This window comes from Oreochromis aureus, linkage group 6 (genome assembly GCF_013358895.1).
Source record: "Oreochromis aureus strain Israel breed Guangdong linkage group 6, ZZ_aureus, whole genome shotgun sequence".
Classification (NCBI taxonomy): Eukaryota; Metazoa; Chordata; class Actinopteri; order Cichliformes; family Cichlidae; genus Oreochromis; species Oreochromis aureus.
The window spans coordinates 16,250,865-16,322,285 of NC_052947.1; the positions used below are offsets into that span (position 1 = coordinate 16,250,865).

General features: G+C 41.3%; 4 protein-coding genes across 10 annotated transcripts in view; 2 read left to right on the top strand and 2 right to left on the bottom strand.

The window, feature by feature from the left end:
- Positions 1–4,581: 4,581 nt before the first annotated feature.
- On the bottom strand, positions 4,582–6,765 carry dctpp1 (dCTP pyrophosphatase 1). Its single transcript, XM_031756973.2, has one exon. The coding sequence runs from the start codon at positions 6,665–6,667 to the stop codon at positions 6,182–6,184; it is 486 nt and encodes a 161-aa protein (XP_031612833.1). The 5' UTR covers positions 6,668–6,765; the 3' UTR covers positions 4,582–6,181.
- Positions 6,766–6,786: 21 nt separating this feature from the next.
- gatb (glutamyl-tRNA(Gln) amidotransferase, subunit B) lies at positions 6,787–30,250 on the top strand. The gene is made up of 13 exons (XM_031756971.2): positions 6,787–7,046; positions 11,643–11,796; positions 11,881–11,994; positions 17,813–18,011; positions 18,592–18,714; positions 18,826–18,939; positions 23,034–23,118; positions 23,639–23,683; positions 23,970–24,162; positions 24,320–24,453; positions 29,483–29,561; positions 29,688–29,822; positions 29,911–30,250. Exons 1-13 carry the CDS (start codon positions 6,901–6,903, stop codon positions 30,034–30,036), a joined length of 1,647 nt encoding a protein of 548 aa, XP_031612831.1. The 5' UTR covers positions 6,787–6,900; the 3' UTR covers positions 30,037–30,250.
- A 751-nt stretch (positions 30,251–31,001) lies between these two features.
- Positions 31,002–60,628, bottom strand: fhip1aa (FHF complex subunit HOOK interacting protein 1Aa). 7 transcript variants are annotated; one of them, XM_039613901.1, is made up of 15 exons: positions 60,384–60,628; positions 52,793–52,897; positions 46,834–46,894; positions 46,261–46,325; positions 44,943–45,163; positions 39,874–40,554; positions 38,274–38,432; positions 38,059–38,145; positions 37,338–37,505; positions 37,000–37,079; positions 36,611–36,813; positions 34,248–35,258; positions 33,974–34,152; positions 33,678–33,798; positions 31,002–33,017 (listed from the first exon to the last, which is right to left on the bottom strand). In XM_039613901.1, exons 5-15 carry the CDS (start codon positions 45,048–45,050, stop codon positions 32,818–32,820), a joined length of 2,997 nt encoding a protein of 998 aa, XP_039469835.1. In that variant the 5' UTR covers positions 45,051–45,163; positions 46,261–46,325; positions 46,834–46,894; positions 52,793–52,897; positions 60,384–60,628; the 3' UTR covers positions 31,002–32,817. The 7 variants fall into 7 exon arrangements, with proteins under 7 accessions (XP_039469835.1, XP_039469833.1, XP_039469836.1 ...); XM_039613899.1 differs by lacking the exon at positions 46,261–46,325 and having other exon boundaries at positions 60,408–60,628; XM_039613902.1 differs by lacking the exon at positions 52,793–52,897.
- Positions 60,629–62,363: 1,735 nt separating this feature from the next.
- The window catches only part of sh3d19 (SH3 domain containing 19), a 15,866-nt gene continuing 6,808 nt past the window's right edge, over positions 62,364–71,421 (top strand). Inside the window, exons 1-7 of the mRNA XM_039613486.1 lie at positions 62,364–62,467; positions 66,040–66,049; positions 66,607–66,661; positions 68,791–68,833; positions 70,644–70,684; positions 70,911–70,947; positions 71,210–71,315. Of these exons, the coding sequence (XP_039469420.1) occupies positions 62,364–62,467; positions 66,040–66,049; positions 66,607–66,661; positions 68,791–68,833; positions 70,644–70,684; positions 70,911–70,947; positions 71,210–71,315 (396 nt within the window). The remainder of the gene's footprint in view (positions 62,468–66,039; positions 66,050–66,606; positions 66,662–68,790; positions 68,834–70,643; positions 70,685–70,910; positions 70,948–71,209; positions 71,316–71,421) is intronic.

Consider the following 71,421-nt stretch of genomic DNA (forward strand, 5'->3'; position numbering starts at 1 on the left):
AGGAGACTGGCGAGTGACAGTGATAAACTCCACCACAGGAGAATCAGAGCCTACAGGTGGAGGCCGGGCTTATGAAATACTGAAAGAGCAGAGGGAGGGTAGAAGTGGTGTCTGCATTTCAGGCTGAGCGCTAGCCGGCCCATGCATCTTTATTTGCCTTATGATCGGTATATTTTAAAAAATAATGTTTATATCAGCAAATACAGGACACCATATACAAAGACTGGCCAACCAGACTGGGCTCTAGTATAAACTCTGGAACAGGAACTGTGCTGTTTCTCCAAATGTAATATGAAAAACTGTCAATTTAATGTACTTGCATGTATATAGTGCTTTTCTAGTCATACTAACCCCTCAAGTCACATTTTAGCGAGTCACATTCAGATTGCACTGAATCCATTAGTTAAACTAATGTGCATGTCTTTGGACTGTGGGAGGGAGCCAGAGTAACCAGACGGAGCCCACCACTCCACCCTCGTGCCATGCAAGCACACAGACATGCCATGTTTACCTGCTGGATTTGGTTAAATATGTGGAGTGTGGAGAGAAAAATCACCACCTTTCTGTGTCAAAAGCCAAGGTAAGTGTCTATGTTGCAGGGGAAAAATAATGAATTACTCCCTTTTAACACATATGTCCATACACTGTGACCTTTTTTCCCCATTCAGTGCGCTTTTCCTTTAGATTTAAAAACTGATGAATATACACCCCCACCCCAAAAATATGATGGTTCGCCCTGTAAATTATGTATTTTATAGGTGACCAGTGAACTTTGATCTTCAGTCGCAGTTTTACTCAGACTTGATGGCCCCACCTGAACGCTTTGGCTTACTTTCAAAGAAACTTTATCATAAGGCAAAGTAAGATATTTGGACTAGTCATATGAGGAAAAGCACAAATGTTACTAATAACAATAAAGACTGCTCTGTTCCTGAAGTGTCTAAGTAAGCCATATCAGTAATAATATAACAAAGTTAATAAATAATAAAGTAATCATCTACCACTAAAAGGAGGCATATTTGAAAAGGCTGCTTAATGGGTTCTCTCTCCTTTTGGTCTCAAAGCTGGTCTGAAATGACAGGTATTAAGGTAGGTAAATTGTGCAGCATATATGCATGTATGTATATAATTTATACAATGTAGAAAGAGGTTGTGCAATATTTTAGCAGTCTACAATAAGCGACAGCCTGGAACCAAATGCCCCCATGCAGACAATAAAGATAGATTTGACCGTAAACCATGAAGGCGCTCATATAAATGTTTAATTGTTGGCAGGAAATTTGACTTGTTCCATTGCTGTATTGGCTCAGCTGCTTGGTCTGGATGAAAAGGAAGGAAAGTGCCAAGGAGTCGATGCTCAGAATGGATCCGTTTGGGGTATTCAGGACATGATTGTCTGTGGCTAAAGCACACAAAAGGGAAGAAATGGTGGCTATCCATTAGCAATGGTTAAAGAAAGAGTCTCTGTGTGCTTCTGTACGTGTGCGTCTGTGTGTACATGTGTATGGGATGTGATGTGATGTGAACCCCTGCTGCTGGATAACCCCACTGTGTGAGATCTGACAGCTCCCACTGCTGTCTCTATGACAGGATAAAAGAGCGCCTGTGTGTGTGAGAGACTCAGATAGTGAAAAGGAGGAGGAAGTGGCCACAAAGAAAGCGAGAAACCAAAGCCTTTTCACACAAAAAAATAAATACGTTCACTCAAGTAAATGTCTCTTTGAAAGCTTATCTGTTTGAGCATGAACAACTAGATGTCCCACACTTCTTTGAAACTCACAACAAGCAACTGCAGGCCCGATGGTATCTGCTGAGCTGACTGTTAACAAGAAGAAGAAAATCTAAGATTTAAGTCATCAAAAGTCTTAAATGTAATTATGCCCCCAGTGCTGTCTTCAAACAAGGCACAGCACCATAGGAACCATCTGATTTCTTTCTAAAAAATACGAAGACACGAGGGTACCAAAAGCCTCCCCCTCAGCTCGCTTTCAAGCAAGTTTTTAAAGAGTGGCGTATAAGCACACAGAAGGACGCGAGCCTGCACTGCAAGATAACAGGTGTACATTCATTTCCCACTTTTAAGTCAAAGAAGTACAACATATTGACAAATGCAGCAACAAACAGAGACGTCAATACAGTTTGTCGGCCTGCTATTGTTGTGTGGTTCGGAGCAGTCCAAGCATACAAACCCTGCCTGCAAGCGTGTAATTTACTGTGACACTTGTGAGATGGTTTGTGCTCCCGGAGAACTTTGATGTATTTGTAGCATTTCCAAGCCATTTGCCCACTTTGGCTTTAAAAATACAGCTTCCATCAAACAGCAGGTAGAGGGTACATGAAGCACACTTATCAACAGTGAATGGAATCCACCATTACATATTAGTTCTTAAGTGTACTTAAGGTCTTAAGGACTTACAAGGATTTTGGGGATTTCTAGGCTATTCCAATTACTGCAGCCTTCAAAGCATGGAGGCTAAAAAAAAACTTAGCTTAATAAAACATTCATATATAACAACTTATGAAGAAATGTTAGTATTTTAATTTGCTATGGCGCTCATTTGTTTTGGGTTCCAACAAATATTTAACATGCAGAAAGCTCTGGAAGATTACGGTCCATATGCGGCACAGCAGGCTTTCATAAGCGAATTATGTTAAATATTTTACACAGACAGATATTTTTCTCCAAAATCATGTGAGGTGCAAACTGTAACACAGTGCCGACTGGTAGTCAGTGGCTCGGTTCAGCGTTCTGCCTGGCAAGTGGATCAACGATGAAGGAACATGGATGTATCTATGCAGTGTATTCTAGTTGTGCATGTGTTTTTTTCTTCTAGGTGGTTACCTGATTCACACTTATAATCAAGGTATGTAGGAGAGCATTACTGAGAGTATAATGAATAGAACCCTGAAGCAGATGGGCTATGGCAGCAGAAGATCACACCAGGTGTCACTCCTGTCATCTAAGAACAAGAAACTTACAGTATATAAACAGTATATCTTATACTATAGTATAAGAAATACTGTATAAGTCTCATTAGATATCCTACACAATACATTTAGACTGTAAACATTTACAATTAGTTTTTTCCCTGTTACTTTTCTGTGTGGGTACACATGGCTCTAAAATAAAAGACCTTCTGCTTCCTGGAAAGTATCAAAAGCCACCACCCAACTATAAAATCCTAAAGCCAGTGTGTGCATAGTTTTCTGCCAAGCAGTAGGCATTGTGGCTGCAAGTAAATTAACTTGGTAATGTCAGTCACATAGAGTTTGCTAAACTTTTCCACTACACACTGCAGTTAATACATGCTGGAAGAAGATTAAGTCCTGAGGGGTTAGAGACATAAAGACGAGCATTATATGTGATATTCCTTATATTTTACAGACATTGATCTATTTAAGGGATTTAATAAAAAGTGTGAGTGAGTCCACAAGATTAAAAAAAAAGAAGTGAATGTTAATTTAAGAATAGTTCTTTGATCGGGATATTCAGAAACAGACAGGCATAGAAAGTCTTACTCTCATGTATACCATAATTTGATGGTGAACACTAATGTGGGAAGGCTCACATTCTGTTCCACTCTGTTCACAGGCAACAAGGCTTCTTAAAGTAAAGATTTCTTACAAAATCTCTCCAGAGGTGGTCTCAGAGAAACAGCACACCAGAAGCCTGCAGGTAGAACAGGGGGTAGGCTTAAAATGGCTACGTTTAACCCTCCTGAGACAGCTGTAATTGCAGCTTGCTACCTGCCTGGCATTCATCTAGACGGTGAATATTGTGATAGCACCTACAAAGTGTCACGATCATCCATTTAAGAGCAAACTGCTGTTGTGCAATGATGTTCCCTGAGCAGCACATACGTCTGCTGTCTGCTCTGCCTGTTGTTTTGGATGAAACGGAAAGGATTTCACTTTCAGCCGAGGAACAAAACTCGCACTAGTGTGGGAGTTATGGATGATGTACAACAAATTAGGGTAGCTCTGCGCTTCATTTGATTAACGCAGAAACAAACAACACTTGCTTCTTTTTCTTCTCCTATATAATCCTTCACTTCAAATAAAGAAGTTGTATGCGCAAATAACATGAAGAGAGGAGTTTTCATACCACCAGATATGGGCAACTGCCTATTTTAAAAGTGGAAAGCTATATCATAGACGCTGCAAATAAAGCTGTTTACTTTGAAGTGAGGCTCAGCTCGCATACAGCAGCATCTTATTGATGCATGGCTGTTCTCCTTTGCAGCCTGTGGATGACTCATTCTTCCGGCTGAACACCAGTATACACAGCTGATGGCAATGTTTGCATCTCGGAGCACATCAAACGAAGAAAATCAGACGTTCGCTTCAACGTTACACTAAATGCCTCACTTGAGCAGCCAGATGCATTTTACTTTTAAAATCTTTGCATGCAGAAATATAACAATACATTCACTTTTCACCCCGATTCCTGAAAAAACGCTGATTAAATTAGATATGGGCAAAACAACTAAACTACCAGCACAGTGAAGTGTGAATAGATGAACAAGAGGTAAAACTGTAAATCCATTTAGCCAGAAGTACACTAGATAAAAAAGCTCAGTCTCTGCAAACAAAAAGGGAAGTGATTTATTGCTGTTAGAATTTTTGCAATTTTTAGTCTTTCATTTGGTTTAGATTTAGTAGGTTTAGCCTTTAACAACATTGTTTACCAAAAAAAGGCATCTGTAAAACACAGTTTAGGCTGTCATGGTTTGGGGTTGCAGCCAGTGGTGTGGGGGATGTTGTCAAAATTGATGGAAGTATGGACGCAGAAAAGTATCATAGGATTTTGATTTACTATGTGATATACCTGGAAAGTATCTGATAGGCAACAGCTTCATTTTTTAGCATAAAAATGATCCCAAACACAATGTCAGCGCAGTAAAAGCATATTTGGATAGAAAAACACACATATCACATGGAAAGGTCTTACCAGAACCCAGGCCTCAACATTATTGAAGCAGTATAGGATCATCCTGACAGAGAACAGAACAAAAGGCAGACCACTTTCAAAGAAGAGCTTTAAATGTCCTTGAAGAAACCTGGAGAACTATTCCTGAAGATTACTTAAAGAAATTACAAGAAAGCTGCCTAAGAGAGTTCAGACTGTGCTGAAAAATAAAGACGATCATACCAAATATGGACATTAAGATTGGCAGAATTATACAAACTGTTTTTGTCTTATATGCTGAATTTCCATATACGTTTATGTTTTAACAGAAGAATTTTAAGAAATGAAAGGTGGCTCAAGACTTTTGCACAGTGCTATACATACACAATTTCAAATACAGGATCCTTTTATCCTTACTTCACTTAACCTTTTGTTTGTGAGTGTGGGAAACTTCCACATGATTATAGTGTCTTAGAAAGAAGTTTATAAAAAAAAAAAAAAGGGGGGGGAAAAAGGATGGATTGTAACTGCACTTTATTACAGCCCAAATAAAAACATCCTGGTTTACGGACGTAACTTGCCTTTTCATGAATAATAAGACATTATTGAATCTGCGATGTTTCATAAATTGTCAAAAAAAAGAAAAAAAAAACTGAACAAAGTGGACACCAAGATTAGCTGGCATGCGACTGAAATCAAAACATCAATTAAGGTACCTGCTTAATCAACTGCAGGTTGGTTAACAGATTACTAATCCAGTTTTATCCTTTAAAACACAAAACAGCTGACAAATGAGTGAAAACATAACTCAGACTCGACTTTTACTCATGACAAAATGTGATAAAAACATCCAAATTTGAAGAATATACTTATACATTTGGATGGAAAAAAGAGACAAGACTGTCAGTCTGGCACTGATCAACACTCCACTCCGTGGTGACACTGGAGCCAATCTAAATAACTTAAAATGTTTAGTGACAAATAAGCCCCCGAAAGGCGATGCGCAACAGTCCCACCTTAAACTAACCGAGGCACAGTGAAGGTCAGACTAAAACTCAGGACTTAAAAGTGAACTTCAGTGAAAGCCAACATATTCCTTTAGTTCGGACAACTCCCAGATAACACAACAGTTGAAGGTTTTCGTGGTTTCCTAACATGTAAACCCAGAAAATGTCATTTAAACCGAGCTGTGATTGTGTAGCGTTTGTGGGTCTTTGTTAAACAGCAGCAGTTCCAGCAAACACACTACTCCCGTGCTCTCCTCCTCCTCCATCAGTCTTTATACTCTGTGTACTTCTTGGCCGACCCCTGCACTTTGCTGGCGGGGTATTTCAGACGGTTTAGAGCCATTTTACGGAGCACCGCTTGCGGGAGGTCCACGCGACACTTCTCGGCCAGCTCCACGAGGTAGATCAACACGTCGCTGAGCTCGTGCGCCAGCTGCTCCCGCTCTGTCTCGGTCCAGTCCGGCAGGCCCTCGGCTACCTCTCCCTTCCACTGGAAGAGCTCTGCCACCTCGCCCACTTCCCCGACCATGGCCAGGAGAAGGTTGCGGGGCTGGTGAAACTGGTTCCAGTCCCGCTCGTCCGTAAAATCGGCCTGCATGCGCCGAATATCCTCGATGGAGGGCTCGGAGCTGAAGGTGAACCTCTGCGGCCGCTTCGACTGCGGCGACGCCTCTGCGCCATCTCCGTTTACCGCAGCTGTGTGCGCCTCTTCTTTGACCCTACACGCGTCTTTTCCGTTTGTTGTCATCATTTTCTGTGTGTTTAAACAACCTCCGAGGTTTGTAAACAACCCGCAGCTTTCCTATCCAGTGAAGAAGTCCCGCCAGTTCTCAAAGCGGAAATGATGCCTCTTTAGTCGGAAGCTGGAAAATACACAGTGCTGGGGCTTGTAGTTTTAAACCACAGCTAGCGGCGAAGTAGCTTACTAACTGCTACTTCAAATAAAACTACAATTCCCGTGTTTGTCAGAGCAGCGACACCAACATGGCTGCCTCCTGTGTTGCAGCAAGTGAGCTGCTCAATAATATAAAACAAATATCAGTCTTGTGTCCAAAGGCTTCGTACGCAGTTAGGGCCGTGAGCACCTCAAGCCCACAGTGCCACGCTCAACTCCCGCAGAGGGCACGAAGGTAAGAAAGGGTGGTGGGTTATTGTGTATGCGTGTGTTTATCGTCTCTGACCTGCAGGTTAACCTGCATGTTGCCTTGGTGTTGAGCTGTAATAATACTTCTCTAGGGTCTTCTTATTAACAGCAGCCGGGTGAGAAAAGTCATTAACGGCAGCCTTCACTTGTCAGCCTGGTAAAAAAAACACTGCAGACAAAAGAACATTACTGCGTATGCGACATGATTCACGATTTCATCAACAAAATACGCCCTGAACATTATGCATTCATGTGGTCGAACAGCTTAATATGCGCTTATTAGTCTTTTAAACGACATTTGGAGTATAAGCTTTATCTTGTGGCTCGGTTAAAAACTGTTAGCAGAGGATGGTTTCGATCCATCGACCTCTGGGTTATGGGCCCAGCACGCTTCCGCTGCGCCACTCTGCTGTGTAGTTTTGAAGGTGATACAAATAGAAGGCAGGTCTAGTGGCTGAGCTAACGGTGCAAAGATTTTCTTAGGGCTTGACCTAAGATAGATAAGGAATAGTAGAGGAGAGAAAATGGATGAAAATCAGTAGATGCAAGATAGAACATCTGTGCATGCAAGAGAGGTACAGCAGGTGCAACAGTAAAGCTGCAGGAAGCAGAGGTAAAGAAGTTGGGGTCAACCAAAGCAAAGGACAACGCTCAAGAGAGGTGAAGAAAAAAGTGCAGGCAGGGTGGAGGAGTGGAGATGAGTGTCAGGAAGGGATTTATGACACAAGGATAGCAGCAAGATTGAAGGGAAGGTTTACGAGATGGTAGTGGGATGTATGATGTATGGTTTGGAGACGGTATCATTGACAAGAAGACAGGAAGCCGAGCTGGAGGTGTTTAGATTTCCTTTGTGAGTGACCAGAATGGACTGGATTAGAAATGAGTTCAGTTCAAGTTTTACCATTTTGGAGACAAAGTTTGAGAGTCGAGGCCGAGGTGGTTTAGATGTGTACAGAGTGACCGAGATAGTGGATACAATGAACAAAGGATGTTAAAGATGGAGCTGCCAGGCACGACCACGGAGAAGATTCATGGAGGTAGTGAAGGAGGACATGCTGAGGGTTGTTGTGACCAAGGAAGGTGTTAGCGAAAGGGTGAGGTGGAGGCAGATCCAGTGTTGTGACCCCTAAAGAACAAATGTGTTAAAAAGTTAAAAAACTACCATCATAGTTTCAGTTTAAGTATGGTTATGTACCAGATTTTTACTACTCCCTGGAGACTCAACCGGTTGCCTTGGATCAAATAAAATGTCGTGTTACTTTTATTCTACTTAAATAGTTCCCTTTCATGTGGCTTTATGCTTCTAGCCCAATTTAAAATTAGTTTTTTTTCTCTTTACTCTCTTTTATGTAAAAGCTATAGAGCAGCTAAGAAAAAAACACACATTGTGTGTCTATATTAGATAAAGGATGTTGAATATGAGACTACAGAGAAAATTCATGCGTGTAATGAAGGAGGACATTTAGAGACCTGGTGATACCAGGGGGTGCCTTTTGCTAAGCATAGGCGATGTTGTCTTTATCAGTTTTATTTAGCTTTTCAAAGGGTTAAAGCAACAGTACAGACAGCAGTCTGTGTGCTTTTGTCCATAGAGATACTCGAAGAGACAAGCGATCCATCTGCCAATGTTAAAGATTACACGGAGACAGAGTAAGACAATATGGAGCCTTTCATTCAGGACGCTCACCAAGCCTCTTACATCTGTGGCAGAAATCATGTTACTGTCGTGGAGTGTATCATACATCAAATGCAGTCTGTGTCTGACTAACAGGATGCCACGAGTTAAACAGATTAATGCAGACAGACATTTTAAGCTTTTCATCTCTGAGGAGTGCTTTAGGATTGCGTGCATGTTTCAGCTGAGAGAAACTACACAATATCAGTCCACTATGTACCAGTCACACTCCTTTAGGATATTAAATCAAGGCTACAACATAATGCAATTTCCATAACTACTGTATTATTATAGGGTTTTAACTTTGCAGTATAAGCACCTTAAGGCAATTGTGGTTTGGCACTATATAAGTAAAACTGAGGGCAGCGCCTCACAGCAAGAAGGTCCTGAGTTCAATTCCACCATCAGGCCAGGGTCTTTCTGTGTGGAGTTAAGATAAGATAAGATAAAACTTTATTAATCCCTCGGGTGGGTTCCTCTGGGAAATTCGGTTTCCAAAAAGCACAGCACCGACAGAAGTTACAGAGCGTGCGCAGAATATTATATATATCTACACATATATAAATACAGAGACATATATAAATAAAATATACGAAGGGGATAAATAGAATAAATAGGAATAAGAATACAAGTGAATTGCACATTTCAAGTTTTGAAGTCTATTGCACCGTTGACTATTAACAAAAAGTATTGCACAAAAAGTATTGCACAGTGAAGTGAAGAGGCACTACAGCTTAGTTGTTCCCACCTCCTTTGTCCTCCTGTTTCCCCTCCCTCTCCCCTCCAGAGAGGAGTTAAACAGTTTGATGGCGTGTGGGACAAAGGAGTTTTTAAGTCTGTTGGTTCTTGTCTTTGGGAGAAGCAACCTGTCACTGAACAGACTCTTCTGGTTGTTTATGGCCGTGTGCAGAGGATGCCCAGCATTGTCCATAATGTCCAGCAGTTTTTTTAGTGTCCTTCTCTCTGCCACTGACACCAGAGTGTCCAGCTTCGTGCCGACCACAGAGCCAGCCTTCCTGATCAGTTTTTCCAGCCTGGATGAGTCCTTCTTTGCTGTGCTGCTCCCCCAGCACACTACAGCATAGAAAAGTACTCCAGCAACCACTGACTGGTAAAACATCCTCAGGAGCTTCCTGCAGATGTTAAAAGACCTCAGCCTCCTGAGGAAGTACAGTCGGCTTTGGGCTTTTTTATACAGGTGCTCTGTGTTGCATGACCAGTCCAGTTTGTTGTCCACCCACAGCCCGAGGTACTTGTACTTGTTGACCACCTCCACCTCCTCCCCCTCTATCTGAACCGGCAGTGGACCTTCTCTGGACCTCCCGAAGTCCACAACCAGTTCCTTAGTCTTTGAGGTGTTGAGTTGCAGGTGGTTTGTGTGACTCCATGCGACAAAGTTCCTCACCAGACTTCTGTACTCCTCTTCCTGATTATCCCAGATACACCCCATGATGGCTGTGTCATCTGCAAACTTCTGAATATGGCATAATTCAGAGTTGTACTGTGGTCTGTCAGTGAGGTAGTCGGAGATCCAAGCGACCAGGCAGGGGTCCACCTCCATCCTGTTCAGTTTTTCCTGGAGCATACAGGGCCGGATGGTATTAAAGGCACTGGAAAAGTCAAGAGTTTGCATGTTCTCCCCGTGTTTGCGTGGGTTCTCCCCGGGTACTCCGGCTTCCTCCCACAGTCCAAAGACATGCACTTAGTGGGGATAGGTTAATTGAAAAATCTAAAATGCCCATAGGTGTGAATGCAGGAGTGAATGTGAGTGCGAATGGTTGTCTGTCCCTGTGTGTTAGCCATGTGACAGACTGGCGACCTGTCCAGGGTGTACCCTGCCTCTCACCCTATGACAGCTGGGATAGACTCCAGCAGCCCCCGTGACCCTGAAAAGGATAAGCGGAAGCGAATGGATGGATAAGTAAAACTGAATTGAATTGAATTGAACATCAAAGTGCCACCTGAGTAGAACATCTGTTGTGGCGCAGACATCGAGCTTTCCTACTAGTTTTTCTCAGTGGTCACAGATACAAACGAAAAGAATTGCAGCCACCATTACAAAGAAGATTATTATTTACTCTCTCTGTTAGGATTATATTTCATTCAGATGATTGATAAAAAAATCCTCAGTGCCTGAAAGTGAGCTTAACTTTCATATCGTCAGGACACCATGACAGTACCAAGAAACTGTAAGTGGGACCAGAAGTGGAAATACTAACTTTTCAAAAGCAAACCCAGAAACTGAACAGCTGTTTTGACTCGTGCTGTGCCGTTCATTCATCTTTGAGTCTGTTATGGCATGTTTCAAGTTTTTATTAATGAACTGAGAAAGTGTAGTTTCATAAAGTTGTGTCATTTGCAGCTGACCCACATTTGTTCCTGTGGGCCACATTGTAGGTCAGAATAAAGTTTTTAGGGCTTAAGTTAAGTTATAGTCTCCAAGCCCAGCTTCTGGCTAATTTGCCAACAGCTGTTAACAAAACAAAACACAGGTTTCTGCATATTTATAGAATTTATTAAAGCAGAATATGAACTGACAGAATAAGGCCTTTCAAGGTGAAAGGTCCCAGTGTCTGAACGTAGTTTCAGAGCCATATGGGAAGATGTCCTTGCAAACTCTTTGGAAAAGGACAAAACGTCTTCTTCTTCTTTTTCTTCTTCTTCAACTTCTTTTGTGCTTTTTGCTTCCTTTGTGAGAAAACCGTGTACATCAAAAGCACTGCCAATTATAAAGTGTAATTGTAGGCATCTAAACACACATCAAACCCATAACCCGCACAAAATCTGCTCATTTCCTTAACACCTCTAAGCCAAATTGTATTTTCCTTTGCCATAGTACACAAATACAGCCCACCTGTGTAGTTGAATTTTCTTTCATGTTTTTTGTTTCTGTACCGCGTGTCTCAGTGCTCCCCAGCAGCTGGTCGGTGTGGTGGGTTTGGAAATTCATGCTCAGATTAACTCCAGTACCAAGCTGTTCTCTGGTGCTCCGGTTCGCTTCTCGGCTCCTCCGAATTCTCTGGTGTCATTCTTCGATGCGTCCTTACCCGGCACATTACCTGTAAGTTATGCTTGATGTGATTAGAATAAACGTAACCTGTCATTCTTAGATCATTGTCCCCATAATGTCCCCGTGTGTCCCCAGGTCCTGAACAAGCGCTGCGTCGAAGCAGCGGTGATGACAGGACTGGCTCTCAACTGCGCCATAAATAGGAAGTCGCTTTTTGACAGGAAACACTACTTTTACGCTGACCTCCCTGTAAGTTCTTGTCTTCCTGTCCTCAGTTGTCACTTTCTGTGCAGCATCTAGGGATCGGTGGGAAGGAGAGTGATAGCACAGGAGACAGGGGTTATCTAAGAGACAGGACTCATTATCATCCTCCACGCTGCTTCCTTGCTTTGACTTTTATACAAGCTGTGCTCATCTGCTTCCCGCCTTTCCATCACAACTGTTCCGGTGAACTCTCCCAGCCGTGAGCTCTAATTTAAATGGTGAGCAAGTCTTGCAGAAGAAGCAAAAAGCAGTGTTTTCCCCACATACACAGACAAATAACACTGAAAATGACCAGTGCTTTTAACTTGCCAGCTCATTTCCATCAGTGCACTTCAATTTTTTTATTATCCACAGGTCATTGCCTCCTCCATGCTGATAATTTGGTGCTTGCTCTCTTTTATTTACTTAATTTCAGTCATCATCAGAATTGGAAAAACCATACATAAAGTTACTGGATGGAACTGCACAGATTCATAACTTATCATATTAACTGTGAGCTAATATTATAAATTGTAAATTAAATAGTGAAAGTAAAATAGTTGGGTGAGCAGAGGCTGAATGATCTCCAGTCATTAACCAATAATGGGCTCTATTTGGATATTGGCTACCGGCCATTTTCTTAAAGTGGATGTTTGTGTTTTGTAATGTTGGCTATCTCACTCTTAATTGAAACTATCCATATGGTTATTGTTGAATACCCCCTCTTAAAGCAGCAGTAACTACTTTATTTTCTTTGTCTTTCTTTATCTATTCATTATTTATTCATTTAGCCCTCTCAGAAGGAAAAACATGTCATAAACATAACAGAGGTATCCTTATACAGCAGTCATTGATTGCTAATACATACAGTACACAAAAGGTAATATTCATATACAAGTCAGTGTAGCTAATATTCTAACACCAGGCTGTAGTTTAGAATATTTCTCTGTGGAGTTTGCCTGTTCTCCATGTGCCCCCTTTGGTTCCCTTCCACAGTCCATAAACATGCATGTTAGGGTAACTTGTGATTCTAAATTGTCCATCCTAAAGTGTATAGAGTACAGCATTCTGTGAATGTACAGTTAAAGGTATATATTGCTTCCAGTAAGACTGGAAAAACACTAGAAAAATGCCAGATCTTTCCATTTCCATTTAGCTCCTGGTTTAGCAGAGGTTTAGAACAGATCCTGCCAAACCAAAACTTGTAGCAGTGTAAAGTTCGAATGAGTGCTATACTCATAGACTGTATGTAAAAAAAAAAAAAAAAAAAAAAATGAACAAGCCATCGTGATGTCAACCATAGGTTTCTGAAGCTCTGCTTGAAGATTTTGTGATCATCTTAGCCGCCTTCATGTTGCTGGTTTGAAGCCCATATTCGAAGGAAAGAGTAGAGGGCTAAGCATCTCACAAACAGACCCACAAATACCTGCTAAGCATTATACAAAGTTACATTTTGACACACCAAAACTGGTGGTCAGAAAAACATGCCAATAGAGATCAACACCACAAATGCAGCCAAGAGATCCAATTCAGTAAGCAGGACTTTCAAAGGTCCCCCTGCAAAGCAAACACACTCCTAATTTAGCTCTTAAGACCCCAAGATGCTTAAACTCCCTTCACTTGGTGCAGTAATTGCTCCATGACCTGGAATACGCACTCAGACTTGGATGTGCTAATTCTCATCTCATCTGCACTTTTTAAGTCACTGGGGATTGACTTTAAAAAAAGAAAAGAAAAATGCACTGAATGGGAAAAGAAGGAAACAAAAGTGACAAGGCCTTTGTGACTGCAGGTTCTAATGTTATAGTTGGCTGCTGAATGTCTATATGCTGTGGTGTGTATCAACATGCAAAGTCATGCATAAATAGAAAAACAGAAAAATAAACTGTTTATCTTGAAGTGAGAGAAGAAAAATTAATAAGTGAATGTTAAATTAAACATATTATTTAAAATTAAAAACTAACAGGACATGTAAGTGAGAACATGACAGAAGGTGAGGAGGATTGCTAAACGTCCCAGCAGGCATGCCCCCCATAGGAGTAGGTCACAGGGGGCCAGGGCATGCAGTATTTAAATATCTAATGGCAGGATGTATAAGCTGAATAGTAGCAATACTGGAAGAGATACCCCAACCTCCCAAAAAACCCTCTTTAACGGTGATATTTCCATTAAACTGTCTTGCTCAAGTGATGTTCACTTTGCTTTCTGTAATGGAGTGCTTGCATGGAAAGGTTTCTCAACCCTTCAGTAGCCCTGGGGTAATTTTACTGCCATTATGAATGACATTTTAAGGCTTGGATGGAACAGACAAAATGTCATGGGAGCTCTACAGTGGCTTACCCAACAGAGACCTGCTAATAAATCTAGAAATTTCTCAAAAGAAAGGTGTAAGAGAATTTTACTTTTCAAATTTTTTTTCAAAGTGTAGCCAGCCCTGGTAAGACATTTTGCTAACAGAGCTTTGGGCAAAGTAATGAGGAGGGTAATTATGGACTAAATAAAAGTTTCTTTTTCTTTGGAGTGTACCATATTTCAGTGAAACTGCTCAAAGAAGTTGATTATGGAGAGTACTTTCTTGAAGTAGCAAGCAAAAAACAAAAAACTTTAGCTGGTGGTTTTATTTATTTACTTTCTCATCTAACTTGACTTTACTGTGTGCAGATGTGACTGCATAAGTATGATGAAGAACATCCATTATATGCAGATCTTTACAGATTGACGTTCTCCCATTTAATTTTAGGGGAATTACTGATTTTGTGGCAACAGTGCACATTTTCACTGTTGTAAATGATACATTGTCTCCTCTCAAAGTTCATCAATCTTCCAGCAAAATCCCCTCCAGAAGCATGGGGATTATTGTTGGGCTCCTCTCGCTTTCTTGCGTGTTTGCAGAACTTTGCATCATCTCCTTTGGATTCATCCTCAACACACACGGCAGGATTAAGATTATTATTTTTCTTTTGAGAACTCGTGCCAGTAGGTTTTATCCCAAAGCCTTATTGATGTTTTAAATACCTAGTGTAGTCTGCTTTATAATCACTTAGTTTCCATTACTCTCACAGCTGCTTAAAGAGGGTGGTCTGTCTCAGTGAAGCAGCTTGATAATCTCAGAGTGAGAGTGGCTTTAATTATGCAGATGATGGAATATTCTTCACATTCGACCAAAAGTTTGAGTGCAGTCTGTGCTCGTAAAAACCAAACGTGGAACAGGATCGAGGGAGAAATTATCTCGCCCTTGAAAAATACATTTGTAAATTGCATTGTACATTATTGATATGTTCCACTAGAAATCCCTGATTGCATTTTGTAAAACACCACAGTTGCTCATTAAATGATTAATGCCGCTGTCCGAGCAGCATTCCTTCATTGCATTGAAATGGCAGGCAAGGCACATATATAAAGTTTTTAACAGCCCTTTAATAACATGCCTCAGCAGCTCCACGCTCATCTAAATAATTACAATTTCCTTGAGATATTAAGTTTCCAAATAAACAGACATGGCCTGGCCATTGAAGCTTTGACTTGTGTTTAATGAGAGAAATGAAATGTCTTTGTGACCTCGGCGGGGTAGCCGAGGAAAAACATCGGTGTGCAGGGGCGAGGAATTAGACGACCGACTGAGTCTTGTTTGTTTAGACTTTGGAATGAGTCAGAAAATGACTCAGGGGCTCACAATGTGGAAAAGAGTTGAAAGTGTGTGTGCGCGTTTGATCCTGCTTGAAACGGCGTGTGAGCAGACATGCATCTGTAAGAGTCTCAGGAAGTGCTCATTAGGGCTCCGTGTGCTGTCACAGAGTAATTGCGAAAGCTTAATGTGGCTACAAGGATGCTGTTAACAGCAAACATGGCTCATCCAAAAAGCAGCTGATTTATTATGCAGGAAATGTAAATGGTCTCCACTTATTCAGATGCTCCCTAATGTCACTAGTTGGTTGCACTTTCGCCTGCAGAAATTGTCATTTTTCAATGACCAGAGACAAAACGCGTGAAAAGATTAAGTGGGAAACGGGGGATTTCTGATGAGCTGCAACAGTAGTCACAAAATCTTGCAGATTTACAGATCAAATCCACCAAGAGGAGCAGAAGTTGAAAAAGAACATCCCCAGGAGTCTTGTGTTGTTTTCTTCCCGTTTCTTTTAAAAGGAGGAGTTGTGGAGGTGATTGATTGTGTCGATCAGGCGCATTGTACAAAAGGCCGGTGACTAACAGCCCCCCCAATCCCTTCTCCCACGTCCTCAGTCTCCTTAGCATAAGTATGATTAATGTTTAGGTCTTGTGATGTGGTTGCCGTGGTAACGTCGAAATTAATACACGGGGCAGCAGGTTCTTCTAGGAATAGAGGAGCTCATGAAATATTGTGCTTTTGTGAGCAGAAACCTTGAGTGAAATGCCAGCTCCTTCTGCATTATGACAGCCGAGCCAATCGCCGTGTCTGACGCTCCCCGCCAGACCTTCACATACACCCATGACGCTGCAGAAACTCTACTGCAAGACTTCACGAAACAGTCTTTCTTCTACAATTAAAAGGATGTATTGGTTCAACAAACTGAAGGATCATTTCTTCATTTGGTTGAAAAGGAAATGGAATTCCTATTTTAAACACATATACACTCACCTACAATTTATTAGGTATGCTTTGCTAGTACTGGATTGGAACCTTTTTTTGCTTTTAGAACTGCTTTAATTCTTCATGGCACCAGTTCAACAAGGTGCTGGAAACATTCCTCAGAGATTTTTGGTCCATATTGACATGATGGGCTGACACAGTTGCCTGAAATTTGTCAGCTGCACATCCATGAGGAGCACTTCCCATTCTACTACATCCCAAAGGTCTACTGGATTGAAATCTGGTGACTGTGGAGGACTTTTGAGTACAGGGGACTCACTATTCATGTTCAGTAAACCAGTTTTTGTGACATGGTTATCCTGCTGGAAGATTGGTACACTGTGGTCAGCTGTTATACTCAGGTAGACTGTGGCATTTAAACGATGCTCACTTGGCACTGAGGGGCACAAAGTGTGCCAACTCCATTGCATCACCAGCAGCCTGAACCGCTGGTACATGGCAGGATGAATCCATGCTTTCATGTTGTTTACACCAAATTCTGACCCTACCATCCCAATGTTGCAGCAGAAATCTAGACTCATTAGAACAGGGAACATTTTTCCAATCATGTTTTTTTTTTAGCTGTTAGGAAATGGCAGCCATTGTGGTCTTCTGCTACCATTTGGCTGGATATCATTCGCTACATGGTTTGATGTGTTATCCATTCAGAGATGCTCTTATGCATACATTACTGTTGCATAAAAGCAGTCTGGCCAGTCTTCTCTGACTTCTGACATCAACAGTCGTTGTTGATCAGCAGTTTCTGAAATACTCAGACCAGCCCTGACTGGCACCAACAACCACGCAATGCTCAAAGTCACTAAATCACCCTTCTTCACCATTCAGAAGCTCAGTTTGAACTTCACTGGGTCAGTTTGTCTACATGCCTAAATGCATTCAGTTACTGCCATGTGATTAGCTGATCAGATACTTGCTCATACAAGCAGTTGAACAGGTGTACCTAACAAAGCGGTGTATATACAACCTTTGCCAAAACCATCTGCTACTATATAACAGGGAGTTTTGTGGCATTTAACAAACCAGTCTACAACCAGCCAGCTATCCAGCAGTCATATATTTCACTATACTTTAATTCACATAGCAGCTAACATAATAATTATAGGACATATCTTTTGATCACACATTAAGCTGGGGCATGTTTTCAGGTTCTATTTTTTGTTTTATTTAATATTTTTGTATTGTATTTTCTTGTTTTAGGCTGGATACCAGATCACTCAACAACGTTTGCCAATCGCAGTAGATGGCGTGCTTACCTACAGCCTCCTTGGAGGGAAAAAGAGGAACCAGGTGATGAGAAAAAACGTGACCATCAAACAGATTCAGCTGGAACAGGACAGCGGCAAGAGTCTCCACGATGACGTCCGCAGCCAGACACTCATAGACCTCAACAGAGCAGGTAGCAATACAGAGGAAGAGTCTGCTCAATGAAAAAAAATCAATGATAAATCAGGCCTGCTCATCTGTCTTGTACATCCAATAGTGGCAGCTTATTCCTGTGATTGTCCTGATGCCATTTAAAAGCCGTCACTGAGCTAAACCGGTCTTTGCTTGATTTATTTTTATCAAGAACTACAGCTAAAAAAAATGGACACCAGCAAATACTGTATTTACTGCATATTTACTACTTATTGATTAGCTGTTCACTCCGCCACTGAACTGGTATTTAAAAGTCACTGGAAGAAAACCCTTAGAGTTACAATGTGTCAGCACTCAGAGGCCTGAGGGCTGCCAGCGTGTAGCAGCAGGTGTTTGGCAGTTGACTTTCCTAAACCATCTTTTGATTAAGAAATTAAACTACTTTTAAGAAGATGTTTTTATGATTGACAGACAGCAGCAGCAGCTGGAAAAGTTTTTAGAGTCACAGAATTTCACTGATAATGTTTTGATTTTTAAAAACTAATATAAGGTTGATCAACAAAGCAAGGGTTTGTCACTGAGCTCCAGACCCTAGAGATGTGAAACATTGCTGTCTTCAGGTGTAGGTCTGATGGAGCTGGTGATGGAGCCAGACATGAGCTGTGGAGAGGAGGCTGCTGCAGCTGTCAGAGAGCTGCAGCTCATCCTGCAAGCTCTAGGCACCTGTCAAGGCAACATGTCTGGTATGGAAATCACTCTCTGTCTCTCTCCTTCTCTTGTGCTTCCAAGCTGCCACACTTCTAAACCTAAACTTAACTCTCTCCACGTGCATCTTTTTACCTCTTTTTGCTCAGAGGGGCAGCTGAGAGTGGATGCCAACGTCTCGGTGCACAGACCCGGAGAGCCACTGGGCGTCAGGACAGAGGTGAAGAACATCAACAGCATTCGATACCTTGCCAGAGCTATAGGTAAGCATCGATAAAAAGTTTGAGACTCAGTAGCAAGGATAGGGTCATGTTCAGGATGAAATGGTGTTTCAGAATTTTGCGTTTTGTGGTAGCTGCATCTACCAGCTTGTGGTAATATTGTCCAGGTCAGGATGTCTTGTGCCTAGGATATGTTGAGCTGATTTTGACACACGCTGTAGTGCAGCTATTATATTGTAATATTTCACAGTTGGTTACTATGCTCTCCACAGTGCTGCTCTACTTTGATTAAGGCTCTTGTATTAAAAGCTGAGGTAAAATGAACAAGCTGTCAGTGTTTTCTTCCTCAGATTGCATGAATGGCTTTTTAGGCCAGTTATCCAGCCAAAAATCTGAAACTTGGAAACTGACTCTCAAAAGTTTACACTTACATTTCCTTTACAATCAATCGATCAGTTAAGCCAAATCACTTCTATTTTTACATCCCTGTGTCACAAATGTTCCTTAAACATTTGCTGAATGTTCCCATGAGCAAAATAAAATAGCATGGGTGCAAATTGCACCCATGGTTGGTGGTGGAGTAAAATCTAGACGGCTTTTCATTTGCCAAAGATGAATAAGAGAACTAAGAAGCAGCATCCAAGAATTTTAACTTCGTACAGATAGTTGTGGAGGTACGGAGATGTCTAGGAGAGAGAACAATGCACTTTTTACTCAGACTGTTTAACACAGTGCTGGAGAGCGAGAGGATGCTTGAGGAATGAGGAAGAAGCACACTGATACCAATTTTCAAGAACAAGGGTGATGTGCAGAGCTGTAGTCACTACAAAGGGATGACTTGATGAGCCAAACCATGAAGTAATGGGAAAGAGTTATTGAAGCTAGGCTAAGAAGTGAGGTGACGATCAGTGAGCAGCAGTATGGCTTCACGCAGAGAAAGGGCTCTACAGATGAGATGTTTGCTTTGAGAATGTTGATGGAGAAGGTCAGAAGGAGTTGCACTGAGGTCTTTGTGGACCTAGAGAAGGCATATGATAGGATGCCAAGAGAGGAGCTGTGGAACTGCATGAGGAACTCAGGAATGGCAGAAAACTATGTGAGGGTGGTACAGGACATTTATGAGTACAGAATGGTGTGGTGTACGGTAGGAGTGACAGATGGGTTCAAGGTTGAGGTGAATCTTCTCTGAGCCCCTTCTTGTTTGCAGTGTTGATGGACAGGTTGGCAGATGAGATCAGGCAGGAGACTCTGTGGACTATGATGTTTGCAGACAACACTGCAGGTGGAAGAGAGGCTGGAGAGGTGGAGGTGTGCTCTGGGGAGCAGAGCAATGAAAGTCAGTAGAAGCAAAACAGAATACATGTGTGCGTGAGTGAGAAGGGGGCAGAGGTAACACAAACCTGCAAGGAGTGAGGTAGAAGTAAACTCTTCAATATGTTGGGTCAACCATCCAAAGCAAAGGACGGTACACAAGAGAGGTGATTTTGGACCCAAGGATAGCAGCAAGAGTGAAAGGCAAAGTTTATGAAATGGTAGTGAGAGGGAGAGGTGGCACTGACAAAAAGACAGGAGGCCCAGCTGGAGATTGATTGATTGATTGATTGATTGATTGATCATACTTTATTCATCCCGAGGGAAATTGGGTTAAGGCTGCCAGCCGTGCCAGCGCCGTCTTACCCTTCCGACCATACATACATTACACAAACATCACATGGGGAAAACAGGTCAGAGGGGTATAACATGGAAAAAGCACAACATGAGGAAAGATAAGGAGAAAAAAAGAACTCCCCCCCAGACTGAGCTCCAACAGGGAGATCAGTTTGAGAACAGAAAAAAACACCTCTGCACATGAAAAAACTCTTAATACACCAAAGAAACACATAGCAAGCAACAGGGGTGGGTAAAGGGTGAGAGACAGCCAATGTAGACAGTACATCCGGGCCTGCAGCCTGTGCGCTGGTCTCCTTGATCCACCGTCAGCATCGGAAGGGAATAAGCGTCGAAGGCGTTTGGAGGGGGGAGGGGGGATGAGTGTATATCTGCATGTGTATATATGTCTGTGTGCGTGCGTGTGTGTGTGTATGTCCAGAGTTCAGCTGAGACAGTGTCCTTTGGCCTGCCAGGCTAAGTAAACAGTCTTCCAGCCAACCCAGGTGGCCTTGCATAGAATGGGAGGAACAGTCTAAACACAGTCGTTATCAGGGTGTTGTTGTTCAGCTCCAGCCTTGAGACCGCAGCTGGCGCCAAAGGGGTATCCGCATGAAGTGATGGTGGTTTTTACTTTAGTGCGAACAACTCATATGAATTTCAAAGCTGTTCTAACAGTCCGACACTGGTCTCTCGATCTCCCGTTGGAGAGCCGTGAGCTTCTCCATGATGTTATCAAACTTACGCTCCGTGATGTTGTCATTCTTGTGCTCAAAGAGCCGATTCTGAGAACTCACGACCGCAGTGAGCCCCTCCAAGATGTAATCCAGTTTGCACTCAGAGGTCTTGTTCTGAGTATTCACGGCAGCCGTAAGCTTCTCCAAGACCTTATCCGTGCTGCACTCAATGAGCCCATTTTGAGAAACTCACGCCTCGTCCCATCATTTCAATCCCAGCGGGCAGCCTTGTGGGGGTTTGAACAGCCGGTTCCGCTTCCTTAATTCTTCGATAAGCCAGGGCCAAGCCAGCTCCGATCAGCAAGAACCCTGTTATCATGGTTCCGAATAGGTAGATATCTTCAGCACTCAGGCTCACCCGAGCCCAGACTTCTCGTTGAGAAAAGGGTGTCAATTGCATTCAGGGACCAGTTGATCAAATCCATAATTCCTCTTTTAGGTTTTAGAGAACAGACTGTGAGAGAGTGTTCCAGGGAAAAGTAATACAAAAAACACGAGACTAGACAAGGACACAAGAGCCTAAGCAGAGAAGCTAAGGGAGAGGAGGAGGAGGAGGAGAAAAGTGCGACCGCCTTCAGAGTTGAAGATGTTTATTTGTCATTAGGAGTGACCAAAGTGGACAGGATTAGAAATGACTACATCAGGTTGATCAGTCTGGAGACAAGGTTAGAGAGGCAAAGTTGAGAAAGTGGATATAATGGATAGGGGATGTTGAAGATGGAGGTGCCAGACAAGAGGGAAAGAGGAAGACCACAGAGAAGATTCATGGAGGTCATGAAGGATGACATGCATAGGGTTGGTGTGTCAGAGGAAGCTGCCAGAGAGAGGGTGAGATGGAGGCAGATGATTCCCTCGGCTGACCCCTAAATGAAGCAGCTGAAAGAAGAAAAGTTGGGATAAAAAGTTTAAACTTTTATCATTTTGAATTTGACTAGCAGCTCTATGAAAACATAATTGTCATTCTGCATTTATTAATTAAATCCATGAACTAAATACTTGTACCAGATTATTACTTGGTTGAACCCCCTAACTTCCCGAAGTCTCCAATCAGTCTGGTTGCCTTGGAAGGAATAAAATCTCATGTTACTTTTACTGAAATATTTCCCTTTCATGTGGCTTTATACATTCCTCTTTTTCATTTGATAGCTATAGAAAAGCAAAGAAAAAGCATGCGTAGTGTCACATAACCATCATCTTTTTACTATGTCAGTGCATAGAAATAGACTCAGTTTGGTAAGAGCAAAATTCCTGGATTCATGAAGAGGCATTAAGACAGGAAGCATAGTTGAAACTGACAGTAACTTGTGAAGCGTAAGTTTTTTGGACTGACAGCCATTCACAAACAATTAGCTGCGTGATAGCAGCGTGTGATGGTTAACTGACTTCTTGCAGCTGTTCATAGATTTTGTGTCGGCTATAACTTTGCTGATTTTTAACTGAGCTTCACTTCAAACAAGCTAGTAGTCTCAGCAAATTTCAGTACTTTCGATGCAGGTTTTGGAAGTGCGTTTTGGCATATAGCAGCGCTGTGCTTCAGTTATTTATCAATTAAGTTGTTTCACATTTACTCTGCTGCTGAACTGGTATTTAAAAGTCACAGGGAAAACAAAAGGCTGTTTATCAGAGTTATAATGTGGCAGCACTCAGAGAGTCGACGATCACCGGCGTATAACAGCAGGTGTTTGGCATTTAACACCAAATTATATTTGCGGTTCTGTATTTGTGTTCATGTTCTCCTTTGATATTCATCAGACTATGAGATCCAGAGACAGATTGATGTCCTGCAGAGAGGAGGGACGGTGCAAAACGAGACCCGGGCGTATGATTCCAAATCAGGGTAAGAGGATGAAAAAGCAGCGTCTTCATGCCAAGATGTAACCGCTACAGCACCATGTGACTGGGATCTCTGCCTGCTTCATTAGTCGTGAGCTTTGCTGAGGACGAACCATCATGGTAATGATGATGAATAGAGCCATTTGGATGCTGCCGTCGTTCTGTGTTATCTGTGAGCTATGTGCTGCTCACAAGCTTATGAGCTCACAGAATAAGCCAGCTGAGGCCTTGATCATCCTCTGGTACCTCCTTCCCATGAGGTCTTGTATGTCCGAGGTACATGGTGAAGCATGCTAAACAGTGTGGGGTGATGACCTATGATTGGGTCTTTCTTCTCATTCCTGTGAAAGTGGCCACAGATCTGACGCCACTAGTTTGAAGAAAAGCAGGCTCACTGAAAGGGATCCCCACACATATGTTCATTCTTTGTTTTGAGTATTTTCATGTTTGTTTGATTTTCTCGTCAAGAGTTAGAAACAAACATATTGAGTTATCATTTCTGATATTGCCACCTTGTCTTTTAGGGAGACTCTACCTATGAGGGACAAAGAGGGTCTTCAGGATTACAGGTGAGTGTAAGTTCATATTGTAGGTGTTTATAAAATCAGAGGAAGATCCTGCTCTTACTAGGGTCTGGAGATTGACAGGTAGCTAAACAGACCTCACCTAAAGTGTGAACCGACGTTGAATGTGTTGTAGTTTAGGTAGGGGAATGATTGACAGGTTCAAGGCTGATGGAGTCGAATGATCATGTGACCAAGTGACAGCACAAGACGACCTTTTTTCCCCAAACTTACCCGTACTGCTGATAAAACATTGTTCCCTGTTTTCACTCACCCCTCCTGCCTTTTTCAGGTTTATGCCAGAGCCCAACCTGCCCCCTCTGATTCTGTATGAGGATAATGCATCACTGCCCACTGGCATTGATGCGTGCCAGGTGGTAGTGGTGCAGAAGATAAAGGAAGGGCTGCCAGAGCTACCAAGTGTCAAAAGAGACAGGCTGGTGCAAACGTACGGCATCCTACCTGAGCACAGCTTCACTCTGGTGGTGAGTTTCTGAGTGGGAGAAACTGGGTGAAATCAGCCAGTGGGAGAGAAGGTGGTTCTTTCCTTTAAAATCCAATTGATCAGGTCTTACTCTTGTAGCTTGCTGGACTTTAGATAATATGTTTGTGAAGGAATCACTTTTTTTTATGTCAATGTAGAATGAAGATGGGTTGGTGGACTACTTTGAGGCTGTGTTAAAGACAACAAAGAAGGAGCCAAGGAAGGTGATTGGCTGGGTAACAAATGAGCTGCTGGGACACCTCAAACAGGAAGACATGAGTGTGTGCCAAAGGTGAGACCCAGACTGACTAATAAACATGCTCCAGGTTCTTGTTTCAGTTTCAGACTGAAAACTACTAAATAAAAGAAATGAACTGGATTTTGAGTGTCAGGAAACTCATGTAAAGAAAAAATAAGAATATTCCGACTGTGTGCAGTGCATTTGTCTCATTAATCAGAATTCCCAACAAAGGTGGGACCTCCAGCTGTTTCTTTCAAGTTGTTAAATTGCAGCTACACACCGGGGCTGCTGTCTAAACATTATGTTGCTGGAAAACATTATGCACACAGTTTTTTGGCTTGGAGGCGATTGTGCAGCTGCTATGATGGACTGAGAGAGAGGAGCAGCCACAGTGTAAATATCAACCTTACCCTTACCTTCATTCACAGCATCATGATTCAGAAGTTAAAATTCTGACAAGTTGGTCTGATAAGTTAAACGCCACTTTAGTGGGATTATTTTGTAACAAAGAATCCATTTCTTTGTTACAAAACAAATCCCACTAGACATCTTTGTGGGGACCCGAAATTGGAACGTTACTATATTTGTGGGGACCAACAGTCACTTAGAAGTGCCTGTCCTCACAAGGCATTTTTGAGACTCAGAATGTGGTTTTAGTGTCAGGGTTACAATTAGGTTATTAGGCTAAGGGTTAGGCATTCATTTTTGATGGTTAGGGTTAGGGTAAATGGCTAGGGAAATGTGTGTGTGCATGTGTGTGTGTGATTGGAAGTAACTTATCAGCTGATAAACACATAGCTTTGAATAAGCTCGTCATTGTAAGGCTCAAGTCAAACAGCTGATCCTAACAGCAGTGCAGTTGTTCAGAAAAAAACAAAAACAAACGAACTGCTGATGCAGACTTTTGACAGATGCCACTAAAGCCAAAGTTATTGAACTAGTTACACCCCTAGATGATTTGCACTGGATTAATGTCCTTTCAGCCCCCCCCCCCCAAAAAAAAGATGTAATCTTTGCGGTGGAGTGTTCTGAATGATGGCTTTTTTATGTTTATCTGAAAGGGAGAGCACTACAGCTTTAGATACATAAATAACTCTCATCCATAACTATACAACAGCGAGCTGGGATATTCGTTAATTCTGTCAGTGAGAAAGCTTTTTGGAGAATTGCTTTTTGAAGGCTTGATCTCTCCCTAAATAAGAAAGCCTGTTAGCTTCAAGATGTTCTAAAACACTCTTGACATTAAAGAGATTTTGATTTGGTATGAAAAGAGTTGCCATGGTACCTTTTACACTTGAAACATTAAAGAGAAAACAGCCACGCACACACACAAAGGTACATTTCTGGCCACCGGCTATGAATAAATAACACCTGTTGTCTCCCACCGTTCCTGTTTATGGCACCGTGTGACGCTAAATGTCCGACACTCATTTCAGTGCTTTCAGTCTAGCAATTTTCCTACAGTGGCAGTTCAATAATTACTGCAGCTAAAAGAAAAATGAGGGCGGTCAAAGGAGTCTGAGTTGTTGGTCCAACTGAGATTAGCAATGGAGCACAATCATAATTTCTTTGAACTCATTAAAGGCCCGAATCATTACACAACACATGAAGTTTAAGTAATGGACTGACGTCAGCACAGATGCTGTGTGCGCTTCGCTTTATCTGCCGTTGCCAGACGGTTGTGAAGCATTTGTGTGCGAGTAAACTCCAAAGAAGCTCGTGTTTATTTATGCATAATGTTGCACTGGCTTTGGTTGAAAGGAGGAGGGTTGAAGAAAAACAAAGGGCGGCAAGCGGTTTAGAAACTGAGTCATATAAGTACTTGGAGGAATATTTTGAGTATTTGGAGCTAGGGAGGAAATAACCGGAAGTTGGTTAACAAATAAAAGTTCTCCATGTGTTACAGTAATGTGTGATGCATGACCTCTGCTGCCCTGTCAGGCCTGCCCACATTTCCTCTCGCTCCTCTGGCTCTAAGTCAGACTTGGATTAATGAAATGAAAAATTGGGAAGCATATTGGTGGGACAGCTAGAGAAGTGAAACTCCAGACATGTCATTAAGAGCTCATCCTGCTCAGACATGTCGCTCTCCCAGAACCCCCCTCCCACCCCCCAGGGAAACTGCTGGGGGCTGCCTGTGAGTGAAACTAAGTGGCATATTTGTGGCAGGATGGCGACAGCATGATGACAGAATTGTGAAATGTCTCACCAGGCCCACATGATGGTAATGTTAAAAATATGAAGATGTGAAAAAAAAATATAATGAGGGTCCCCTATTTCGATCCCAACTTCCTTTTTGGATTTTTTTTGGCCCCAACAGCTGGATGAGCACAAGTATCCCTTCATCTGAACCACCTAATTCATATGGGGGGATTATTGCTGAGCTTAAATCTGAAGCTGAAGCTTCTGTTGTTACAAGAAGGTTTTTCAATTGAGTTGTCATGAAATATTCAGGTTTCTTTCATTAAGTTTGCATAATTCTACCAAAGAAGAAGAAGAAGAAGCTCGAAGTGGCAGATTCTGGATGTATCAACTATTTATGCATTACCTTTAGCTCTCTATTTTAACAGAATATTCACCACTTATTATTCTTTTCATCTCATCTGTTCATTCTTTGATTTCTGTTAACTTTTCAGCTGTGTAAGCTACCACTCTCACCCTTCATCCTCTGAATCATCATCTAGTTTAACGTCATTTTCCGGATTCTGAAGAACCGACAAGGAGAGTTTTCTTGCTCACAGGCGGTCTATTATCAGATGTTTTCTTTTTCATCTTCAGTTCACTGGACTCGGCTGTTTTTTTTTTTTTTATTCCTAACTCGAATGCTTGTCAAAAACCTGCTGCTGTCCTTTTTACGTTCTCTTTGTAGTTTCTTTTGGCCCTGCCTTGGGTGGTGGGGAAACAGCGACAGGAGACACAAAAGCTTAGTGCCTTCCTGAGTATTTGATCTTGCCGATACGTTCAGTGCGTTCATGTATATTTATAGCCTGATCAGTTGTCCTCACAAGCCAAAAAGAAATATTACAAGATGAGGCGATGATGTGAATATTAGGGTAAGTTACTTAACAGTGGGTTGCCTTGCCCTGCTGGATATATAAAATGATAACACTACCTGATACTTTGGACAGAAGTATTAATCTGTCTACAGTGAATATATAAAAACTCCAGGATTATTGCATTTCATAAATGACATGGGTAGTAAACAGAGTCAACGCTCCAGCATAGGCGGCACCAGTCACCTGTGCTTTCTCATGGAATGAGAGACCTAGAAGGCACGGCTCATTTTAGCAACTTAGCCCAATCTCTTCCCAAAGAGGTCACCACAGCAGACGGATCCACTTATTTGATCTGGCATAGGTTTTACCCATGATGCCCTTCCTGATGCAACCCTCCAGGCTTGAGACCAGCACTTGGAGTAGACTAGCTCGAGATGCCCTGAGGCTAGGTTTGTGCCTCCTCTCCCTGATTGGTGTGTAAAGTGAATGTGTTAATCACTTTAACTAAAAACACAAGGGGTTGCCACAGGTGTTGATTCTTAACTTTAACTAATGCACTTTAATATTGCCTGTAACATTTTCAGAGGTGCATTCATTACTTTATAATTATTTTGACCATTTGTGCAAGAAGACTTCAAGCTATTTAAAATTCTCTGCTTCTTTTTTAAGTTGATCGCAGTGCAGCAGTTGTCTTACAGATGTCTCCGAGGCTGACCGACAGCTTGGGAGTTTCATAATCCATTTTAGCTTTCTTTTTTATTTTGCTATTAAACCAAAAATGTGTGGCGGTTAACAATCACTGCCCTTGTTTATAACGACGAATACTGCTGCTCTTAGTGTTTTGGATGAGTTTTACCAGAGAAGAGTAACTGGCATTTTGGTGATGCTTATCTAGTAGCCAAGAGGAAAATGCATCTTCGAATATTAAATGCTCAAGACTAGATTGAGGCAACTGACATCCCCTCCCCTCATGTTTTTTCACTAGTATTGAATTTGGCTAGAGTCAGTGTCACTACTGTTAACATGAGTCCTTCAGGATGAAACATCAATATGTGCAATTGCCAGAAGGTTCATGGTGTCCAGCACAGCCTCAGAGCATGGAGCTGATTCCAGGTGACGGACAGTTAATCTAGGACAGCTGGAAAAAGCCGTAGAAGATCCTTAACCATAAAATTTCTGCAAAATGGACTAGCCTGCCACGTCATTTTTTCACTTTGATTTCAGTGTCTTTTAATTCAGTCTTATGTAGGTTGATCATTTTCATGTTTTTCAACAAGATGTTTCTAATACATTACATATCACTACACATAGCCAATGTTTTTTTCCCCCCACTGAGATCTGATATTTTTTCAAAGTGGTCCTTTCATTTTTTTCGAACAGTGTCCTTAGTACCATTGTGCTCTTGGATGTTATTGAAACGATTGAAAATTTCTTAAATATTTCAGATCTATTTATGTTAATATTGCAAAAATCAGTTATATAATTTTAGATCAATTGCACACCGTGGCTGTCATCACAACTTTGTTTTGCTAACAGATCATGCATTTTAGTATTGCTGTGCTCCAGAAAACCCTGCATATATATTTCAGTGTCACTGGTTTGTGCTCGCAGCGTGGACTGAGTCGAATATTTCGCCGTGCTTGTCAGTCGCATAGCTGCATATGCAGCAACAGCAGCAACGGTTCGTTGCCCCCTGAGGAAAAATGGGTGATCTCATGACAGGTGGAGATGATGTGTCACAAACATATCAGAGTTTTTGTTGGTGCAAGTAATGCACACAATATAAGGGTACATTTTTATCGATGCAGAAAACTGTTTTTCGGATGTGTCGGTCATGGATCGTAGACCTCTGGTGCTCCATGAAGCCCGGCTGGCCTATGGAATAAACAGGGAGGCAAGGAAAAGACAAAACATCACAGGAAAAGACAAAACATCGCAGGCAAATCACAAATGTTGATTGATTCTTTTGTCCTGTCGGTGCAACACTCTCACTTTTTCTCTCCCCATCTCTTCTACCATTTATATCACAAATTCAAGTCCATCTATTAAAGTGTGATTAAATTACCGCCTTAATTTGATTTTAGCCCAATCTCTCCTTCTGCCCTTGCGGAGCTGCTGGAGCTCCAGGAAACGGGACACATCTCCTCTTCAGTTGCCAAGCAGGTCAGTCAGCTACACAGACAATGCAATTATCCCCTTTCGGTCTGTCATTCAACACACGCAACCCAGCTGCCGCTTGTTTGTATTCTGCTTCTCACCTGCGTTTCATGGGTTTATCCGTGTTCTTAGGTGTTCCAGAAGATGTGGAGGTCACCAGGCAAGACAGCCCTGCAGATCACCCAAGAGCAGGACTTGGGGCTTGTTAGTGACACCGCACAGCTGCACAGCATCTGCCAGAAGGTGGTGGACTCGCATCCAGATGAGGTCAGGGCTCACACACAATGTCGTGTGTAATCACGAGTGAAACATCTCAAAAACATGCCCAAAAATCCTGTTGTGTGCCTCTCTGCAGGTTCACGCGATCAGAAGCGGGAACAAAAAAGTTCTGAACAAGTTGATGGGTCTGGTTCAGAAAGAGACCAAAGGAAGAGCTGATCCAGTTCTGGTGAGGGCGATTCTACAGAAGAAGACCTCGTGAAGATCGCACTGTAGTGTGAGACGCAACTGCATCAGTCTGACAATAAGACAGCAGTGTTAGAAAAATAAAAACTAATTTGGCCTAATGGAAAATCAGGCCCCTATTCTTATTTTTGACTTTGACATTTTGTAAATATTGAAATCTATTCTGGTCTGTATTTATATGTTTGAGAAGTAATAAAGGTTTCAGACTGTGACTGTCTGTAGCAAAGGTGCATCGCTGCTGGGTTTGTTTTGCCAGTGAACAAAAAGAATTTCGAATCTTTCTTTGGATGTCCACTCATGGTGATAAGATATTCAAGGTGGCTTTTATGTGCAGTTCTTTTATTTAAATCTAGTAGGCATGGCCATCAGGGATGGCTGAAAAGCTGATATTAAGTATTATTTCCCTTAAAGCGAATGTGTGTAATTCAGTTTAATTCGTTCCATATAACTTAATGTGCCATTTGGCTATTGCTATGTTGGCCATTATGGTCATTTGTGAGGCAGAAGATGAAACTACTGACATGACATTCGCTGGCTTATTGAGAGGGGGAGCTGAGAAAACCTGCCAGCCCAAGAATCCAGGAAGGATCACAGTGTGAGAGCTCCCTCTGGTGGTTGAATCATGTCATAATATGACAAACATACCCTACTTGATTTTGGGGTCCTATTTACCACCAGTTCTTTTTTTTCCCCCCAAATATACTTTATTTTTCCCCCCTCTAAGTTGGTCTTTGGTCTGACAGTGAGTCAGAGTTTACAGAGTTCCCACCCCTATAATGACCGGTTTGCATGAGCAGTCAAAAAAGATGCAGTTCACTTGTAAAAACAATGTGTATCTTGTGTATTCGAGCGGTGATGAACGACCAGATATTTATGAGCTGCTGGTTTTCCTGCACAGTTCCTCTTGTGCTTGCTGCGTGTCTTAGTCACTGCTTGGAAATGGAAAACGTTAGTTCCCATGTTTACTCAGCACACACACACTTCAAGTTCAAGTTTTTTTTAATTATTATTATTATCATTATTATTAACAGAGGCATTCCTTTGTATCTGAGACAACAGTGAACAGCAGCCTGGTTAAATCTTGAACACAAAACCGATCGAGAGTCGTATCAGATGAGTCTTTGGAAGATAAATCTACTGAGATTGGTTGGTCAACTGCAGTCGTGCCACAGAGGTGTTAGACAGTGAGTGGCACTGTGGTATTAGAAGGCTGATAAAGTGCTCTGCAACATTCATAAAGACCTGTTCAGCAGTCCTGAAAATGGCTTTGACTTGTAGATTTTGAGCCGTTTTGTAAAGGAAAAAAAACGTATTTGCATCAAGTAGGAATCCAACAATTTAAAAAGAAACACGTTTCATGTTTCAGATTTAAACCTAAAGTAAAACCCAACCTTCTCAGCTCAACTTCTAGATGAGATCTTTGACCTACTCGGTGTAGTTCACACATTCTTCTGCTCAATCAAAAAAAACTACATTTTTAGCTCATGCTGCAAAGTTTCATATTGCTCCTGTTTAACTCCTTCACAAATCAGGCAGCATTGTGAAGTGAAATCATAACTTAGACAACAATTTGCAAGTATTTCCATGTTGGAAGATTCATTCAGAAGAAGCATGCTTTGTAACAAAATATACATGTATATATCATAGTATCTCATTATACTGATAACCACGTGCAGACTAAATTAAAGGCAATTCAAAGCAGGCTGCCTTCAACACAATCCAAACTGATTTTCAACAGATGCAGAACTATGATTGAAATTTCAAACTGATCACAGCTAACACAACACCCTCAGCAGACAAAGGACCGCACACTGAAAAACAAACAACTAACCTCATCAAAAAAAAAAAAATGGCAACAGAAAAAAAAAGCTTAAATACCCCCATCCCGTTACGAAATATGCTAAACTTAATTATTCTTGATTTGCATAGTGTGCTATGTCACCAGAACATACAATATGTACATTATGAGGCATCATAAAGGTAAGGCAGACAATTAAATACGTCACTGCTGAACCTGCTTTGTCGGTTTTTCGCAGATATGGAAAGGCGCAGAGGCCACAAGTGTGGAAATCTAGTGCATTGTTTCACCTACAGCTGTTTAAGAAAATCTCCTGAGGTACCGTCATGAATCAACAAGGAGACGAAGGAAATAAAATCTAAATCTAACACGATGATTTTGTGGAAACACCCCTTCGTGAAGACATATTTTCGCCAAAGGATTAAGTGTCACAACAGTTGCATAAGAACAAAGTTTGGGTGCGTTTCTGTGAAGTTGCCAGCACTGCACCTTGCAGTGATCCATAGACGCAGCACTTCTGAAAGGCCACCTGAGTAATATTGAGTACCACACTGAGCAGCGGATGTCGTACTGTGGATGGAGCTGGTTGCAGAAGACATTCAGGTTGAGGTCAGAACCCAGACGGTTCAAATAAGGGCTGATGACTGCTTTAATTCTTTAAATGTCTACAGTCTTTGGTTAGTAGTGGAGCTGGAGCCTTAGTCATGAACATTTCGGCTGGTGAAAGGCTTCAACAAACAGGTCAAAGTTTAGAAATCCTCCTTGGCTGCCAAATTCTTTCCAGAAGTGGAATGAATACATTTAAAAAGTTCATGAAGTTTTTCTTTTGCTTGGAAAATAAATACTCTATATTTTTAAAAAGTAGTTGTATAAAAATCACTGCATCCAAAAAGGTTTCTATCAAGCGCTGCCCAAAAAGGACATAAATATCAAAAGAGACTCTTTTTATAATCTTTCCGAGTTAGGCTGGACTCTTGACGGAGGCCTAATGGGACACAATTACTCTTCCATAGGAATGTAAGATAAGATGGAGTGCTCTTGTGCAATTGCAGCCAGTTCTTTAAGGAATTCGGTGAAGAGGACGGTAGCGAAGACCTCGGTCCGCTCCAGGGAGATAGCTTTGGGTTTTGGTGGGGGTGAATTCTTTAGGATCCTTCCCCCCTCTTGGTGGTTGGAACCGCTGCTGCCGCCACTTTTGTCTGTGGGAATAAAGATTGAATGAGTCGCACCGACTAACAACCACGTGAACACGCTGACATACTGTACATGCAAAAGTCTGGATTCAAAGATATTCTCCAAACATATTTCCGTTTCCTGATTTCTAAATATTACGCTCTGCTCGTCTAAATTATTCCCTTTAAAATTCCTTTCTTCCGACAACACTTTTTCAAGCCTGCACAGCTCTGAACCTACGGGGAATATAGTTCAAAACCACGGCTAAAGCTTCAGGGCTAGAAAGAGAAAGCAGCTCAACTCCAAAGATACACGACTTAAAGAACTCAGCACAGGCAGCTAAATTTATTCTGGTACCAAACAGGAGCCCAAAAACAACCAATCAGGAATGCCGATGTTGCCTTGAACCATATTTAACACCATGCTGGTAAGGCTGAGGAATAATAAACAGTAAATCTAATGCAATCTGCCTTACTAACCATCTGGATACTACCAAAATACTTCCCAGAAAGCTTTTACAAACAAACTCCTGGCAGGGCTAGCGGGGTAGCTTATGGGTTCTCACAATATAATCAAATAGATATACAGATATATAAATAGATACTTGATTTTTCATACTGTCATAGAGCCATGTGCAGATTTCAATAAGACCTAGAACAGAAAGGGAGAATCTGAGATGTTGTCACCTGTTTCTATGAACGACGGCTCCCGAGCCATTAGCCAGTGTTGGGCAGCAGTGATCAGCTCTGTAAAATCCTTCTTGCTGGCAGCCAGCTCCTCTATCTGGTTCTTTACAATGGCTAGTACCTAAAACACAAAGCAAAAACAACATGATTTACATATGCAACATTTACAGAGGTGATATGATTAAAGCACAACTAAAGACAATCAACTTAAAACTAAAAGTGCAAAGTATTTCCAAATCCCTGACCACAGACCTCAAAACTTTAAAAAAAAAAAATAAAAAATGAGACGGTGTTACCTGGTAAAGAGAGCGAACAGTCGGCTGAAAAACCAAGTTGGTATTGAGGAGGAAGGAGCGCAGCAGAGGCTGAGGGTAAGCAGCTAACTGGGCCAAGATACCCGTCAGCAACAGGTTGACATGAAGCGAGTTGGATAGCATGTTCTCCAGACGAGACAAAAGCACGCTGATGAATGGACCTGCAGGGAGAGAGGTTTGAAATAAAAATTCTTTCCAAATTCATTTTTGAACAAATGATGAGACTCCTACAGAGCTAAGATATTCCTCAGCTCACCTGTAAAAGGTAGTGAATTGTTTTTAGTCGCACTCCCGCTGCGAAACCTGTTGATTGTCCCAAATGGTGAATGCAGTTTCTCTGGCTCTGGCGTTTCAGCAGAGAAGGAGGCGAAATCCATCTCATCCTCCTCCACCACCACCACCTCCACAGGTGTGATGGGCTTCTTCACCTCTCCGTCAGCTTTGACCGGTTTTCCACCTGCTTCGTGGTCCAAAGTGCGAATGAGCTCCTCATACTGAGCCAAGAGATCGTCACCCAACTCTACAGCAGTCGTGTTTTGGAGGTTGGCGTTGCAATCCGTCTGACCGTTAGCCTTTGCGTCCAAGCTGTTGCTGCTATTATCAACCATCGCAGGGCTTGGAACTGTTAGATTGAGCCCATTTTTGAGAGGAACTTCAGCTGAGCCTGGCTTGGTTTCTTCTGTTTGCGAGCCACTGGGTTTACTGGTGCGCTCAACATCGCCGGAGTCTTTCTTTGCGATGAGATCGTACACCATGACGTCATCCTGGAAGTCGTTCTCCTCAATGTATGAGCCTTTAACCAACATTCGTGCTGTTCTCCTCATCTCCTGGATGTGCTTCGGGGGCTCCGCAGGAGGCGGCTGGGGAGGTCCTCTCTCTGCCGAAGCATCGGCGGTCTGCACGGGGCATGCATCGTAACTGTCATCCCACTCCAGCTCCAGCTGGTTGACGGGAAGCGGGTCTGTACCTGGCGGCACGCAGGATCCTGCTTGCAATGCAAAGGGGCGTTGAGCTTTCTTGAGAGCCATCTGGGGTTGCCGACTCGTTAGCCCCGGCTCTTCTAGGACGCCCGGCTGGTATTTCTCAGGAGGCGGGTCCTCGCCGTCGTACGGGGCTGACCACACCTGGCAGGCACGGATGCAGCTGTTGATGCTCAGACGGGCGTCATAGAGGTAATGAAGATAACTGACGTCCAGGTAGATTTCTGACCCGATGGTGCAGGAGTTTCCTGAGCCATCATTTTCTTCAGAGAAGCTCTTTTTTTCCTCTGATTAAAAAAAAAGAAAAAAAAAAAACAGATAAGAACTGTTGATAAACACTGGTGTGCAGGGCCTCAGCACAGCACTCACACAGAGCACAACTAATGAGTTTGACATGTAACTACAGGGGGTAAAGTGATGTAATGCACCGAATCAGCGGGAGATCTCGCCATTTGATAAAATGCTCACAATCAGCCCCGTTACATGTTGGTGTCCCAATTAAATGCAGATCTACACCTTACAGTGCGCCATATGTCTGAACAGATTTGGGAAACGTTCCATTAATAAATTATCCCATTTTCATTGTAGTTCCTCAACTGCCACACTAAAAGATTTTTTTTTTCACCATTTATGCCGAATTTTCTGACATTTTATTAGGTTATAATATCCAGCGTTTCAGTTAACTGACTGATTGAGTTGATTTGAGGCCATTATTCAGCCAGTTAGACTAACTAACCAACAGCGGGAATAATTGGAGCACTTGGCCATGCTTTTCTACTTGGGTATTGACAGCCATGGATATTTATTATCCATGTCTATCAGGAATATAACATATGTAGAAACATCCGAGAGCATTTAATCATTTCTTTAAAGTATTACATGTCTTTAAAGTTTGTTGTTGCCATGACAACAGACACCGTCTATTAATCTGTCCTTGGGAAAAGAAAACGTGTTAACAGATAATTCATTATTTTTGTTCTGTAACGTGAATTACAGTTAACAGTGTTCACTTTAACATATTAAGCAAAAAGAATCAAGCTTTTCAAACAGAAACAAACTGTTTTACACCATCACAAACCTGTGGCAAATTCTGACAGCCTATGAATTAGGGCTGTGCAGTTGATTGAGTTTTCTTAATATTAAACAGCAAGCAAAAGCAAATCGCTGTGTGATGATCTGCCTGCATGAGCCAATCACAGATGTTCCCTGCAGTGCACAGCATGAACTTCCCTGGATTTAGCTTGGATCAGTAAAACTACGTAAAAATTAAATAATTAATTGAAATAAAACCGAGCAACAACAGATAACAGACCGTCTAAACAACAATCAAATGTCTGGCACAGCAGGAGGCGAAGAGCTTCTCCCTTGAAGCAGATCATCATCTGATGTTTGGAAATATGTGTCTGTACCGAAAAGCAACACAACCAACTTCTTCAACCGCCTGAAAACGCAGAATTAACTGCAGTGTAGTTAATGCATAATTAATAATTTAGGCTTCAGGGAGGTGGTAAACATGCTGGACAACAGACTTCATATTACCAAAGTCACTGTGGCCATACATTTTATTAAAAACACAAAAAACCCCTGCAAAAGTAATACTTTAGGAAGTCTTTTCCTTTAATGTTTCTCTATTTGTTACCTGTGTTTCCCGAATTGTCAGGAGTCTCTCCGCCCTTGGAAAACAGAATGGAGTCCAGCTGCCGGAGGGGCGGCGGGCTGCGATCGGGAGAGCAGCAGGATGGCGTTAACGCCAGGATTTTCGCTGCTGACGCCGAATAGCAGTCCCTCTCCCTCACTACACGTCTCTGACTCAGCATCATGTGATTACAGGGGATCAGGTACCTGGGGAGGCATATGAGAGGGAGACGTTAGGAAAGCCAACGCGTGGCTGTAGGCAGAGAATGGTGAGGAGGGGACAGCTGGCAGATGGTAACAGCGGGAGGTAGAGAGTAAAAGCTCATCGTGCTGTAAAGCAATTAGATGCAGCATGTTTCACAAGTGGGACGTGTCAGCGTGTGGGCCGCTCACCTTAATACGAGCTGCAGCATCACATCTTCACAGTATAAACCAATGAGAGTGCGGAAGAGTGCCAAGGACACAATCCCCAACTGCAGAGTTTAATCAAGTCAGAGAGACACAACAGAGCAAATTTTAAACACTAATTTATTCAGTCCTGAAGATATTTGCACGATAAATTTCACAATATAGGAGAACTGGTTAAACAATCACATATGTTTCCTGTAACAGTAGAAAGAGCATCTGGGACCATTTTTAAAACCTGTTCCTGGCTTATTAAACCTGAGCCATGCTCTATGTGCTGCATGGCAAAACTCGTTTCCTTAGCTGTGTGCTGGGTTCACCTGTACCTGGAAAGGTGTGTTGATGCGGCTGACTAGAGTATCCAAGATATGGACGTTCTCGTGACGGTGGAGGAGGATGAAGGAGAGGAAGGTCTGCAGCAGTGCTGGCTCGGTTACACTTCGTAGGAAGAGGTCCAGGTAAGCTGTGGTGGTCATCACCTCCTCTAAGGTCAGCTGTACACACACAGCAATCAGTCAGCAGAGATTGTGCAAGTAGCAGAATAAATGATCAAATATTAAAACCTGATTCTGCATTGTAGCAGTATTTACTGAATTAAGGATTCATTTAAGCGAGGGAAATTAGGTAATTAGGTAATTTAATTATTGCCTCATTATAAAAGAACTAAACAAATGATAGCACTATATAGAATGAAATAAGATGATGAACTTATATGGCTCTTCTTACACCTTCTTCCAACTCTCTCTTGATAGTTTAACCCAACTAGTGTCCTTTTTACCTTTAGACAGAGCCCAGTTAATGGATTTTCTGATGCCAAGTTCATATTTAATGGATGACAGTGACAGTGATATCTATCAGCTCAATTAATTTCTTGGGTAGAGGGGAAGAAATATGAGGCATTTTTGGAATATTTATGCTTGTATGTTTTTGTTGACACACCACGTCGTCCTGCAGAATAACCGCTTTCTGTAATTGGGAAATGAAACAGCAGAATGGCAAGTACTTCCCTTTGCCTGGGTGAAGAGAAAGGATTGTGCTACTGCTAACCTTGTGGAGTGCTGGTGCAAGGACAGGCACAAGGAAACCATTGTAGATGTAACTAACCAGCTGGTCTCTGATATCAGGGTGGGCCACCTGGGAACAGTCAATATCAAGGAGCATGTCAGTCAAGCGTGTAGCCAGGCAGGAGGTTGCAGTCATTTATCGCACGTGAATACATTTTTCATGAGGCAGAGCTTTTATCGTGCGGCTCACATCTTCACCTGAATAACAGCGTTGCAGAATTCCAGTGAGTTGAGAAACTGGATGAGTGATGGCATCTGGAGCCAGTCCTCTTTGTGCAGGCAGTGCCACTCCTCATTGGGGACCTCCAGCTTGGTGGGCAGAGATGAATACAGGCCGCTCAACCCTGTGGCCAGCACCTGCCAAATGAGGTTTTTATATTTAATCTATTCTCTGATCATCTAAAGTTTCCTCCAGAACCAAAATATGGTTCAAATTTGTGGTCCTAAGTGGAATTTACTCTCAACTTTCAGTAAATAATTTTCTTTGATTCCGTCATTGAAACAAATTGTTTAAAATAATGATATTCCCATTACTCTCATGCATGAGGTAAGTACAGCTACATTATAACAGACCATTTACCTGAACATAGGAAAAAGCACACTGTGCTGCATGCATCATGTAATATAAGTCTATTAAAAATCATCTGCCATAAATTGATTACAGAGAGAATATTACAGACTTCATTAAAGTACCATATGGCAGATGCAGAAACACACACACACACACACACACACCTCCTCTGCTGTCAGTTTTACCTTAAGCTTCAACAGATTTATTACTGTTTTACTACAAAGCTAAAACACTAGTGTAAATCACTTGTTGGCCTCTGCTTTGTAACTTGTAATGCAAATATAAGCGATGCAGCAGTCTACATATCAGCCTGCTGCTTTCTCCTTGCTCAGCTCGGAGACCTTTAGCAGTATTTGAGATGCGACATGTTTGGCGTATTATTCTAACTAATGCTTTAATTTCAAAATAAGATTCCATCTTATTTTGAAATCCTTGTGTTCTGGGCCAGATTATCCAGGCATTCTGGGCATATGTCCACAGGCCTCAGACACAGTTGAGGGCCCACCCAAGCACCAAATAAAAAAAACAATAATAATAATAATACCAGATTTTGATTCTCTTTAACTTTTTTTAATCCTAAAAACATATATCATGGGCACAGTGTAAGGTACCCTGCTCTCCACAGGCACACAAAAACTTATAATCATCAAATCAAGTTGGCGCGTGCCCATCGCATTTGTGCCCAGGCATCTGTAACTTGATGATCTGGGCATGCCTGCATTATAAGTACGAAGAACTGCTTTACAAATGCAACATAGGCTATACCAGCGCAACCAAATTAAAGTGTAAATGAGTGGCATTATTAGTATTGTAGTATCGTACACGTTCCTCTACAGCATTATTCCGCTGTGCCCTTCTTGTAGACGCCAGTGGAACCAATTAAATTCTGTCTGCATTCAAACCTCATTTTGAAAGCACTGTCTGCAGCCGTGAATAAATGACGTTATTTACATGGGATTAGCTTGCAGCCGTGCTGTAATCTTATAAATGCCACACATTCGGTGCCAGATTTTTATTTACCCTTGTTTTGTTTTTTTGCTTTTTTAAGTGAGCCCATGAATTAATCACCATCTGCTCTCTGACTAATTATGATACCCAGACACAGAAATGTCAGGGAACAATGATGCCAATGTTAGTGCGCGAGTGGGATTATTTAGTATTTAGGACAAAACGACTCCTTTTGAATTTTACAGAAAGTGAGCCGCTGAGCTTCCATTTGGGACTGACCGGACAGAAGAAGGTGTTCTCTGCGATGTGTTTGGCCACTCGCTCATTCTCAGCAGACAAAGACATGATGAGCAGTAAGGCATCTCTGGCTTGCTGGCCCACCGTGCCCTCTCTGTGAATAAAAGGGATGAGCAGGGAGAAGATGAGGAAGTTGGTGGCTCCCTGATCCTCGCTGGTGTGGAAAAACAGCTCCAGAATTGAAGGGTCCTTCGCCAGGACGTAGCACAGCTGGTTGAGCAGCAACACCAGCTCGGCTTCGACCGCAGGCGCAGTGGTGCTCGAACAGGAGGACAGCAGCATCATGAGAGGCCGCAGGATGGGCTTGTGGTGCAGCAGAGGCTGGCGCGCCTGGCCCACCAGCATCTCGTACATTTTCAGCTGCTCCAGCTTCATGTCGTCCGTGAACTCTCGACGGAGGCTCCACACAAACAGACGCTCCATCACGTTCTCCATCACCACAAACTCCAGGATGGGGCCCATGGCTCCGGCCTGACCGCTCTCCTCCTCCATCAGCAGGAACAGCATGTGCTCCACATAATTCTGCACCGCGCTTGCCTCGTCTCCAGGGATGGGGCCGAAACGAGAGCTGCCACTAGAGCTGGCGGTGAGGTTGATGACACTGAGGGAGGGCAGGGCGGAGCTGCTGCGCAGAGGATCATGCTTTTCAAGGATCTTCACAACCTACAGTACAAGAGAAGAGGAAAAGCACACTGGTTTTTAATTGTTCATGCAGAAATAGAATACAGATGATATGAGATCTTAGACTTAAGTCACCCAAGAAAGTGTCTGTCATACAGATAAACTCCTGTTATATTTGATCTAACCCCTGTGGTATAAGACGTGTATGAATCAGTAAATTCAGCCAGTGGAGTGGCTGATAGAAACCCACAGCACCAACCAAAGGTTAAACCTTTTGTGCAAGTCACCTCTGTAGGTGGCATCAAGCAATTGAGAGACACTTAACTGAAACCTGCATGACATCACTTCAGTCAGAAGCTTGTTTTCAAATAGGAAAGTCATTTTTTCTACCTTAAGTGATTGTGCATAATTTCACCATAATTTTATCCCTTTTTTAACACCACACACAAACTCGTTTTTATAGCTTAGTGAGGACTTCTAATTGACATAATGCTTTCCCGAGCTGCTTACCCTTAACCTAACCATCAAAAATGAATATCTAACCCAAACACTCAGCCTAAACCTAACCATAACCTAATTGTAATCCTGACACTAAAACCACATTTTTAAGCCTCAAAAATGCCTTCAAAGTCGTGGGGACGAGCATTTTGTCCCCATAAGTGACTGCTGGTCCCAAGAAAGATGTCTAAACACGCACACACACACACACACACACACACACACACACACACACACACACACACAGAGATTTTCAGATTTTACAGAAGAACCCAATACAAAACTAAATGGGCACTAGAACATGCTGCCTGAGGGCTCAAAGATCACAAGCACTCAATATTGATTTTTGTCCCCAAGGACAGGGATTTCTACAGTCTCTGAACATTTTGATGAAATAATGATGTACAATAGATGATGAGATATTCAGTCTTCACAATTTTCCACTGAGGAACATTATTCTGAAATTGTTTCACAATTTGTAGATGTATTTTTTTGCAGATTTGTGAACCTCTGCCCATACCTCTATACCAATCATGTTACTGTTGACAGTTACTCCATCCCTTTCCTTTTATTTTTAAGCCTTTTGTTTCCCCTATACCAACTTTTTGGAGACATGTTGCTGTCATAAGATTCAAAGCATGAGCCCTCAGAGAGAGCAACTACCCCAATGGGTGGGGGTTATACTGAAATTTTGGCATTTTATGATGCTTTTATTACAATCGGATGCCAGCCTGTTATGGCATCATTGCAATGTTGTAGGGCGTTATATTGATAAAAATAAATAGTGCGTTGTACACCTTACTCCATGCCCTTTCAGATGATTTATTACTCCATATGGTTTCTAGAAAAAATATTTCTAAGTTCAAGTTTGCCCTTCAGGCAAGGTTAAGGCCAAATGCTTAGCCAGCTGAGGTACTCATGTCACCAAGTTTGAAGGTGATTCATAAAAAATAGAAATGTTTGTCACATAAAGTTTAACTGATTATCCACATTTGGTGAGATTTTCACCAAATTTCACCTGATTTTCACTAAAATTAAGTATCTACTGTATCTACTAGTATCTACACAAAATTTTAAAATGATATCTTGAAAACCACGCATGCTGGATTGCTAACAAACAGACAAACAGACCCTACTTTGTGGGGGGAAATGTGTAATGTTTTTTTAATGAAATACTAAATTGCCTCAGTTTAAACTTCTCAGACGTTTTCTATGTTCTTATGGGAATAAAATATGGGTTTGTGAGCTTTGCAAATCATTGCATTCTGCTCTTATTTACACTTTACACAGTGTCCCAACTTTTTTGGAAGTGGGACTGTATGCAATACAAATAGATACAATCACTTCCTTATTCGTGACAGGTTCAGTTTCAACAGAAGTGGAGTGGAGACAAGCAGCACTGTATGAATAAACTCACTTTGGTTGCACAGAATAATACAGTCCTTTGTGTATCCAGTCCCTCCCGTGTGTGTGTGTCTGCTGTGTAGAAACCAGTGTCACAATAATGGAGCCAGTGTCCCCAAGCTGACGCTGCTGCCATGACAATAACAGTCTGTGTATGAGATAACTGGGCATGGCTAATGGCAGCAAGAGAACAGAGTCTGTAATCCCAGCTCAGTGGAACAAGCCACAGGGATCAGTCCAGCTCAGGCTCTCCTTCCATTTCTGAAGTAACAGGAAGGAGGCCGAGGATAAGATTTTCCCTAACTGAACATCCGGAAGAATGGAACCGTGATCATGGACCACCTTATACTGGTGACGTTATGGTCGGTTCCTAAAGGGGTCAGTATTCACAGTGTTTTTTATTGTTGTTTTTCAGGATTTGCCCAACGATGCTCACTGGTGGCATTATTTTACATATTAAGCTGGAACATGAGCAACAGAGACGTCTTTTAAAATGTGACCAAAAAGTAGGCTCAGGCTGGATCAATGTCAAATATTTCCCAAGAGCAGTCAGTCATTGTTATGTTATGGATGTTGGCATAATAGTGCCACAGATATGGGAGGATCCTCAAATGGCGGTAGTATCGTATTGCCAGCCTCCAGTGCCTCACTGTGTCTGTGACAGTAACTTCAGTTAACCATCAGACAGAGCAATGGACACATTGAATCATTCAGAATGACATTCATGGTTTAAAGACAGATCGTCACTGTACTCAATTATGAAAAATCAAGACTGCAAATGCCAGTGAGGAAAGAAAAGTCAAGTGTCAGAGCACATTCAGACAAAACTGCCAGATTTTCTTGACGACTAAAATGAATCAGAGACCTTTACAGAATCACCATAAACACGCTGCCCACACTACACAGACTACAGTTAAAGACTGTTGCCAGCAACTGACAGATCACTTAGCGTGACGTAACACATACAGTGAGCTCCGTGACGCCTGGAGAGCAGCTGATAAGAGCCAGCAAATGAACCTAAAGCTAATCTTCAAACTCTGAAACAGCCATACTTCTCACACAAAGACAAGGTCATTACTTACAGCATGTTCACGGTTTTCTGAGCTGAAACAAGTCAAGAGCATTCTTATCAGGCTAGAGATTATATAAGAATGAAAACAAAACTCTGCGTGAGGTGGATTTGTGCTGCCTGAAGCAAATCGAACTTTAATCCCGAACAAGGAGTCCAGCCCAGAGTTTTTCATTACAGCTACTGTCAAAATGGGGATGAGAAACATGGAGCTGAGCAGACAGCTAGCAAAGACTGCTACATGACTCATGAGGCGTCTGTTGACATTACTTAGTATTAGCTGCAACAGGGGGATCACATTTATTTCACAGTTACAGTTGTTATTAAAAATATCCCATTTGTGTGACAAGTTGAAAAGTGTAAAATCTACAATTGTGCAAAATTTTAAATGCTTTGAATGTCTTGTATGTCATTAAACAGTTTATCATGACTAAACTGTGCTCCAGATGTTTCATGTTGGCACATCAGTAAGTTGCACATCAACCCAAGACTGGCTGTGTAATTAATCTCAAAAGAAAGAGCTGAAGAAGTTTCAGTTACGATATATTTATATAGCGCCAAATCACAGCAACAGCTGCCTCAGGGCACTTTATATTGTAAGATTGAGACCCTACAATAATACAAAGAAAACAGAAAACCCCAACAATCACACAAACCCCTATGAGCAAGCGTTCTGGTGACAGTGGGAAGGAAAAACTCCCTTTTAACAGGGAGAAACCAGAACCATGCTCAGGGAGGGGCGGCCATCTGCCATGTATTTAGATTAGAGTTAACATGGTGCCTTTAAACTTGCATAGTTATAACACCAAAAGTGTGATTCTGCTTGATTTTGATTGATTCGGGGTCAGACGTCACGTTGACAACCATAAATGTAGATGACAGTTACCATTATGCTCCTCTATGTCCTCATTATTCAGTGTCCCCCTGCCCCATGTTAGTGTGTGCAGAGTTTGTTCATCTCTGTGTGGGAGGAGTGGGGTTAACAGGCTGCCGTGTCCTGCAGGGGAGTGAACAGGGACACAAGCTGCTGGAAAGAACCAGGAGTCTGAGACAGTCAGCCTTTTACCCCCAAGATTCCACTGGCCACGCCCACACTGCAGTTTACTGTTATAGGGGGACTACCTGAGTCATTTTTTGCCATCAGGTTTTGAGAAGGAAGTTAAACAGAATGTGCATCTTTATGTACAAGATTTTAATGTATTCACTTCACAAGGGTTTCATTATATTTTAGTGTGCAAGTCTTATGCCGCATTCTATTTTCCAAGGAAAATGGAAAATGGGTGCTTTTTAACCACATTTTATTTGTGAACATGTTTGTTTAACCTTTTTAGAGGATATCAGGTGCATACTTCTGAAGTTAAGAGAACCGGGCAAGCAGTTCTTTGCTTCTAGTGTGAAAAACTAAGCTAGCTGGAGACTTCACAGTTCTGAGACTGTTAGCTTGGCGCTGGTGTTTTACCTGAGCCCAGTGGTTCTTGAACACAATCATGCAGGTCTCTGGGTCCACCCCTTTCAGGACAAGAGACTGCCCATCACGGTTTCCATTGGCAACCACAGAGGCCATCATGGTGACCGGATCGCATGTGGGTTAAACCATGTCATAGGCAGGACAGGGAGGGCTTTCCTGGCTGCTCACTGGGTGTTACCAAAACCAGAGACAGAGGGATGATCACAGGAGATCTGAGGAGTCAAATAAAAGAGGAGACACAAAATGACATCATATACAAAGCCAAAAAAAGTTTGCTTCATAGGATAGCAGCACAGTGATACGGCTGGTGATTGCTGCAGACTGCAATCCCTCTTTGCTTCTGCATGGCCAGCTAGGAGCTATGACAGGCATGCAGGAGAGAGAACAATAACAAGCCAAGTCAGAGGAGTCAGTCGAGGAGAGAAACAGAGGCTGCGTCAAGTTCGACTTTACCGTCTCCTGCAGCAACTCTGCGCTTCACACCGAGCTGTCAAATCGCTTTTGGAATATATCATACGCCCCCATTGGATTCCTGCAGGCCCCTGGACATCACTCTCATTACAGAAATATTTTGTGACATCAGAAGGCGAGCAGCAACTGGGTGTGTCTGCTCTGGCTGAGTGTGGGGATCAAGGAGGGTAAAAAAAACTTCGATAAAATACAGGAGACGATTAGTTCTGTAGATCACACGTGATTTATTGCATGTCCCGTTTTTACTTCTGGATCAGAAATATTATAAAATGTATGAAAGCACTGCTCACACCGCTTGTTTGGATGAAAGAACATATATTATTTTAGCCAAAAATAGCCTGAGGGCAGCTTCGCACAGCAGTTCCAACACTCGCACTGGCACCATAAAAATCTGGAAGACTCTCACTCTTTTCCCCCCTAAGAAAGGAACTAGTTTGTTGTTTCCCTTGGAAAGCATGTTCATGGAAAGATTCATACAGCCAAAACTGAACAGAATGAGAGTAGCGCTTTTCGAAAGAGAAACATGTGAGCTGCCATATAACCAAAACAAAACGAGTTCCCTGCTACACAGTTCCCTGTGACACGCTTCCAGGTACAGTGCAGGCCTTTGCTTCACAAGAAAGAACAGGATGTAACACGGATCCTGTGTACCCTGGATTACCTGTGTATGAGAAGCCCAGCAGCTCATGGGAGCTCAGATTTGTTTTTTAAAAGATCTAAGATAAAAAGATCTGCCTTAATGTTTTGTTAACCATTAAAAACTAGAACAGTTTTAATGTTTTATATTAAAGATAAAGTCCCAAAGCCAATGAGCCACTATTAAGGCTTGATGTTTTACCTGTTGAGCTGATATGTGTCCACTTGAGTTGACAAGTTGTGTTGGGAGATCTTTAGGATTCATTACTGGGAAAACATACAGGTTGTTAAGATACTTCAATACAAACCAGCAGACTGACAGAGCCACCCCTACAACCCAGCCACTAGCCTGGCTACAAGCAAACTATCCAGCACTACACAATGACATGACAAAGTGCGTTTGTCTGTGAATACTAACACAATGATAGGACCAAGTCAGGCAGTCCCAATACCCAGGGCGATATGGAAACCGTCACCACAGGGGACCAACTGTAAAACACACAGCAGCTGCACAACATGGGGCCCCAATTTACGGCTTCTAGTCCCCAGCCCCTAAACGCATCTCCTGACGAATCACAGCACCACCCCCGCCCACCCTTCACTTTGCTCCAATACCACACAGAAACATCTCCGCCACCCATACACGTTAGGCTCACTTTGCCAGGCAAAACTTTTCAGCCATCTGCTTTCAGTTACGAGTGACTGCAGGCCGGTTAGATTCTCAAGAAGGAATGTGAAAGCAGCGTGGAGCGAGCGTGCTGGCAGGATTTCTTACCTCGCGTGAATCATCTTCAACTGGCACAGGTCGCTAAGCAGACAAGGACCTCATTCTGCTCCTGTTGCACAAAAAAACAAAAAAAGACAGACAGAGAGAAATATGAAAATATGTCAAGAGAGGAGCAGGAAGCGGCTGTGTGAGAGGCGAGGCATGGTGGGAAGTGACTGGACATGAGTAAGCTGCTCCGAGCACCAGTTGGATGGAGATGAAGAGGAGGTGGTTACAGGGAGGGAGCGAGGGAAGAGAAGGGAAGGAAAAGCAGAAGTGGAAGGGAGTGAAAAGGAAAAAAAACAAGCTGAGTGAAAGTCTACAGAAAAATGAGGACATACAAGTACAAATTCCAACAGTGCATGCAAGAAGACAAGGATTACGTATACTGTATGGCAGCACTTAATATTCCTATAAGAATTCATAATTCACAGAAGAATAACATGATTGTCCTTTCCAGTTCGTGATGTGACACTGCACAGCAGCCGTCCTGAGCTGCGAGAGGCCAGCTGCCCTCTCTGGCACCAGCACGACCCATCATGTAAAACATGTCACTTGAGACAGTAGCCTTAAAAGTCTCAGGGTGCAACTTGTAGTTGTGTACACTGTAACACAAACCACAAAAGCTGCACGCTGCCTTTAATCCCCCTTTCATATTCTGAGCAGATGCAATTCTGAAATGTGTCTTTCTTGGAAAATGTGCAAGCCTTTCCTGAAGCGTGACGTCGTGTATACAGCAACAGTCGGACGGAGACAGGTGTGTGTGTGCACGAGTTCTTAGAAAAGCACCAATCCAAGCGTTTGTTGACTCATCTTTGGCTCAGTCCCACTCCCAGCAGTACATTATACAAGCTGTCCATCGGTCCGCACTCTGTTTAAAGCCACATAACATGTCTACATAAGAATAACACGGGGAGCAGTTTTGTTCAGAGCTCTTCAACCTGTGGACAGGAGGTGCTTACAAATTGAATTGCCAGCCTTGTGATTAATTATTAAACTACATGCAGCTCACAGCTGCTCCAAATTTGCCTTCGTTTTCCTATTTATGGCCTGACAGCAGATATTAGGACACGGGTTGGCAGCTTGGTCAAACAGGCGCGAGCTGCTGACTGTAGAAGTTGAATCAAGAATGGTTGCTATGATTTAATCATTTATAACTGGTGTGATAACAGTGCTGTGTAATCACACCTCCTGAAAAGGTCAAGAGGGATTAATTCCATTTTAAGTGAAGGTAAAGGTGTGGGCATAAATCTTTGTTACACAAAATGATTCATTTAAAACAAGTGAATCAGCTGAGTGGGCTGGGCAACACATGGTGGATTCTGACTTATAACACATGTCAGTGTAGTCCATTCTTCTGCTTTCAGCTGCTCCTTTTAGGGGCCAACACAGCGGATCATATGCCTCCATCTCTCCGTCTCTTTAACACCAATCACCTGCATGTACTTCTTCACTCCATCCATGAAACTTCTGTGTGGTCTTCCTCCTTTTCTCCTACCTGGCAGCTCCATAGTCAACGCACTTTGTCCAGTATATCCATTAAATAGTAATATATATTTAGAAATATATTTGAGGTAGTGTAAAAGTAGTCTGGCCACAATTTGAGATAAATAGACAAGCACAGATAACCATGGAACACAGTATAGTGAAGCAACAGCAGGCTATCCAACAGACTGTATAAAAAGGGGCCCTGAAAAATGAAGCCAATGGGCAAACCGGCATTGTTTTCAAATGACCAGCAGGGGCAGCTTCTCAGGTTGACCCATGGCTCCCTCATCAGCGATCTCAATAAACATGTTCCACCAGAGGTTTTGTCCTCGACTCTGCTTTCAAGTTTCCTTTAGTACAGCATGAAGTTCATTTTCTCAATTTGAGACTGATGTAAGGCATCCACTTGCCTCCTCCCTTAAACGACTACCATCTGCACTGCACTATTGTCACCCCTTGTTCACAAAAAAAAAAAAAAAAAAAAAAAATAGCAGGTCCAAAGTATCTTTTATTCTTCAAACCATCAAATTTCTGAACATGAGCAACACAATTACTATGCAAATTATTTTTACCAACGTTATTATGCAAGGAGAGTGAAAGTGTGTATATTGCGTGCTAATGTCTTATCTTGAACTGATTGTTTTACTGCATGTGGTGTATACGCACGTCATGGGACATATAAATGTATCTATCTAAACAAGATAAATCAGGGACATGCACTGCCGCTCAATCTCTCAGTCAGATCCACACCTTTCTCATCCCATCCAGTTTCACAAGTGGCTATCAGCTAAGCAGCTGAAAGTAAACCAGTAAGTATTTTCCTTCATTTTTTTAAATTCTCTGTAACATCAGTAACCCTCTCAAGCTCTTTTTATATAAAAAAAATTATTCATGTAACAGCTGACTCTTTAGATATATCACCTAACATAACTGTTGCAGTTTAAGTCTAAGAGCAGTTACAGATTAATATTAATGAACTGATCCTACAAGAGGAAAAAAAACAAAACAAAAAAAAAAACGAAAATACCTGTATACCCTGAGGTGTTTTTTTTTTAATATGAGCATGGGATTATTTTAGAGATTAAAGGATTGTATTATACATTGTTTGTTAGGATTTCTGGATTAGTTTGTTTACATTTTTTCTGCACCCCGTCTATTGTCTCGCCTTCCTGCAATGCCGTCTGGTCCGCATCACACTGCCAGGTTCACTTGTGTGTCAGCATCACTGCCTCTCAACTTAATTTTCAGCTGCATTTCCCCCGGGTTCCTACGTCGATACAGCCATCAGTTTTTGATACACAGGATATTATCAAAAGCTCCTGTTTCAGAATCATTTGTTCTTTTGTCAGGGGGTACAATTTTCAAGATTAGCTCAAGCAACAACTACCTCTCAAATCTCCATTCGGTACAGCAGGTTTCTTGACCTATTAATAGCCAAATAGGTCAGGATTTGGGCCTAGCAACAGAAAGGAGACTGTGCCCCAGCACTTTCTACTCAACTAATACCCCAACAATCCAACGAGCGTCCGACACAGCACGAGAACAAAGCCACTTATTTCTAAGAATTTAAATGTGCTTTTTGAAGAAATCCAGTTCTAGGCCTGTTATGGAAAATCATGACCTACATTTACAGGTCTCATTTACAGTACCTGCTGTCGCACAAAGAGAGACAGACCACTCTTACCCATAAGTCACTGCTCTACTTGCTCAAAATAACCTGAAATACAGTAGAGTCATGAAAAGGTCTAAAATACAGGCTGCTGAAAACATCTTTTGTCTGTGTGAATCTGTGAGTTGCTTCTGAAAGAGTAACTATCCAATTACAGTAATTTGATAATTACACATATTTGTTGCTTCCACATCAGAGTCACAAACATAATAAGACAGAAAGACTGGGATGCTACCTTCTTTTTCTACAGCCCTGTGCAAAAGTTTTGAGCTTCCTCTCATTTTTTTAAATATTTTGCCTCAAAGGAGCCAGACATCTTGGTCATTTTTTAAAGTGCTCTTGAGCAATGGGTCTCTGGGCTTTCTGAAGGTCTTTCGAAGATTGCATTTGGACATTCCCTGCTTTTTCATGCACTTTCAGTCTAGTCTCTGTACCTGACCACACCGCAGAGGAATGTTTTTTGCTATTTTTTGCTTAGGTAATTTTTTAACACTGATCTATGAACAATTTTAGCATAAATAGTGCTGTGTCTGAGCATAACAGACATCTCAGCAAAGAGCCAACTTCAAATTGTAGCTTTAGGCACTTTGCTACTAGCAGCCTGCCGCAGGAAAGTATAATTCGTTCCCCTTTCTTTAGCTGAATCTTTAAAAATAACAAAGACTGGGCTGGAAAAGTAGAAGATGAACAACAAGAAAGAAAAAAAAAACTATAGCCTATGGACAGCATGTCAAATTCATGTCCTTAAGAAAGAAACTGTAAAATATCCTGCAAAGACCTGACACAGAACCTGAGAGATGAACAGGGAGAAAAGGCAGGTATGCCCAATTACACAAGAACTGCACTGAGAATCAGTGACAACAGGTGTTCTCTATTAATGAATCCAAATGGATTTTTTGCATCAAATCTTCACCATTATATACAGAGGTGGTCCAGAGAGAGGTACAGCAAAGAGTGTCTACAGCCATCTAGAAAGCAGTGGAGGCTGTGTCATGATTGGGACTGCGTTTCAGCAATTCCAATCCCATTGGCTCTGCTTTGGGAGTGCCTACCATCGCTAAGCAGCACATCAAACACATTACATTCGTGCAATTTAATTGCATGGTCAAATGTTTGTGCTTTTTAGAGTTATTTACCCACTAATTACATTTAAAGTAATGCAGTACGTTGCTTAATTACTCCCAGGAGAAAGTAATTCATATGATCTTTCCCTTAGTATTTAGGTATGAACACAAAGCCAACAGCACAAAGCAAGGATGAAAAAAAGCACAAAGAGACTTCAAAGCGATCGCCACAGTGAGTCTACTTTAGAAACATGAACAGGCAGAGATGGAGGCTGCAGCCTGACTGCTCATCACTGCCTTCGTCACCTGCTGAAGTTCAGGGTTTGGCTGCTGGGTTGAGATCAGCATTCCCTCAGTTTTATCATCACTCTAGGTTCTTGGCTAGCTTATTGTTAGGGTGCTATCTGTGCAGGTGCTTGCAAAGAGCCGAGGTTGTGTTAGCAGCATAATAAGATTGTTTCTGTTCTGGATGCAGTTTGCACGTTGCCCAAGTGCTCTCATTCTTTTGTGTCCATATCCACGTTGCAGACTGTGCCACCATTTACCTCTTCCTGCACAGGAAATGAAATCAGCTGATTGTAGCACAAGTGCAACTGGAATCAATAAGCAGGATTAATATAAACAAGCAGACTAACAATTAAGACTAACAAGGAATTGAACTACTGGGAAGCGGCTCTCTAGAAAAAATGGTTCTCTGTACTGGGGATCAGATTTTGATCCACCATGTGATACCATCTAATAGGCAAAGGGTTCATTTTTCAGTAGGCAAAGATCCCAAACACACTGTCAATGGAGTAAAAGCATATCTGGATTAATCAAAAAAAAAATCCACAAAGAAACAGTTTCATTGGTCTTCTTAGAGCAGAGTCTGGGCTCTCTCTGTGTATATTCTCCCCATGTCTGCGTGGGTTCTCTCCGGGTACTCCACCTTCCTCCCACAGTTTGGTAAATTAGTGATTCTAAATTGAATGTAAGTGTGAATGGTGGTCCATGTCTGTTAACTCTGCGACAGACTGGCACCCTGTCCAGGTTGTACCTTAGCTCTATGACACTGGGATGGGCTTCAGCTGCCCGTGACCCTGAAATGCAGAATAAAACGGATGGATGGAGGGTGGTGGTGGCTCCAGACTTTTGCTCAGTTTCATTTCCTAGTAGTCATCTGTATTTATTCCTGCAGATCTTAGATGTTCAACACACTGAAAACTAACGCCCACACTGAATTAAAAATGCTCAATTAAAAACTGAAAATGAATAAATAAAATCCAAAGCTGTGACAAAGCCAACATAAATGTCCCTGTTTCCCCCCCCCACTAATTTCACAGACACAGTGCACCATTACTCAAAGCTCTGCGGGGTTACTTTACACTTGCTGTGCATCATTTCTAAAAATGGCTCTGGCAGCATTTAGGGCCTGCTGCAAATTCATGTCCTCTACATCAACAGAAAAATCGGTGCATGATTACAAACATGTTATTAGAAAACATTCAAGATCCCATTTTAACAACAGCATTGCATCACACCTCTGTCACAGTGCCAGCTGCAAATGGTTGCACAAGTTTAAGTAATTACTTATTATCACAACACAGCGGCACACTAGACATCCATTATTTCTAAAGCTTAAAGAGCAGCACTCCAAAGGTAAACACAAAAAAGAGATCAGTTTCTGATGAATCAAAGGGAAATAAAGACACGGACTGATGGGAACAGATAGGATCAAACATGATGTAAAAATGAAAGAAATGTTCACCTCTAGGCCTTTTGTCATTTCTTCTTTTCTGATCTGGTTTCGGCATTGTCAGCCGACTGCAATCCCAGAAGGTTTCATACACAAAGGTGTGTCCTGTGCAAATACCTGAAAGACGGGACACACCTTTAACTCAGCGTAACGATCATATTTCTCGTTAAACAGGAGCTTTGATCAGCTGAGCATGAAAAAAAAAAATACAACTTATTATGCTTCTTTTCTAAACCTACCTTTTATTAAAAGGTGCAGCATTCAAAGGAGCATGTCAATGCTTCCATTAATTTAAAGGTGCTGTTTAAAGCGGAGAAACTCGCAGCAACCATAGCAACCCAGAGACCAACAGGCCCATTAAAGTGATAGCAGCTGCTGAAATATTTAGAGCTATAGGTGAAACTGCTAAAGGGTAATGTAGTGTCTGGTCTGAGTGTTTATACTCCTCACTAATCCAATCAGCAGCACAGCAGGGAGGAAGAAAAGCCATTGTTTTTATGCAGATGCTCACCACCGTGCCAGTTCATCATCTTAACGGGAGTCAGACTAAAGTAAAGCTTAAATTACATATTATTATTACAATTTTTATGTTCATTTCAGTCGTTGTTAGACATAAAAGATAAAAAGTGAAAGGAGCAGCTGTAACTAGCTTAACTTTAACAGAGGCACAAGTAGCATCTCAAACCACCCAATAATACCTCATTTGGAAATCAGCACATACCAATAACAAAGGTATAAAATATCTAATGAGCAACAAAACATTTCTGTGAAAATATCTAACCAGCCAAAACGACATTTCAACATGATTAGGTGATTAGTGCACAAATATTTCACCCCTAAAATTACATGTGTGTGAATTCTGTCAGATGTAAACACTACAGGCCAGATATGATTCATTTAGCATTTGCTAATGTTAAATTAGCTTAGCTGCAACATTCCACTCTACAGTTTTTCTAAATGTTAATTTAATATAGTATAATATAGTACTTGTAGCAGTACTATTTTGCAGTAAAAGAGTTCCCTATCCAAATAATACTTCTGTTCCTTTGACTAAAATGAACAGTGCTTAGAAGCTATTGAGAAAAGTAGACAGATAGCTTTTTACAAAAGTGTTAGCATGCTATCTTTCTTCAAACAAAAACATTTTTATATCATGTATATGTTGCTTCATTCACTGAAATGCTGTTTCTTAGGCCACTATGTGTTCAGTAATGACTGTAACTAGCTTATGTAAGCAGATAACTTTGCTCCATGCCTGTGGATTTTCACATGCACACGACGGCTAATGGCTTGATTTGCTATTATTTGCAAAATGATTCATCAACGTGCCCAAAGGCAGATTCTCAGTTTAGCTTGAAGGAAGCGAAAGGAGGAGAGGAAAGGAAAAGAAGAAAAAAAATCAATATTAAACATAAAGCCTGAAAGAAAAAATATATACCACTTAAAATAACCAAGCTCTTTATACAAAGGGGATAAAACTAAGAGAGACTGACCAGAACACACAGAAACCAACTTTTAATCAAAGTTATCCAATGTCTTGTGACTCTCTTAGTCTACTCTTAAGCGATAAAGTTTAAAAAAGCTTTTTACATCAGAGGTAGATAAGTTCCTGCCGCTGATATGAAGCATGAAGTCATCCTTTACCTGAATGTGGACAAGTCAATGCAAGTGTGTTCACTGAATTTTCACCATTCAGCATTTGAGTTACAGTTCAGTCAATTTTAACTCATTTAGGTGTTGGTAGAAATATAGATACAGCAATATGTTACAGCTTCTAACTTCAATACATCTTAAAATGTTTCTCAAAACATGAAAACACATTATGATTTTTTTAATGATCCCAATTAATAATTCAAAATTGGGGTGCTAATTCATTAGATTTACACAAATATTATAATTACTTTAAATGACATAATGGGACTCAGCTAGTCCACAGGGAAGCCAGTAGATACTTCATTCTGCTTTTTGCTTTTTTTATGAGCATTTTATTTCTGCTTCTTCTGAACAAACGCTGTGATTTGTCGTAGACGATGATGCAGTGTACTGAGTCTTGCTACACTGATACCATTGTTACTGTGGGAAACAATAACAATAGAGCAATATGATACAATCATGTAGACTTGATAGTACCATGTTCTGAGTTACACTCAAAAACTCTTACAGATTAAAGTCTAACAATATTGTGTCAGACTCTGTAGAAAAAAAATTAAATAAAATCTTAGTTTAATGTTAGCATGCGAACGGTAATTTTTGGCCAACACATAAATCGCGTTTATAAATCTCAGTGTTAGCATTTGCTAGCTTAGAGGTTCTGGAAGTGTTTCCTAACAGTATCCTTGTTTCACATTAGCAGTTTAATTGTGTAGCTTTAATTATTTAAGCTTTGTTTATGAGAATTTTTGCGTATTGTGTTAGTTCTCTTTATAGAACGGTAAATAGACTGGCTTTTATATAGCCCTGTGTAATTAAAGGTCCCAAATTTATAGAAATGCTACAAAAAGCATGCCCTTTCTACCTTCCTTTTTTCCTTTCTTTTTTTCCCTTCCTCCGACCTTCACAAGTTAAATTACCGCATTGCACGTGTGCCGGTGACATCATTCCTTCATTCATGTTGGCAGGGGAGACTTTAGCCTGTCCTCACGCTACAATAGGGGACTGTCAGCGATAAGAGTGCATTTTGTGTGGGCATATCCTATCTCTGCTCTCCTCCTGCTTCCTCTGGAGCTCGTTTGCATCGCATCTCCCTTGCTGATAAAACAGACATGTTTGCATGTGGGATGGAAGAAGGAAGAAGATACGAGGCTTCTTGTGAAGTTCAGAGATGTTTATCAGATAGACGAGAGAGAGCTACAGCACCAAACTGACATAATTAACTAAGAGGATGAAAAGTTTTTGTAAAAAAAAAAAAAAAAAAAAAATGGCGCTTATGCAAATAAATAAATAATTCACAGCTAGCAGCAGAACTTTTCTTTTTAATTTTCAGTCTTGTAGACTTGACTTTTCTTTTCCTTACAAACACATTCAGTCAAAGAAAAAAAAATTTAGCCTTAAAGCACCCGAACACTCGTCCTATACAATATTTTTTTGTTTGCACATAATTTTCAAAGCAAAACAGATGCAAAACAAAACAGTATACCCTGGGAACTGTTTATCAGAGTAGTAAATACTAACCTCTACACCTGCACAATAACTCTTCATGTTATCAGAGTACAAACTGCTGACTTGATAGAAAAAATAGAAAAAAACACAACCTTCTTCCAGTTCATTGTAGGACAACATAAGTAGTTCAACCAGATTGAGTGACAGTGTATTCGTTTCACAACACAGTCACACTACACAGTCTGTTGGAGTTCTCTCAGGAGAATTAGGCCTAGCCAACAAACAGGACCATACTGCATAAGTTACCAACAATGACCATAATTGAAGTAGTTGAAGTCAGTTTTGTGATGAGGATACATCAGACTAAGAGGGAGTTGAGGATTAAAATTTTTGGACACAGGAGTAATATTGGAAATAAAGATCAGAGATCCTGTTTAGCCAGGCATGGCATTTATGGCATTTACGGTCTACGGTTCATAGGAACTGAAGCGAAGCCATCAATGAAAGAAGTGGCGATGAGGTTGTAAACGTGTTCAAAGGGATGCCTGTTGGATATATCATTTAAAAACTGGTGGATTAAATGAATAATTGCCGTTGTCTTGATTTTTATGTTTTATACATGTGGTACACAAACTTACTCAATTTATATTTCTCAACCCTGATTCTTATATGTGTATATAACTGATTTATGTGTTTTGTATGGGTTCAGTTTTATTTATGTGATTATTAACACCAGCGATTACCTAGTATATGTCATTTGTAAAGGTTACTAAGAAAAAAATAATTCATCAATTAACATCTTCAGTGTTTCAAAAGGATTAAATTGGAACAAATTCATGTAGCAGCAGAGAACAGATGAAGTTGTTGTTGCAATCATTTGAGATACTTTCAGAAAACATGGGAAAATTCAGTCAGTTGTTCGAATTCACCTTATTGCTTGATTATAGGCGACTTTACAGTAGAAAGCACGTTTTACTAAAGTGGAAATGCTGTCATTTGAAAACGCTCAATTTAAAACCTAAGGAAGCATTTACAGCCAAGTTATCCTAACCTAAACCTCCTGCCCCAGCATCTCATTACGTGCGCTGAAGCCATTAATTTAGCTCTCTATTGTAATCTATATGTTCCATCTCCATTCATGACAAACTAACACCCTCACCCAACTCCCAAACAAAAACAGGCTCAGATTAACTGCTGCCATTGCTGATCTGTTTAGTATATTTGTCACCTCTCGGGGTCTGCATCGGGACACGAGAGGGGAAGGTGGAGCTAATCCCAACCACGGGACAGCTGAGCTGGCTTGTTTATGGAGGGCAAAGTGGGAAAACACACAGAATCACCTACTGATGCATTTAGATTTCTCACAGCTTTATGTCTTGTCAAGTATTTTCAGACTGAGTAACAACAGATAGGCACAGATAAGTAAGGTAAAGCAAATGAAAAACTTGTGACCTGAAGCTGTGCATGTAAATCACATCAGCATGACCAGTATTCAGTGTCTAGCATGCTGCAGTAGATCCTGTGTGTGTAAAGGCCCTGGAAGCAGGTCTGAGCATTGATCTTAGCCAAACACATTGTTGGACTGCTTGAGCTCCCCCTCTGAACATCAGCAGTAATCGTACAGATGACTGATTAACTGTACATTCCTCTCATGCCTCAGAAACTGCTCTCAACTCTTCATAAGGTTTAAACTTCACTTGCACTCTTGCTGCATGTTTAATCCACTCCTGCTTAAAAGGATGTGAGAGAGGAGAGAGAGAAAGTAGGGAGCAGGCCCACCACAGCTCATAAGCACTTATAAATAACAGACAGTAGACTGCGTTAAACAAGAGAGTCTGTGAAACTGCTTTGAATTACAGAAGTTTTGCTAAACTTTAAAATTACCTGACGCCATAACAACCTCACATTTTTACATCCTTTGCAGTTGAGGCATTTCAAAAACAAGCCTGAGCAGATACTGCAGACCAGGCAGGTCAAACTCATTTTACATCACGTCACACGTGCAGCCCACTTTGACCTCTGTGGGCTGCATGTGTGCCAGACCAGTAAAACTCCCCTTTCTGCCAGCGTAAAGAAGTTTAACAACGCATCGAGTCCCTCAAGTATCTTAATATAAGAGCAAAGAAGTGTAGTTTCAACATTGCATAGGAAAATACTGTTAAAAATACAAAATCTATGCCCTCCTTTAAAATTTGCAAAACCATCCAGTGGGACCATCTTGTGATTGGCAAATCACTACAGTATGAGCTCCTCTGTTTCCTACTCAGATCCACACCCGACTCATGACGTCTGGTTTCGAAAAGGCAAGATTGCAACATCCAAAATGCTCAGCACAAGGCTTCATCGCCAGCTGGCATCACAGTGGTTCCATCCATTTTTTTGTTTTTGTTTTTAAATGAACAGTTCTCACTGAATATCTCTAAAGAGACGATTCTGCAGAGAAGCCCTGATATGCTTAAATGCCATCCATGCACAGAGGTCCAGCTGTGACCAGAGGAGTGTGGTTTTAGGTCACTGCTTGTGTGCTGGGATGCCTTTAAACTGGATCCACATGAAGAGCACTTTGAAGACCAGTTCAGCCACCACAGTAGCCACATCTGACGATGACATGCAGACGTCTGAAGAGGACACTTGTCCTCAAAATAAAGATCAAGCAGTTTGCCAGAACCCAAGCGTGGCATTTCAGTCACGTGATAACACCGTTTACTGTGCGAAGGACGCGTGAGTGACCTCAATTCGTCATATCTGAAGTGATAAAAAGTGAACCAATGATAACAGGACAAACACCATTGCCTAAAACACCAAGTGCACAAATACATTTATATTTTTTAAGTGCCTTATGTTCACACGCACGCAACACTTAGGGAGAAAATTTACTTGTATACTGTAGCAGTCAAACAATTAGTCGATTGAGCAGTTCACATACTGACAATAAATGATTTTGTCTTTTATCTACAATTTTTTTGACAGCTGTTTAATTGTTTTCAGTGACTATGAGCTAAATATATAAAGATACTGGCACTCTCAGTGCCCAAGGCAATGTTTATGCAAAGTTTCATCAAGATTAGTTCACTCATCTAGGAGGAGATAGAGAACATACGTAGACTATGATGACTATTTGTATTCCTCATTCTATTCTCCAGTAGTAAAAATATGTAATTATATATAATCTAGACTATTTTTAAATTAGGAAAAACATTAAAACGTGGATCATAGACTTCTCCTCTTCATTTTACTGAACCTCTTACATGGATGTGGACAGATAAATGACTACCTACCGATTCCAAATTTTAAACATACGTTTTTTAAAAGCTATCTGACAGCTGTATGTGTTATTGATTATCAAAATTAGGCTCATTTTAATTTGCACAAACACAGGCTGGACTTAGAGCAAACTGCTCGGCTTTCCATTTACACCTATTAGTGTGGCTTATGGGATTAAACATGCATAATCGGCTGTTTTGCAGCTCCATGCATTTTGTCCGGTCAAAAATTCCTTTAAAAAAATGGCTCCTTTGGTAGTAAAGGCTGCCGACCTCTGATCCAAAACATTTCAACACACAAGTGAGAAAACCATGACTTTGGTTGAAAGTTGTAGTGAATCCCTTAAAGGTCAGATCAAGAGATCTAGTCTCGCTGTCACGTTGTTTCAAATATTTATTAATGATTTGATATGCTGCACTAAAATATGGTGACCTCTACTTTGAGATAAAACGTCAACTAATAAACTACAGAGGTTATAGTAACTCATGACCGCCATCTCTTCATTGCCTAAATCGACGCTCAGAAGCTCAGTTTGCATCAGGTGATTGTGGAAAAAAACAAAAACAAAACAGTGATTTGAGGGTAGAATAGGACCCCTGCAAAGGAATGACACACATGAAATATTCATGATGTTTGCAGGTAACTCAACACCCGCACACTGCGTCCTGCCTGGGAGTGGATACCTGGGTTCAAAGCTCAGAAAAGAGCAGGCTGAAAGGCGATAGAGAGCAGGTATCTGCTGCTCTATAAAATAACGTTTATAACAATGACAATAACAGCAGCAGCACGTGGATACAATATTTATCTCGTCCTGAAGATTCTGCGTCATTATGTAACCAGATCCACGAACATTTTTATGAAGCATTGGCTGTTTTTTTATTGGTGTACTGAACTAAGATTAGACATAGGGTGGGTCTACTTTGTTTTCTACGGTCGGGCAGAAGTAGTCAAAGAGGAAACGAGGCAAAACAGAGTTTAGGTTTTCACTTCTCTAACGTCACAGGGATGCAAACTTGTAGCCATGATCCTGGGTATCCCCCCAGGTTAACCCAACAGAAAACACCCCGCAGTTTGGAGATACCCAACCCTTCCACCCGCCTACCCACCCGCTCATGTTAGTCACAGAGTCTGGAGCTGTAAAAACAAGCAAGCAAAACTTAACATACAAGTCAAACTACTACTGCTACAAATCAGACCAAGTGTTGCCCGCCGAGCTGGCCTTTCCCGTCTTTTTTCTTACCGTCGGACTCATAAAGATCCCCACCTTGGATAAGAGCGCACAGAGTGACGATCAGCAGCAGGTTTCCAACCACAGACACGCACTCGCTCTCTGAGCCCTCCGCAATAAATGTCCCCGTTTTCCACAGCTCCACAACGTCCCACTTTAGAAATAGTACACGGAGACAGCCTAAACGTAATCCAGATCCTTAACCTGGTGCGCGGCGCACACAGTGGAGGTGAGCCCACACTGATCCTCTACACTTCTGCTCGCTCCTCCCACAACACCAAGTGGTCATTTCCACTGAAGAGGTGTTTCTCATTTTTATAATACCTTTTGGGAAATAACCACGTGACGATACGATTAGCGGCGTTTACGTGCGAAAAGCACCCTGTAAATTCTGTAAATCAGGGAGCCATAGTTGTAGTCTGTAAATTAATGGTGTCAGATGTAAGTACTTTTTTAACTATTACTTTTTTTCTAAACTGTCCCACTCGGACCCACACAACCTCTGGATCATTTTCGTCCTGCATAAGAACATCTGCCTGATCGGGCTGATCTGGGAAAAGTTGGCCTTATTTATTTTTGAGAATTTAGATTTGAAGTCGAGATTAGAGTGTGGGTTTGAGATCAAGCAGGCTAAGAATAGGTGCTGTACAACGGTTTCCCCTATACTCTTCCCCGACTTTCCAAGTTGTGTATAAATCTGGGCTTCAGCATGTCTAACTCCACCCACATCTCCAGCGGGATCATAATCATTGTGATTTCCAGCATGAAATTATACTGTAGAGTTATAGAAGAGACACAACCTCCATTTATGCTTGATTGAAAGATATATTTAGCCCAAGTCGTAATTGAAGAAGTTAGATGCAAACGTATTTATAGCCCATAATTTCCGGTAGTTACACTGAGTCTTATAGGGGGACTTTTATCGGGCATATTTTGACAGATTTGGCTCTGACTTCAGTGAGAGACGTTTTGGGGTTTTTTTAGTTTATGGTTATAAAGATGAGCAAGCCTGTAGCGGCATCTGGTGGCAAGACAGATGAATTACATCTCCCCAGAGCAGCCTTTCAAAGGAAACGTGTCAACGACCGTCGAGAGTTATTACAGCAGCAGGTCGCAGGTGTAGTTCTGACTTACTGGAGGTTCGTATAAATATTAAAGCTATGTAAATTAATACAGGCTTGTTAATGATGAAGATTAATGATGAATGTGAAAAGGATCGCGATACATGTGTCTGTTGACACACCCGGAACTTACAGCTTACATAAATGTCATTGGTTGACGGTGACATTTTCTAAATAAAGATTTATACAAATTTGAAAAAGAAAAAAAAATCTGTTTCTCCAATACAAAATATCCAAGGGACGAGGGATCCATCAACAAGAGCCTTGGACTCATAAATGAAGTGTTGTGGTCCCTATTTCATCATCTGAAGTTTTGTTTGTTTGTTTGTTTGTTTTGGGGGGTTTTTCTTTTTCTAATTGATCATATTGTTGACTTGTTGACCCATAAATGTGACACATATCTGTCCTTAGTGATATGAAGTCGGAATAAAGGCAAAAACAAGATTTCCATCCAATAGTAAAAGTGGCTTTTAACATATCTCTAAAGTTATTTTAACTGGCGAGAAGGAGAATATTACATATTTTATATATAACCCACTCGTAATTACTGTTGACTGCAGGGTATTTATCAATATAAACGTAGATATTAGACATAAAATAATAAGTTGTTTTTTTAAAAATAAAAAAACTGCATACAAACATCGACAGTAACGAGTCCTGCCTACGGGGGTCCGGTCATTGGATGTCGCCACCTCTGTCTGTCCGCAGCGGGGCAGGACTCGGTGAAACTTCTAGTGGACAGGACAACAGCCGACTGCGTCGTCGTGTTATGCTCACAGATGACTGAGCAGCCAGCTGCTCCCAAAATCTAACTTCTTTTTTTTTTTCTTTTTTATCTGTTTTTTAAATTTCCACATCGTTTCACACCAATATGGCAGAATCCAGGCGTGAGGAGGAGGAGGAGAAAGAAGGGGAGCGCACAAGCCAGGCATCGGGTATGGTGGTGTATCAGGCTTTGGTTTATCTGCAGAGCGCGTACTTTAGGAAAAAGCTGAATCTTGGTTCAAGCGTGAACACTTGCAAAACTGACGAAATCATTTGTGTAGAAACGCAATGTGAGCAGCAAATAATGTAAAAAATCTTGATGGTAAGCGGGGGACGATGCTTCATTCATAAAATCTGTTACTTAAAGCTTACAACTTCAGGAGTCAGCGTTTTATTCTATTTAAACACAGAAACTGAGAGAGAGGAATGATCCCTAGAAATCCTAGAAATGTATAAAAGGTGTGCAAATGGACCTCTCATGGACCTGCAGGATCTTGCCATCTGGCAGGATTGAGAGACCGGTGTTAGGGTTAATTTGGGCAAATGCATAAGGATTTTAATAACTATGTTTTGATGTTGCTTCAGAAATCTGAACACAGTATAAAGTAGTTACAGTCTGTTGTAATGCTCTGATTTTCTGTGTGGAAGCAAACCAGTACTTTATTTAATAACGCTCTGACTGAAGTGCCATTTACATCAGTTTCTCTGTTTCTTATAATCACACAGCACTATGGATTTTAATCATCCAGTTTGTGATTATAGAAAATCCCCACCCGCTGCTGTACTCATAACTTGCTGCTTTTCATTTTAGCCCCGGCTTCCCCACAACAGTTAAGTACCAAGATGGTTTCACCCCAAATAATCTTTGTTTTTCCTAGCAAGCAACCCCACCCCATGTCAAACCCAGCAGTGTCAGACCCCGACACACCCTCTCATACCACACCCTGACTCCACCAGCTGTCTGCATGGAAATTCCTGTCAGTGTCTGAACAGGCAGGCTGCTGTGTGATGAACAGGTTGTCGTATGTACTTGATAGAACTTGTGATAATAACAGAAAATCGTCTGACCCACTTCAGATACCACTTTGGGCAGTTTGCACTGTGAATCACTCATTTGCATCGACACCATCTAATCTTCCCGGACAATGCTGCTGACATTGTGTTATTCACTCGTGACACCGTCATTTGGCAGCTTTAAGCTGTCTTGTTTTTAGAGTGAGGGCAAATCTGTTTTCAACAGTTAACAGCAGCACTTCCTGGATTTTGACCTGAGTCACACTTTAGAATCTTTTCCCTCCCAAAGGTGCTTCAGCATGTTCTTCTTCTGTACAGGATAGGGAGCAAAATTTGCTCATCAATTGACTGCTCTCTTAACTCATACGGAGTTCAGGCTGGTGAAGCGTGACACTTGAAGGCAGATTGTTCTCCATTTGGTGCTCGTTTCACCAGCTGCTCTGTGACTGCTGCCACTTGTGCTGAGTAACGTCAGCATGTGTTCGAGGGAGAGTATGGCCGTGAAGGGGAAACCTTTCCTGCTGACTTCAGCTGCTTTCTGGTGTCAGTGAACCTCTGATGGTAAATAATTCTCTTAAAGAGAGCCACTATTGTTACATACAGGTGCAACACATGTTTCGCTTTCTTTATTTGGGATGATCCTGTTGCTTCATTGGTCAGTGTTATTCCACCACTTTAGCCCTGATTAATATGCCTTAACAGCCATCTGATGCATGTGTGGTCAATCCATTTTCCCAGGAGGCCACAGGAGAAATAGGGACTGCTTTAGTGGGCTGCACGCATAAACTGAACCCAATTCTGCTTAAAATAAATGTTATCTCTTTATAAGCTTAATTGCTGTTGCCTTCCACAACAGTCTGAGACTCTCATGTGGCCCCCTGGGAAAATGTATTGCCCACCACTAATCTGATGGATAACCATGAATTTCAGTGCAGATATTCACGCTCCTCCCTAGACCACCGTTGTTGTCTAAGATGGTTAATGCTGTAATCTAATAGCATGCTGATGTAGGCAGAGAATTGTATGGCTGGAAGCGTTTAGTATAACCATTGAATGGCATGTATTTATTCTGTATCATGTAAGACTTTTAGAAGGATTTTATCATTTTTTAACTGAATAATTTGGACTCATAGATTCGGTTACAATTTACAATCTCTTTGTATTATAGGGTGAATGACCCTCAATGAGTAAACACTTTACAACAGTGGAAAGAAAAAACCAAGCTGAAGGAGGGGCAGCCAAACTGGTGTGTGTGTGGGGGTGGGGGGGTTTAAACTCAGATACCACAATAAGGTAGTTCTTGGCCTGAAGTCACCTTCATGATGTTTCAGTATGGTACAAGACTGCCTGAAGCTTACTCAAACTGGTGTGCCTTCACCAGCTGCTATAATCTGTCGTTTCTGGCATTTGCTGCTGGCTATAGTGGGCTCAAAAATCAGTGTTCACTGTGCAAAACCTCCATAGGACTCTGGAAAAATCACATGTATGCCTTGTTGATTCCCTATATCACTGCAGTTCTACTGGAGGGATGAAACATCAATTATTCATTCCTTTATTTGAAGTTTTGAACGTGATACTGGAGAGCTCTGTCTCAAACTTCCCATAGCCATTCTGTTGGACTGAGATCTGGTGACTCATATGATTGACGTTGTTTTCAGACAATCAGTCCATCTCTGTGCGACGTGGAGGCATGATCAGTCAAGAGTTTCTGTTAATTTGTCACACCTCTGTGTGTGTAAGGTATTCATGCCTAACATCTCACGCACAGGTGAGCTTAACCAAGACAAAACTGCAGTACTGTTATTGGTGCAGAGGCCGATTATGACTAATAGTGAGGTTTTTGACATCCATTAAACGAGAAGTACATTCAGAAGTACATTCAGTTGTAGAGTTTATACTTTAAACCGTGTGAAATGTATCAGCCTGCATCACTTTCTTTTTCACACAAACAGACAGAGGATTCACTTTGGTACTTTTGAGATATTTCAAACTCACTTTCTCCTTCAAATCCATAAAGATGCTGATACAAACTTGAAAACATGTACTGTTTGCATTCCTATAAGAATCTGTGAGGAACACAAACAGCTGGCTTACATGATAAACGGGTTACTTAAAGTGTAACCATACTAAATTACTTTGTTTCTATCCTCTAAGATAGAAACAAAGACGCACATCTCAAACCTGCAAACTCAGAAAATATCTGAATCTTTTAGTTTTGACTGTCATGTCTATTTTATTTATAGCCCATAGGACATTTAAACAACAGAAGCTGATTGTGTTTTAGAGAAAATGGACGTTTACATTCCAGGTCTCCAGAAAAGCCCAGTTTTAAAATATATAAAGAAATTCTTCATATTAGTATTGGCAATCCTGGCCCTGTATTTACTTGATATCAGATCAAACCAAATTGTGCAGTATCACACAGCACTGCTGGTTACTTTATCTTCATATTAGAGCTATGGGTTATAGGTAGCTCAGGTAGTAGAGCAGCAGGTCTATCAATCAGAAGGTAGTGAACTCATCCCTTACTCCTCCAGCTGCCCTGAGTTGCCACATGATAAATCTGTGTGAGGGCGTGAATGCTTAGAAAGTACTTAGGCCTAGATAAAAGCGCTGGATGAGTGTGTGTGTGTGTATGACTGGATGAATAAGATTAGTAGTAGAAAGTGCTTTGAGTGCTCACCTGAGTAGAAAGGTGCAATACATAAGTACCAGTCCATTTAGCTTACTTGGATTTACTCTAGGACTCATGAATTGCTTTGAACGAGTGCTCTTCAGGTGCTCTGAGAAATTGTAGCTGTTTTAACAAAATAGATCTTCCATTTATCATCATATTTTTAAAATCCTTTTTAAAATCCTTTAGTTAATTCAACATTTAAAAAAAAAAAATACTCAAGAGTCAGATTCTATACTGCACTGGAAACTGTTTAAGCCTGAAATAAACGCTGACCTTGTGAGAGAGTAAATGTAAATTCAAAGCTGCTGAAGTTAATTATTTAACGGCTGTAGACCCGTGTCAGCTACAGTATGGATGACAGAGAGTTGCGTGAACATTTCTGTGACTTCACAAGTAAAAGATTAATATGGTGCAGTGTTACACTGAAAACCTCCACTTCCTGATTGACCACATTCCACTTCATCAGATTGGCCGAGTAAACACTGAGACATTATCGGCCGTCCCTCTTTTTTGCTGTTGCCTGTGGGTGTGGGACTGCTTGCTTCAGCTTCGTTGGCACGTTCAGAGGGACGCTCGGTGGACCAGGAGGGAAAGTATTGATTGGAAATGACCTTTTTGATGCTGAACGCTTGATGTCTTTTCCTTTAATTCCTCTCAGGTAAGGCTGTCAGCACATGGTGTCATCACTTCTACTGATACAGATGACCAGGCAGGTGCGCTTTTGTGTCACTTATGTGACTTCTGTTATGAAGTGTTGACATTTTATTAAGTGTGAAAGTGTCAGAGCTGAGAATTCATCATGTAGCCACTTAAAAACGTCTGTATCGTGAAGTGAAAGCACAGAAGCTGTGTTCTCACATGCTGTGTAAATTGAGGAAGCAGCATTACAGCTTAAACAGATAACAAGTAACAGGTGTGACAGGTGCGTGTCATGAACAACTAGGTCAGGGCTTGCTGTTTGAGGCATTAAAAACAATGCCTCCTCTGTCTCTGCCTGGATGTCTTCATTGTACTTCAAGGACAAATGACTTTAGTTTAAGTGACTGAATTTACTCTTTAGCTTGTGCTGATAAATGCTGGAAATCTGCATTTGGTTTGTAAAAACCTAGAGATCAGGTCATAGACCACATTAGTCCAGGAAATAACTATACGTGTGTTATAGTGCTTCCTGAAGGAAACCAGTTCATTTTAGCCGAACTGGTTCATCAACATGTTATTGTCCACCCTGCTGGTATGGTTTCAGTTCTTGTATTTCTAGTTCACACAGCACTGTCTGGAAGCAGTGGGAGAGCCTGGAGTTTGTGTCTTATAAAACAGTGGCTCAGACTTTTGCTGTGTTGGCTTTAGCGTGGACTGTGATGTCATATTTAGTTGCCTTTTTAAAAATCTTCACCTGCTGCTTCATTTGTGTATTTTTATCTTCATTCCGATCTTCAGTAAGCTGCTTTACCAGTAGGACCAGCTCATGTTTTAGAAAGATCATTCTATCTCAAATCAACCTGTACCTACGGCTCAACCGTCTCTGATTCGCTTGCAGATTTTATGGTTTGGACATTTAATCATTGCTGCGAAATCTTATCTATCAAATACTTCTTCTTTTTTTTCTCCACACTTCAATGTTTACATATGGATGACTGAAGGGCTATTAAAGATGAGATTTTCTCTGGCCTTCCTTGGCATCAGAATCAATCAGCATCTGTAACTCGGGAGAGCAACATCTAAAAATGTCCAATTATTGACTAGTTAAAATTTGAAGAAAAATAATCAAGCAGTCTCACACTAAAAGTTTGGGTTGTTGTTTTTTTTTTTAACTGATATTGTAAAAGATTTCTAGTATTTTATAGTTGTATTTTGCAATAATGCAAAATAAAATGTGCAGAATACTTTTCAATGCCAAATTTTTAGTGACAAAAACAAAGAAAGTGCCATTTTCATTCAAACTTCAAGCTGGATTAAGCAAATATAACAAGTTGTACCACAAAAACAAAAATATCAGTAGATGGTTTTCCAGATGGTACTCTAATTATAAATGAGAAACTAATTTTGTTAGTTATATGCATATTTTTTTCATTTTCAAGACCTACTCTACCCAAAGGACTATCTGCTAAATAATATTTTCATCATAGTTTTGACTAAGAATTTAACTTAAAGCATTCTTCAGGTTTAATTGCATCATTGTGAAATTTAACTTTGTACCATTCAGAACTTATCACTAGTTGTCTTTTGATATGTGAAGCTTTTTTCTAAGTGAGCGCTCAGATGTGACTTTACACAACCACTTGATTTATTTGGGTTTTTTTCATCTTTTAACTGAACAATACTAAGACATGTTTTTTTATGTATCTGTACTCAATTTTAGATCCTGATTCATTTTGATGATAAGAAAGGCCAGTGAAAATCTCAGGCTTTTATCTTTAATAATGTTTGAAACATTCATGTCCAAACACTGACTCATGCTGGTAGTGGGCCAATGGACCATTTTTCAAACATAAATCGCTTGAAAAAAATCTGACGTATAAGGTTGAAATTTCATAACAATCATTATAACAAGTTTTTTCAGAAAGATTTAAGTTAATTGGATATGATCGATCAGAAAATGTTCAAGTCATGTTAACACAGCTTGTTTCTGGATTCAGTGAAAGCACCCATTGCTTCTGGTTACTTGGCCTGTAGTTCATTTCAGTCACTGCATCATGATAAGATTAATATTCCACTAAAAATGATCAATCATGATACATCTAACTTTTCTCATACATCTTCATTGCATTAATGTTCACAAGTATGTTGTCTTTGTTTCTCCACATCACTTATAAAACCTGTTTCTCTCTGTTTTCCTCTGCAGATCGTGCTGAAAGAACCAAGAACCAAGAACATTTGCATTCCAGGTATTTGATTTCATGCCGAGCTGAAGTTTTGTATGTTCGATCCAGCAGCAGCTGTTCAGTTTCACCAAACTTCAGCTGTAGCTGGAATCAGGGCTCTGTCCCCTTTAACAGCCAGATCTGCTGATGGTGAGGTTGTGAATGGACCAAACAATGCGGTGATCTATCCTCGCTGACAGACAGAAGGTTAACACAATGATGAGTAGACACCGTGCTGCTTTTTTCACTTGGTGTTTACACATGTTAAGAAGACAAATGTGTGTAGAGCTGAAAATCTGTCACGTTGTTTAAAGCTTTCATACATCACGGAGTTGTTTGTGACCTTTTAAGTCCACGTGGTTCCAACTCAAGCAGTCAATTAAATTAACCGCCCGGCACAAGGAGAGGAGGATTGTTGGGCTTTTGTCAGATAGTTTAGATCCAGGACTCGGGTCTTAACGAGCAGGGAAAATTCCCTGTCACGTTAGTTCAACCTCTATAGTTTTCAACCAGCACAAAGAGTGCTGCGATGAAAAGGAAAGAATGTTTGAAAGTGAAACAAACGGAAGATGTCAAATGGTGTCAACACATTCGCCTCCTGTATTGTGTAATAGAGGTACAAAAGCACTGAGGAAATGGTCCTGTTTACTGGGATTATTGGTTTTGTAAGCCCGATGATTTCAAACAGATTAATGAACGGTGTTTGTTGGGATATTACTCTTGTCCTATAAAGTGGGAACTTTATGCTTTGCCTTTATTTGTGTGTGGTTATAAAAGTGGATGCATTTATTAAACATACCAAAAGTTTCATAAATGTGGTCAGTGTTTTATAAGTGTGCTTAAGTCCTAAAAGCTTCAACCCGTGCTGAACACTTGGATTCAGACAGTCTTTACCCCTCAGCCGTAAGATACCAGTAGGATATCATAAGTGGACAAGTTTGAATCCCAGTGACTTTGATCACAATGTCAAAGTCAGAGGTCAAGTTTTCTGAAAATCTTGTGAATGCGATAACTCAAGAAGGAAGTCACCTTGGATTTTCAAATTCATACCACAGCAGCATCTACTAAAAATCTCCCACAAGTTTGAATCCCAGTGGCCTTGACCTCAAGGTCAGAGGTCAAGTATTCCGAATACCTATTGAATCTAATAACTCAAGGCGACATTGAATTTGATACCATGGTGTGTAGTGACTATTGGACGCTGAGAAGGAGCACTTGCATCTAGCAGTGTTTTTTTTTTTTTTTTTTTTTTTTTTTTTTTTTTTTCTACTGTTGGATCTCTATGATGTCACTTAATGCTGTTGTCTGAGGCACATGACTCTGCATTTAAGCAGAGTTGCCCACCTGCTGCTTAAACCGTCCATTTGAGAGAGGTAGCCAATCAGCAGAAAGGAGATGAAACGAAACGACTTGTTTCAGACAGCCCAGTCTAAGAAATGTGAATTGCATAATTAACTCTGGACTCTAAGAAATTTCTAAGAACTTATTTCAATGTATTTCAGCACTTTTTTTTTCTGCTTATATCAAATATTTTTGTCTTTTTACCTGATGTAAACCTTCTTACTGTTTCCTTAACCATAATAATCCAAAATAGTGTGCCATTTATCATGTATATTTTTATCATTTATATCTATAAAATATTTAAGCAATTCATCTCTGCCTTATTGTCAATCTATTTTTGGATCATCAACAATAAGGAGGAGCTGCATGGAGTTACACTGCAAGGATTGTTAAAATGAAGAGTGACCAGATTTCTGTTTAACCATGGTGTCACCGCAAAAGTATGAACCTGCTGTTGATGATAAACAAGCTTCTTGTTCTGCTCTCTTTTCAGTCTGGGACCTCTCTCCTCAATACGAGCTGCTATCAAACGAAGTAAGTTTGCCTAAACCGGCCTTCTGAGAAACGTTTAGAGCCTTTTACGGCGTGTTTCTTCACATTTTTCATGTGGAAGAGTAATGAGTCTTCTTTCTAATGTTTGGTTTCAGCAGGATTTTTTTTAAGAGAGAAATATATCTGTAGTATGATTAACAGGAACTGACATCTTATAGTGCAATGGGGACAAAGTTCATGTTACTTTTTTTTTTCTTTCTTCCTTTAGCGAGAACAAACTCTCAGAGCAACAACAGAGACGGGAGGTACTGTAAAATGTTCCCATCCTCCTACTCTTTACAGCTTGTTTGCATTGTTTGCTTCTTAAAAGCTTAATGAAACCAAATATCTGATTTGTGCCATGTGGCTCAGAGAACTGTGCTTTTGCTAACAAATCTAAAAAGTAATCATCAGTAAAATAACTGCATTTAAGATGGATGAGAAGTGGGTGTGTAGGTGTGTTTTTGTTGGGGGGAGGTTTTCGTGTAGGGGAGGGTCCTCATGGTGCTACTTTGGTTTGTCTTCCAGGCGACCACAGATAACCTTTATAGCAGCAGAGCCTCTGACAAGTAACACCTGGTTCACAGGATCCTCAGTGGTTTCCCCTCCTCCTCAGCCGGGCTCTGTGTCCCAGGTAGGTTTCACCTAAGCCACAGTGTCTCAGTGTTGCCTATTAATAATCACCGATGAGCACGTGTCAATCCTAGTAACAAGTATTTTAAAATGATCAAGGTGTATCG

Excerpts from the sequence above, each read along its gene's own strand:
- dctpp1 (XM_031756973.2), bottom strand. The coding sequence starts at position 6,667 with ATGATGACAACAAACGGAAAAGACGCGTGTAGGGTCAAAGAAGAGGCG.
- gatb (XM_031756971.2), top strand. The coding sequence starts at position 6,901 with ATGGCTGCCTCCTGTGTTGCAGCAAGTGAGCTGCTCAATAATATAAAA. Across the intron at positions 23,119-23,638 it reads GCGTATGATTCCAAATCAGG|GGAGACTCTACCTATGAGGG; the intron begins GTAAGAGGATGA and ends CTTGTCTTTTAG. Across the intron at positions 24,163-24,319 it reads AGCACAGCTTCACTCTGGTG|AATGAAGATGGGTTGGTGGA; the intron begins GTGAGTTTCTGA and ends ATGTCAATGTAG.
- fhip1aa (XM_039613900.1), bottom strand. The coding sequence starts at position 45,050 with ATGATGGCCTCTGTGGTTGCCAATGGAAACCGTGATGGGCAGTCTCTT. Across the intron at positions 38,146-38,273 it reads TCTGCAACGCTGTTATTCAG|GTGGCCCACCCTGATATCAG; the intron begins GTGAAGATGTGA and ends GACTGTTCCCAG. Across the intron at positions 35,259-36,610 it reads TGACAATTCGGGAAACACAG|AGGAAAAAAAGAGCTTCTCT; the intron begins GTAACAAATAGA and ends TTTTTTAATCAG.